General features: G+C 40.0%; 1 pseudogene; it reads left to right on the top strand.

The window, feature by feature from the left end:
* Positions 1-29,618: 29,618 nt before the first annotated feature.
* Positions 29,619-62,807, top strand: LOC130038108 (high mobility group protein B3-like; annotated as a pseudogene).
* The last annotated feature ends 9,282 nt before the right edge of the window (positions 62,808-72,089 follow it).

Below are 72,089 nucleotides of genomic sequence, written 5' to 3'. Positions count from 1 at the left end.
AGGGCAGTGTTAAACAGTGTTGAAGATGACATAATAATATACATAGGAGACCTTAAAGAGTTTACTGAAAAACTCAATAGAGCAAAATATCCAGCTACAAAGTTAGTGCACAAAAACATACCACATTTCTATTGCAAATAATGAACTAGAAGAAAAAGAAATTAATGACTCTGCTCCATTCAAAATGGTGTCCAAAACACTTAGAAATCAGCCTGACAAAAATATGAGAGATCTATATCATGGAAACTATAATTCACTTAAGAAAAAGATAGAAAAAGACCATATAGAAAATGAAAAAATTATGTCCATGAATTGGAAGAATCAATATTGTCAAAATAATAATCCTATTGAAATTATAATTTAGATTAAATGCAATCCCATCTAAAGTCAGATGACATTCTTCAGTGACTTAGAAAAGTCAAAAGTAATGTTTTCATAGAATCATAAAACACTTAAATAACCAAAGTCACACTGAGAAAATAAAATTGGGTGGTATGTCATTACCTATCTGAAACTTCTATAAAACTTTAATGATGAAGATAGCATAGTACTGAAATAAGAACATACTCTTCTGACCAATAAGTTAGAATCAAGTGCCCAAAGACAAACCCCTCTGCAGCCAACTTTTTTTAACAAAGGCACTGTGCATATGAAATGGAGTAATGATAGCCTTTTCAAAAAATGGTGTTGGGAAAACTGGATAATCACATCTAAAAAAGGAAGTGGGATTGATATTTCACACCTTACACATAGGTGAATTCAATGTGGATCAAAGACCTTGAGATAAGAGGAGAATTCATAAGAGACACTGAGGAAAATATAGGCAGAATACTCCGAGATTTTGACCCCAACCTTTTTCAATTATATGATTCTATTTTTCAAAGGTAACAGAAACAAAAACAAATAGGACTCTATTAAATTAAAGGGCTTCTGCATGGCAAAAGAAACCTGAGATAAAACTAAAAGGAATGCAACTGAATGGGAGAAACTATTTACACTTAACACATCCGATAAGGGGTTAATATCCAAGAAAGATAAAGCATGCACAAAGATCAACAATAAAAATCCCAAACTCTGTCAAATATGAGGACAGGAAATGAACACACGAATCTCTGAAGAAGGCAAATGGATGGTAAATAGGCATGTGAACAAGTACTGATCACCAATCAGGGAAGTTCCAAATAAAGATGATAATGTGATATCATGTCACCCGAGTGAAACTGGTACATAATCCAAAAGAAGGGAAAGGTCTCTGTTGGTGGGAATGAGGTAAAAAAGGAACTCTCCTCGTCAACTGTTGGTGGGAATATTGTACAGTTCAGTGCTTATGAAAAACAGCGTTGATAGGGGCTGAGGCAATAGAACAGCGGATTAGACATTTGCCTTGCACGTGGCCAACCCAGGTTCAATTCCCAGCATTCCATATGGTCCCCTGAGCACCGTTAGCAATAATTCCTGAGTACAGAGCCAGTAGTGGCCCCTGTGCATCGCTGGGTATGACCCAAAAAGCAAAAAATAAACAAACAAAAATCAGTGTGGATATTTCTGAGAAAAAATATGAATAAACTTGCCATATGACCCAGAAACTTCACTTCTTGGAATCTACCCCCAAAACACAAAAACATTCATTCAAAATGACATATCTGAGTATGTGAACCCTGCAAGTGAAGAGGGGAGGGCAGACAGCAACCCCAGTTTGGCTCTGCCAGCCCAGCTAAGGCCCTGAGAACTAAGAAATGCAAGGAAATGCATCACATAGAGGGCTCTGGAGTGAACTCAGATATGCCATATTTGTTACTCCTGGTCAGGAGGGAACACTGCCCAGCCCATCTATAATTTCTGAGAACTAAGAAAGGGTAGGCAGTCAAAGCATGACATTGTGGGACTCTGGAGCCAATTCAGAAGTGCCATTTTGGCCTTCTAGGTCAAAAGTGATGTCACTTTCGCCCTCAGGCCGAGCATTTTTTCACTTCTCCATAACACACTGTAAACATAAAAAGACATCCTAACAACAAGTTTCTAACCACAAAACAAGACACAATAAACAACTCCAAATTGTAAAAGTCACAATGGTAAAGGAACAGAGAAAGCCACCAGACTCAGTGAGCGAAGATGCTAACCCAGATGATCCAACAAGTAATAATGATCTATAAAACCTCTCTTATAAGGAACTTAGAATGGAATTGTTGAGTATGCATAAGGACCTAATAGAAACAATGGAAAGAACCACCAATTAAATCCAAGAAGATATGAGAGCAGAAATGAGGAAAATACAAATGAAAATACAAGCAAAATGACAGATCTGAAAAGCCTGGTAGGTGAAATGAAAAACTCAATGGAAATAACAGATGCTGAGGACAGAATCAGTGAGCTCCAAGATGAAGTGCAAAGAATCTCCAGACGACATATAGAAAAGTGCCTCAAAATAAAACAACAGATGACAAGAGAACATTGGAATGAATTCAAGAGGAACAACATAAGAATCACTGGAGTCCCGGAGGGACAGGAAGAAAATCCTGATGAAGAAGCAATTGTCCAAACCAACATTGCTTAGAAGGTCCCATAGCTGAAGAGTGCATGCATCTGGATTCAAGAGGTCCAAAGGGTATCAGTGAAAAGAAATAAAAATAAAAATATCCCGAGACACAATCTAATCAGAATGACAAATATCTTAGATAGAGAAATAATACTGAAAGAAGCTAGGTCAGGAAGGAAATTACTTAAAAAGGAGAATTCTTAAGATTCACAGTGGACTTATCAGATGAAACCCTGCAGGCCTGAAGAGAGTCATAGAATATAGTGGAAAAAAAACTCCCTGAAATGAATTCTTCACAAAGAATACTGTACCCATCCAGACTCTCATTCAAATTTCAAGGAACAACATGCAACTTCACAGGTAAATAACAACTCAAGAACTTCATAGACTTGAAACCATTGTTATAAGAACTAAATAGGCTACTTTAAGATAAGAGAAGTCCCACAAACACATAAAACACCTACAGATAGGTGGCACAAAATATCACAACAATAATGACTCTTAGTGTCACTGGCATAAATGCACCAATTAAAAGACAGAATGTCAGAATGCATTAGAAAATTGAACTCAACACTCTGCTGCCTACAAGAAACATATTTGAACCGTCAGAGCAAACAGACTCAAATCCATAGGCTTCAAGCAAATAACCCCTCAAAAAGGTTTGGGTACTGGTATCAGATGACATAGATTTCAGACTGAAAAAGGTCATAGAGACAGTGAAGAACATTTTTAATTATTTTTATCAGCATGAGAGAGCCCATTACAAAGCTGTTCATGACTGGATTTCATTTAAATATTGCTCCAACACACATCACTCCACCAGTATACATTTTCCAGCACCAAAGTCCCCAGTTTCCTTCCTACCATCCCTCAACTTGCCCCCATGCATGCCTCTATGGAAGGCACTTTTCTTCTCTCTTTCTATCTCTCTCTTGTTCTATTTCTCTTCCTCTCCTTCTCCTTCCACCCTCTCTCTTTAGCACTCTCTACTTTGGGGAATTTTCATTTGCAATACAGTTACTGAACGGTTTTCATGTATATCCCTTTACCTAATTTCAGTACTCAATTATTTTGCAGTGTGATCATTTCCAACTATTATTGTCATACTGGTCCCTTCTCTGTCTTACATACCCTTTGCCACCAGCAAACCTGTGGTTGATTACAACCACTGACAAGTCCTCCTTGGCTCTGTTTTCCTTGGCCTTTCATATTATTTTCATATTATTTTTCTTTTATATATCACAAATGAATGCAATCATTCTTTATCTGTCCTCTTCTTCTGACTCATTTCACTCAGCATGATGCTCTCCATATCCATCTATTTATAGGAAAATTTCATAACTTCATTTTCCCTAACAGTTTCATAGTATTCCATTGTATAGATGTACCATAATTTATTTATCCAATTGTTTGTCCTCATGCACTAATGTTGTTTTCAGATTCTCAGCTAAGACCATTTCTTAAAGATCAAGGGGTCTTTATAACAGAATAATTGACACCTCCAAACGTATTTGCACCTAATGCATGACCAACAAAATAAGTAAAACAATTGCTAATAGATTTAAAGAGAAACATTTGTAGCAGCACAATAGTAGTTGGAGATTTCAAATTATCTTTTCATCTCTTGATAGATAAACTAGACAAAAAGCTCTGCAAAAATACTTTTTTAAGGGAATAAGCGGAAGGGAGGGAGTTTATATATATGGGGTTTTCATGCCCCAAAACCTGAATACACATTCTTCACCAGTGCACTTGGAACATTCTCTAAGATAGAACACAGGCTGGGCAACAAAACACACCTCCATAAAATCAAGAGGATAGAGATTGTAGCAACTCTCTTTTTAGATGATAATGTACTGAAAATATGACTTAAGTAGACATGTAAACGTAGAATCAATTCAGTCACATGTAAATTAAACAGTCACTACTGAAAAACCAGTGGGTTAAAGTAGAAATCAAAACATTCCTGAAAAGAAAATGAAAATGAGGTCACAAGCTACCAGGACCTGTGCAACACAGCAAAAGCAGTGTCAAGAGGAAAGTTTATAGCTCTGCAAGTGTTCATTAGGAAGGAAAAACGGGCCCACATAAACAACTACACAGCTCAAATATCTTGGAAAATGATAACCAAAAGGAGCTCAAACCAGGAAGGAGGAAGGAAATAATAAAACTTAGAGCAAATAATAATGAACTGGAGTCCCCAAAAACAATCCAAAATACCAATATGATCAAGAGCTGCTTCTTTGAGAAAATAAATGAGATTGAGAAACCGCCAGCAAGACTCAAAAAGAAACATTGAGAGAACCTTAATAAACAGATTGAGAAATTAAAGGAGGGACATCACAACAGAAAAAACAAAAATTCAAGGAATTATTAGAGATTACTTTGAGAAGTTTTATGCCACAAAACAAGAGTACCTTGAGGAAATATATAAATTCATGGAATCCTATAACCTCCCAAGGCTGAACCAAGATTTGGATTACTTGAAAGACTATCAAGGAAATCGAAAGTCTTCCCCAAAACAAAAGCCTGGGCCTAGATGGATTCACTAGCGAATTCTTTCAAATCTTTAAAGAGAACCTACTGCTAAAACTTTTCTGGATTTTTCAGGAAATTGAAGGAACAGAAATACTTCCAAACAGTTTCTGTGAGGCAAAATTACCCTGATAACAAAAGCCAATAGAGACATGACAAAAAAAGACAATTACAGGCCGATATCCCTGATGAACACAGATACAAAGATTATAAACAAAATACTAGCAATTTGAATCCAATGACTCATCATAAAGATACAACAAAACCAAATAGGCGTCATCCTAAGGATGCAAGGATGGTTTAACAATCACAAATCACTGTCACTGTAATTGCATTCCCGTTGTTCATTAATTTGCTCGAATGGGCACCAGTAACGTCTCCATTGTGAGACTTGTTTTTACTGTTTTTGGCATATTGAATATGACACAGGGAGCTTGCCAGGCTCTGCCATGCAAACAGGATACTCTTGGTATCTTATCGGGCTCTCCAAGAGGGACGAAGAAATCAAATCTGGGTCAGCCATGTGCAAGGCAAATGCCCTACCTTCTGTGCTATCACTCCAGCCCATCACAAGTCAGTCAACATAATACACCATATAAATAAAAGAAACACTGTCCTCCCATTGTTCATCGATTTGCTCGAGCGAGCGCCAGTAATGTCTCCATTGTGAGACTTGTTGTTGCTGTTTGGGGCGTATCAAGTATGCCACGGGGAGCTTGCCAGGCTCTGCCTTGTGGGTGGGATACTCTCGGTAGCTTGCTGGGCTCTCCAAGAGGGATGAAGGAATCAAACCAAGGTCTGCCGCAAACACCCTACCCACTTTGATATTGCTCCAGCCCATCAATAAAAGTAAAAATAAAAACTATATTGTCATGTCAATAAATGCATAGAAAACATTTGACAAGATCCAGCACCCAATTTCTGGTAAGAGAAAATACTCTCAACAAAATGGGAGGTGTAGTAACTGTCCTCGGTATAGTCAAAGTCATCTACCACAAAGTCATCTATCAAGCACGCAACAAGCATTATCCTCAACAGGGAAAAAGTAAGAGCCTTCCTTCATAGATCATGCACAAGACAAGTTTACTCACTCTCATCACATATATTCAATACAGTACTGGAAGTACTTGCCATATCAGTCAGGCAAGAAAAATATATCAAGATAAGGAAGATAGCAAAGAAAGATAGAAAAGGAAGAAGTCAAGCTATCACTATTTGCAGATGACATGATACTATAATTAAAAAATCCAAAAAACTCTACAACAAGCCCCTAGAAACAATAAGTTTGTATAGTAAAACGTCAGGTTACAAAATTAACACTCAAAACCCCATGGATTTCCTATATAAATAATGAAAGAGAAGAAAGAGACATTTAAAAAAATCCTGGTCAAAATTGTGCCTCAGAAAATCAAGCATCTTAGTATCTGCTTAACTAAAAAGGTGAAGGAGCTATACAAAGAAAACTACAGATTCTACTTCAATAAATAAATGAGGCAATGAGAAAATGGAGACATATCCAAACCTAATGGCTCAGAAATTAACATTTTCAAAACGGTAATACTCCCATGTAGTACCACTTGTATGTAAATTTCATTACTTCATCTTTTCTAACAGCTACATAGTACTCCATTGTGTAGATGTACCAAAGTTTCTTTAAACAGTTATCTGTTCTCGGGCACTCGGGTTTTTTCCAGATTCTGGCTATTGTAAAGAGTGCTGCAATGAACAAACAAGTGCAGATATCACTTCGACTATACTTTTTTGCCTCTCTGGGATATATTCCCAGGAGTGGTATTTCTGAGTCAGAAAGAGAGGGATAGACATAGAAAGATTGCATTCATCTGGGGAACATAAAGTAACAAAATAGGAGACTAATACCCAAGAGTGGAAGAGATTAGTACCAGGAGTTTTGCTCCATGGCTTGGAGGCCAGCCACACACTCTAGGGGAAAAGGGAGCTCAGATAGAGAAAGGAGCACCAAATAAAGGGTGTTGGGAGGATCTTTCCAGGATGGAAGAAGCATGCTTAAAGTAGACTATAGACCAAACATGAGTGCCACTAAATGCCTCTTTTGCAAACTACAACGCACAAAAGGAGAGAGAGAACAAAAGGGAATACACTGCCACAGAAGCAGGGTGGGATGGGGAGTGGGAGGGATACTGGGACCCGCGGTGGTGGAAAATGGGCACTGATAGAGGGATGGGTGTTTTATCATTCTACAATTGAATCCCAAGCACAAAAAACTGTAAATTTTAAAAAAAAGATAATACTCCCCCAAAGCATTATACCGATTGAATGCAGTCTCTATCATGATACACATAACATTTTTCAAAGAAATAGATCAAATACTCCTGAAATTCATATGGATCAATAAACCCCATGAATAACTAAATCAATACTTGGAACAAAGAAGATCTGAGGAATAACCATCCCCACCTTCACACTGTACTACTCCATAGCGAGGATAGTAATTAAAACAGTGTGCTATTGGAATAAAGACAGACCCACAGACCAATATACCACAGCTGAATGCCCTGACACTGACCCTCAAGTATATGATTACTTCAATTTTTAAAAAGGAACAAGAAATTTTAGGTGAATTCCAAAAAACTCCTAGAAACAATAGACTTGTATAGTAAAGTTGCAGGCTATAAAATCAATACCCAAAAGTCCGTGGCTTTCCTATACGCAAACGGTGAGAGAGAGGAAAGCTATATGAAAAAATCAATCCCGTTCACAATTGTGCCCCAGAAAATCAAATACCTAGGAATCAGCTTAACTAAGGAAGTAAAGGACCTGTACAAAGAAAACTACAAAACGCTACTTCAGGAAATAAAAGAGGACATGAGGAAATGGAAAGACATCCCCTGCTCATGGGTCGGGAGACTTAACATTGTCAAAATGGCAATACTACCGAAAGCACTGTATAAATTCAATGCAATTCCTATAAGGATACTCATGACATTCTTCAAAGAAATGGAGCAAACACTCCTGAAATTTATATGGAACAATAAGCCCCCACGAATAGCTAAAGCAATTCTTGGGAAAAAGAAAATGGGAGGAATCAACCTCCCTAACTTCAAACTTTACTACAAAGCGGTAATAATCAACACAGCATGATACTGGAACAAAGGCAGAACTGCAGACCAATGGAACAGAGTTGAATACACTGACATCTCCCCTCAATCATATGATCATCTAATCTTTGATAAAGGTGCAAGTACTGTGAAGTGGAGTAAGGAAAGCCTCTTTAATAAATTGTGCTGGCATCACTGGACGGCTACATGCAAAAAATGGGCTCAGAACTCTGCCTAACACCATGTACAAAGGTAAGATCAAAATGGATTAAAGACCTCAACATCAGACCAGAAACCATAAGGTACATTGAAGACAAAGTTGGCAAAACCCTCCATGACATTGTGGCTAATGGTATTTTCAAAGATGACACGCCACTGGCTGAGCAAGTGAAAACAGAGATAGATAAATGGGACTATCTTAAACTAAGAATCTTCTGCACCTCCAAAGAAACAGTGACCAAAATACAAAGACAGTCTACAGAATGGGAAAGAATATTCGCCGAATACACATCTGACAAGGGGTTGATATCAAGGATATATAAAGTACTGGTTGAACTCCACAAGAAGAAAACATCCAACCCCATCCAAAAATGGGGCAATGAAATGAACAGAAACTTTCTCAAAGAAGAAATCCGAATGGCAAAAAAGCACATGAGAAAATGCTCTACATCATTAATCATCAGGGAGATGCAGATCAAAACCACAATGAGATACCATCTCACACCTCAGAGACTGGCCCACATTCAAAAGAACAAAAGGAACCGTTGCTGGCGCGGATGTGGCGAGAAAGGGACACTCCTTCACTGTTGGTGGGAATGCCGACTGCTTCAGCCCTTTTGGAAAACAGTATGGACATTCCTCAAAAAATTAGAAATTGAGCTCCCATTTGACCCAGTGATACCACTCCTGGGAATATATCCCTGAGGCAAAAATGTGTAGCCGAAGTGACATCTGCACTTGTTTGTCCATTGCAGCACTCTTTACAGTAGCCAGAAACTGGAAGAGACCTGAGTGCCCAAGAACAGATGACTGGTTAAAGAAACTTTGGTACATCTACACAATGGAGTACTATGTAGCTCTTAGAAAAGATGAAGTCAGGAACTTTACATACAAGTGGTACAATATGGAAAGTATCATGCTAAGCGAAATGAGTCAGAAAGAGAGGGATAGACATAGAAAGATTGCATTCATCTGGGGGATATAAAATAACAAAATATGAGATTAATACCCAAGAATAGCTGAGATCAACACCAGGAGGATTACTCCATAGCTTAGAGGCCAGCCGGGTATTCTAGGTAAAAGGACATTTCAGATAGAAAAGGGAACACCAAATGGAGGGTGTTTGGAGGATCCTCCCAGGGGGGGAGATGCAGGTTGAAAGTAGACTGGACTGAACATGTTTGCCACTCAATGCCTCTTTTGCTGATCACAACACCCAAAAGGAGAGAGAGAACAAAAGGGAATGCCCTGCCACAGTGGCAGGGGGGGATGGGGAGATGGGGAGAATGGGGAGGGGAGGGATATTATCCTGGTGGTGGAAAATGGGCACTGGTGGAGGGATGGGTATTTGATCATGGTATGACCGAAATCCAAGCACAAAAATTTGTAAATCTACAACTGTACCTCATGGTGTTTCACTAATAATAATAAAAAAATTAAAAATTATTAAAAAAAATTTTAGGTGGATCAAGGAAAGCCCCTTCAACAAGTGACACTGGGAAAACTGGGCAACTACATGCAAAAAATAAGTCAGACGTCTTTCTATTTCCATGTACAAAACTCAGATCAAAATGGATTAAACACCTCAATATCAGACCTGAATCCATATGGTACATGGAGTACAATATAGGCAGAATTCTTCATGATACTGAAGCTAACGACATCTTCAAAGAATAAATACTGCTGACCAAGCAAGCAGAAGCAAAAATAAACAAATAGGATTACATTAAACTAACAGGTTAATAAAATAACAGGATGAGGCAAAGCAGGGTATCAATGGAGGTGTGGATACTTATATTATCTTTTGCCGTAGATTGTAGATATGAGAAGGAAAGTGAAGTAGAGAAAATGGTGGGGGTGTAAGGTGAGATGGATAGGAGGATATAGTGGCAGGGGCTTTGGGCACACCAGTAGTGAAGATGTGTTGTGAAAAATATATTTGCACAAAAGTCAGATCAAAGTGGATTAAAGACCTCAATATCAGACATGAATCTACAAGGTACACTGAGGAAAATGTAGACAGAATTGAAGCTAGCGACATCTTTAAGGATGAAACAACACTGATCATGCAAGTGGAAGCAAATATAAACAAATGGGACTACGTCAAACTAAGAAGCTTCTGCACTTCAAAAGAAACAGTGACTAAAATACAGAAAGAGCCCACATAACGGGAAAGAATATTTACCCAATACCCATCTGGTAAAGGATAAATATCCACGATATACAAGACACTAATACAATTGTACAAGAAAAAAAACCTCCAACACCATCAAATAATGGGGAGAAGAAATGAACAAAAGTTTCCTCAAAAAAGAAATACAAATAGCCAAAAGGCACATAAAAATGCTCCACACCACTAACCATCAAGGAGATGCAAATCAAAACAACAATGAGATATCATCTCACACCGCAGAGACTGGCACACATTCAAAAGAACAAAAGCAACCAGTGCTGGTGTGGATATGGGGAAAAAGGGACTGTTGGAGGGAATGCCCACTAGTCCAGCCTTTCTGGAAAACAATATGAATAGTCCTTCAAAAACTAGAAATTGAGCTTCCATATAACCCCACAATACCACTTCTGGGAATATATCCCGAGGATGCCAAAAAGTGCAGTATAAATGACATATGTACCTATATGTTCATTGCAGTACTGTTCACAATAGCCAAAATCTGGAATCAACCCAAGTGCCCTACAACAGATGACTGGTTAAAGAAACTTTGGTACATCTACACAATGGAATACTATGCAGCTGTCAGGGGAGATAAAGTCATGAACTTTGCCTATAAATGAATAGACATCGGGGCGGGGGGAATCATGCTAAGTGAAATTGGTCAGAAAGAGAGGGACAGACATAGAAGGAATGCACTCATTTGTGGAGTATAAAACAACATAACATGAGGCTGACACCTAAGGTTAGTAGATACATGGGACAGATAGATTGCTCCAATGCTGGAAGTCTGCGTCATGACCAAAGGGGTGAAGGCAGCTGTAATAGAATAAGGATCACTAAGAAAAATATGGCTGGAGGAATTGGTTGAAATGGGAGATGTATGCAGAAAGCAGGTAAAGGAACAAACATGATAACCTCTCAGGATCTGTATTGCAAACCATAATGCCCCAAGGTAGAGAGAGATTATGGGGAATCATGTCTGTCATGGAGGCAGGGGAAGGGTGGGAAAGGGGGGTATATTAGGTATATTGGTGGTGGGGAATGTGCACTGGTGGAGGGATGGATGTTTGATCATTGTGTGATTGTAACCCAAACATGAAATCTTGTAACTATTTCACGGTGATTCAATAAAATTTTTTAAAAAAAGAAAAGAAGAAGAAGAAAAGAAGAAATGAAGAAGAAGAAGTGTGTCTGCCATAGAGGAAGGCAGGGGTGGAGGGTGGTGGGTAAAGGGATAGAAACTAGAGACACTGATGCTGGGAAATGTACACTGGTGGAGGAATGAGTGTTGGAATACTGTGTGACTAAAATCTAATCAAGAATAGCTTTGTAAGGGTTCAATAACAAACTAAATACATATATATTTGCGCGAGGAAGGGATGATGATGTGTTTATTCGCGGGCTCTCCAGGCAGCTCTCTCTCATTGCCCGCGGTCGATGCTCTTGAGCTGCTGTGTATGGACTGGATCGGACAGCTGTTGGCGATGGGCATGCGAAGGAAGGAATGAGGGCCAGGCTGGTTGGGGTCAATTGCAGTTGATTTCCCTTCTGTTTCTCTCTCTGAAGACCCCACGCCTGCTTCTTGCTCCGACGACTCCCTGAGTCTCTTTTTCTGTCTCTATTTTTCTGCCTCTGCCTTTGACCCCTGATTGTCACTCACCCCGCCCCTCCAATCTTACAGTCTTAGTTTATATAGTAATCACATAGGGTGGTAATATATAGGTGGGTTGAACATTAACAAATCAACAAATTAACAACAAATTAACAGATCAACCACTCTTCTAGGAGATTAACTCAAGGATAAAATCTCATCTAAGGATATTACTCCAGATTACTAGGAGATTTGCTTAACGGTGGGAACCCATCCAGAGTGTGTCGCTTTCTTGTTTCCTCAGCTAGTAATCCACTTAATAGTTGTAGTAAATCTACTTCTAATATTTCTAGCAATGTCATTCTGTATGAGCACAGTTAGAGATATATCAACTTAAAGTTTGGTTCTTCCTAGGCAGGAAAAAGATATTAAGGGCATTCAGGTAGGAAAGGAAGAAATCAAGCTCTCACTATTCGCAGATGATATGATACTCTACTTAGAGAACCCAATAACTTCCACCAAAAAACTCCTAGAAACAATAGACTCGTATAGTAAAGTTGCAGGTTATAAAATCAATACCCAAAAGTCCATGGCCTTCCTATACGCAAACAGTGAGAGAGAAGAAAGCAACATGAAAAAAACAATCCCGTTCACAATTGTGCCCCAGAAAATCAAGTACCTAGGAATCAGCTTAACTAAGGAAGTAAAGGACCTGTACAAAGAAAACTACAAAACGCTACTTCAGGAAATAAAAGAGGACATGAGGAAATGGAAAGATATCCCCTGCTCATGGGTCGGGAGACTTAACATTGTCAAAATGGCAATACTACCGAAAGCATTGTATAAATTCAATGCAATCCCTATAAGGATACCCATGACATTCTTCAAAGAAATGGAGCAAACACTCCTGAAATTTATATGGAACAATAAGCCCCCACGAATAGCTAAAGCAATTCTTGGGAAAAAGAAAATGGGAGGAATCAACCTCCCGAACTTCAAACTGTACTACAAAGCAGTAATAATTAAAACAGCATGGTACTGGAACAAAGGCAGAACTGCAGACCAATAGAACAGGGTTGAATACACTGACATCTCCCCTCAATCATATGCTCATCTAATCTTTGATAAAGGTGCAAGTACTGTGAAGTGGAGTAAGGAAAGCCTCTTTAATAAATTGTGTTGGCATCACTGGACGGCTACATGCAAAAAATAGGCTCAGAACTCTGCCTAACACCATGTACAAAAGTAAGATCAAAATGGATTAAAGACCTCAACATCAGACCAGAAACCATAAGGTACATTGAAGATAAAGTTGGCAAAACCCTCCATGACATTGAAGCTAATGGTATCTTCAAAGATGCCACGCCACTGGCCGAGCAAGTGAAAACAGAGATAGATAAATGGGACTATCTTAAACTAAGAAGCTTCTGCACCTCCAAAGAAACAGTGACCAAAATACAAAGACAGTCTACAGAATCGGAAAGGATATTCACCGAATACACATCTGACAAGGGGTTGATATCCAGGATATACAAAATACTGGTTAAACTCCACAAGAAGAAAACATCCAACCCCATCCAAAAATGGGGCAATGAAATGAACAGAAACTTTCTCAAAGAAGAAATCCGAATGGCAAAAAAGCACATGAGAAAATGCTCTACATCATTAATCATCAGGGAGATGCAGATCAAAACCACAATGAGATACCATCTCACACCTCAGAGACTGGCCCACATTCAAAAGAACAAAAGCAACCGATGCTGGCGTGGATGTGGCGAGAAAGGGACACTCCTTCACTGTTGGTGGGAATGTCCACTGGTTCAGCCCTTCTGGAAAACAGTATGGACGATTCTCAAAAAATTAGAAATTGAGCTCCCATTTGACCCAGCAATACCACTCCTGGGAATATATCCCAGAGAGGCAAAAATGTGTAGTCGAAGTGACATCTGCACTTGTTTGTTCATTGCAGCACTCTTTACAATAGCCAGAAACTGGAAGAAACCTGAGTGCCCAAGAACAGATGACTGGTTAAAGAAACTTTGGTACATCTACACAATGGAGTACTATGTAGCTCTTAGAAAAGATGAAGTCATGAAATTTACATACAAGTGGTACAATATGGAAAGTATCATGCTAAGCGAAATGAGTCAGAAAGAGAGGGATAGACATATAAATATTGCATTCATCTGGGGGATATAAAGTAACAAAGTATGAGATTAATACCCAAGAATAGCTGAGATCAGCACCAGGAGGATTACTACATAACTTAGAGGCCAGCCGGGTATCCTAGAGGAAAGGGCAGTTCAGATAGAGAAGGGAGCACCAAATAAAGGATGTTTGGAGGATCCTCCCAGGAGGGGAGATGCATGTCGAAAGTAGACTATGGACTGAACATGTTTGCCACTCAATGCCTCTTTTGCAGACCACAACACCCAAAAGGAGAGAGAGAACACAGGGGATTGCCCTGCCACAGAGACAGGGGGGATGGGGGGATGGGGGTAGGAGGGATATTATCCATGGTGGTGAAAAATGGGCACTGGTGGAGGGATGGGTATCTGATCATTGTATAATTGAAACCAACGCACAAAAAATTGTAAATCTACAACTTTAAAAAAAAAATAAAATAAAGGGGGAAAAAAAAAAGTTTGGTTCTTCCTGAGGACATATCACTATACCTCAGGCCAGGTTAGTCTTCCTAACCCCAGCAGGGCCCTAATATTGTCGTTACTTCTGTATCACGACAGTATTTGTCCATGACCATGCTCTCAACTTATAGTTGAGTATTGTGGTACTTTGGCCTGGCCCATTTCGATGCCATGGGCCACGTTGCCCTGGGTCCATTCAGTCCCTCATTGGGACCCTGCTTTTGGGGTGCTAGGAACTAAAGGCAACTGAGTCGAGAAAGCAGATGCCCAGGAGTAAATATTATTCAGTGTCAATCAACTCCCAAGTTACAAAAGCATAATATTAACTGTCTTCCTGTGTCCATACAGAAAGGACATTGCTTTAAGGTAAACTATGTAAAAGACATAACTAACAAGTTCAGTGTCCTTAGAAGGAGCTGATCTTACAAGCTAACAGAATCTGATTAGGGAAAATGTGAGTAACTGGTTGTGGGAGAGGGCACATAGAAGAGTTTATAGATAAATAACAAAATGGGAGTGACTCTGTGAGCACTGTGATGGGTGTAACCCAATAAACCCTAAGTTCCCTGTGGTAAGGGTGAAAGGACAAACCCAATGTTATTCTACAATGTGTAGCATTAGTATATATCTAAATGAGAGAACCAATAATACTGTGAGTATGAGACCCAAATTTCAAACACCAATCTTAAAAATGCAACTATCATGGAGGCAGGTAATGGGGATGAGGGAGATCCTGGAGACAGTGTGGAGAAAAAACTGACACTGGTGCTAGAATTGGTTTTGGAACATTGTATGCCTATAACCTTACCATAAATAACTTATAAATCATGACATTTAAATAATAATAAATTAATTGTGATATCTGATCACAATGGTAAACTACTCTGCTATTAAGAAAAATGAACTCTTGCAGTTTGCGATAACTTTGTTGGAACTGGCGGATACCATTGAAGACCAGAGTGAAATAAGGACAAATACCTAATGATCTGACTCATTTGTAAAGGATAAATAAACAAAGTAAGAAAATATATAATGGCCAGTGAATCAAACCCAGAGATTCTGGGTATGGGGCTGAGATGGTTAAGTGGAAAAGGAGCTGGCAATAAGAAGCAACCTAGAAACAGTAGTATTGGAGTTCTTGTGGTGTGGTGCTGTAGTAACATAATATGACTAAGACATTGGCACTGATACTAATGCAAATCATAATTTCTCAACAAAACATTAAACCTAATTATATTGTTTTGTAAAGCCAGGGCCAGAGAGTTTGTACAAGAGAGGAGGCATTTGCCTTGTTTCCCTCAGATCATGGTTCAAATCCCAGCACCATAAATGGTCCCCTGAGTCAGGATTATTCTTTAGCACAATCAGGAATAACCCCTAAACATTGCCAGGTACAGTCTCCAAATCCTCAAATAATAACAATAATAACTATTATTATTTTTTGGCTTTTTCCAAGCCTGTGTTCTTTCTTTAACATGTATCTCACTTTCACTCCTCTGTTTTTTCCACTTTGTAGAAGCCTATGTTCTCTCTGAACACATATTCCTCTCTCTTTCTCTCCTCATATCCTCATATCTAGATTTCTTTCAATAAAAACTATTTTGCTTCACTGTTTCACCTCTTGCTAAAATTTTTTTCTGTGAGGAAAGTTGATTGATATGGAAGTCCCGTGCAAAGGTTAGGAATGACTTTCATTTACATCAAAGAGCAAATCCTTACTTCATCCTGAGTTCATGGCTTTCCAAGAACTCACATGTTGGGGACCAGTTTCCATGTCATGCAGAACAAGTGGGCTTCAGGCTCATCTTGATAGCTGTATTGTGAGGCTGATAGGACATGAGTAACCATACTGCATAGGTATTATAGAAAACTTTACCATTCTGGATCCATGCCAAGTAACCCTCATCGCTGAGGAGGGTAAAATAAAGAGGTGGAAACAATGTTTTCTCAAGGCTATCTCCCTTTCCCCCCACTTTTCCAAGGCACCTGCAACACTAGCACATATTTCAGGTCACAAAACATCATCAAACTTCTAAACACAGTATAATATTGAGGGATCATCTATCTTCATTCATCCATTCATTCATTCATTTCCCAGCTGGCTTATTCCAGTTTAGGGTGGTAATTGGCCAGTGCCTTTCTTGACAGCTCTAGGTGCAACATGGGACCCAAACCTAAACAGGACACAAGACTCCTTATTTCTCTAGGTGAATACCCTCACTGACCACACACACTCACTTAGACTGGAACAACAGACACCCACCAGTGAACCTCACATGCACATTTGTGAAGTGGGGTGGGTTCAACACTACCCAGAGACAGCCTACAGAGACAGGATAAGAACATGCAAATTCCACACAGTGACCAGCCCAGGATTGTTTATTTGCCTCATCACTAAGATAATAAAATAATATTGAAGGAAGTGTTGCAGGTAGACAGAGGGCCCTGGTGACAAGTTCTCTAAAATTAATAAAAATTAAAATAAAGTATTCAGTCCTGAAGTAGTCCAAAGGCATGAAAAACACACTCCTGTGAGTTGCAAATCCCGAGCTTTTAAGAGAAACTGAGGTACCACTCAGATAAGAGTGGATCTCTCAGAAAAGGAGATGCTACAGGAGAATCTAAAAAGTCATTATAAGAAGATGAAAGAACAATAAAAAGACCAACGTTTTCCCTGTGACAACACTCAGATTAACTTTTATATGTGCAGAGAAGTCCAGACCAAGACAATTTGGAAAAGGTGTATATAACCTTCCAAGAGAAACACGTATTTTCTCTTGAACATATCTCTCTCTCTCTCTCTCTCTCTCTCTCTCTCTCTCTCTCTCTCTCTCTCTCTCTCTCTCTCTCTCTCTTTCTGAGTCTCTCCCTCCTCATATTTTCTTTAAATAAAATTACTGGCGTTGAAGAGATAGTACTGAGGGTAAGTGAAGGTACACTTGCCTTACCTGCAGCCAAGCTGAATTTGATCCCAGGAACCCCGTATGATCCCATGAGCCCTAGCATGATGATCCCTGACTGCAAAGCCAGGAGTAAGCTCTAAGCACTGCTGGGTGTGGCTGCAAAATAAAAAATGACTATTTTACCTAATTAAAAAATAATTCTTAAAACCCACAGTTTTAATATAGTACTCAGCACACAGCAAGTGCTAAATATATAATTGATTGATGCTAGTTTTATGGTTGTTTTAAATTTTTGTGATGAAATCAATCACAAGACTTCACACATGCAATGCATTGATCTAACTCTGAGCTACATCCCCAGCCCTTGACTGATAATTAAATACCAAATTCACTGAAGAATAATGCCTTTAGCTGATCATACTCCCATGCACCTGTCCTTGTTTGAGTTGAGAGCAAAATTTTGTAAAAAAGCTAAGTATTTTTAATTCTATATTCTTGATAAACATACAAAAGAGAAATTAAGGAAGAAAATGTTCTTATATTAAAATATATTTTTCTAGCACTATAGCACTGTCCTCCCATTGCTCATCGATTTGCTCAAGCGGGCCCAGTAACATCTCCATTGTGAGACTTTGTTGTTACTGTGTTTGGCATATTGAATACATCACGGATAGCTTGCCAGGTTCTGCTGTGCGGGCGAGACACTCTCAGTAGCTTGCCGGGCTCTCCGAGAGGAGCAGAGGAATCGAACTCGGGTCAGCCAGGTTGGCCGCGTGAAAGCAAACACCCTACCTCTGTGCTATCGCTCCAGCCCATATTTTTCTAATTAATTGATAATAGTGAGGATAATAAGTAATACAAGTTGAAGTAGTAAATAAAACTCACATGTCTGCTTTTGAAGTCAGAAACTTTTGCTTTTTTGGGTGGGGGAGCAACATCTGGAGCTGATAATTCATGCAATACATGTTTCTTAGCCCCTCTACTATCTCTCCATCCCAAAGTCAGAGAATTTTTAACTGCCAAAGTATCCTAAAGTATCAACTGAATTCCATAAAAATATCCCTGAATTTTCATTCACTTTATTTATATTGCCTAAACCAGAAAGAACTTTCTTTATATTTATTCTGTTTGTAGGTTTCGACTTCAAAGTTGTAACAAAGAATATGAAGATATCCAGCCTGTAGTATTAAAAAATCAGATTTACTATTTTCATAATACTAAAAAATATCTATACAGCTCAAAGCCCCCAAGAGATATTTACAGTGTTTTATGAACTTCAAAACAACCCACTCCTCCTCATCAAAGCCTCTCAATTTATATAGAAAGGAGATGTAATGCATTCAGTTTAGAACATGTCACTTAATGGAAAAGTAATGCATTGCCAATAGAATTGAATGATACTTTGTAATAAGAAATGGCAAGCCTAATCAGTGTCAAACAGGTTACCAGATCCAGTAAAAATGCACTAGGTCAGAGAGTATATTCAAGGGTAAAAATAACCATTGAGGGTAAAACAAAGGAATACTATTTCAATATTAAGACAAATTCAAATTTTTCTTTTTAAATATTTCAAAAATTTTAAATGTTTCCAAATTATAATCTAGTCATAAAGCTTATTTATAAATAGTTAAACGGATCCTTTATAGCAACAATAAAATAATCTGTATATAAACTGCCACCGAGATAAAAGTAGAACAAGCTTGTGAATGGTACCAAAGGAAACTTGCAGGGGAGGGGGTCTGGTAACTCAGTATCTCACTCTGAATTAATGTTAGATCTTGAAAAATATTTTTCTCAGTCAAAATACTGAAAAATGGCAGGAGTAAAAAATTAATCCTAATAAATTATCCAAGTATTCCCTAATAAATTATCCAAGTATTTCCTTCATAATATGCATAATATTATAATAATATGCATAGTAGTCCTTTATAAGTTTTACCAAAATTAGAGTATGAAAGCAGATTATCAATTAAGAATCCAAGATCTTATTAATTAAGCAGATTATAAATTAAGAATCCAAGTTATTCATAAGTAATATATAAAGACCCATATTGCTTTAAAAATTTCCCTTTGTGTTCCCCAGATGAATGCAATCTTTCTATGTCTATCCCTCTCTTTCTGACTCATTTTGCTTAACATGATACTTTCCATGTAGTACCACTTGTATGTAAATTTCATGACTTCATCTTTTCTAACAGCTACATAGTACTCCATTGTGTAAATGTACCAAAGTTTCTTTAATCAGTCGGAGACTAACACCCAAGAGTGGCCAAGATTAGTACCAGGAATTTTTCTCCATGGCTTGAAGGCCAGCCACACATGCTAGGAGAAAAGGGAACTCAGATAGAGAAGGGAGCACCAAATAAAGGGTGTTGGGAGGATCCTCCCTGGATGGGAGAAGCATGCTAAAGGTAGACTATAGACTAAACATGATTGCCATTAAATGCCTCTTTTGCAAACCAGAACACCCAAAAGGAGAGAGAGAACAGAGGGGAATGCCCTGCCACAGAGGAAGGGTGGGATGGGGGGGATGGAGAGGCGGGATACTGGGATCCGTGGTGGTGGGAAATGGGTACTGGTGGAGGGAATGGTATTTGATCATTGTATAATTGAAACCCAAGCACAAAATTTGTAAGTCTACAACTGTACCTCATGGTGTGTCACTAATATTGAATAAATAAATAAATAAATAAAATAACATATTTAAAAAAATAATAAAATAAATAAAAACTTTCATTTGAATTACAGTACCTTCAGAAAATAGTTCAATATGCATGGCTAAGCACATCAGTCCTACTGTATATCTGAATCTAAAATAAAGAATAACCTTGGTAATGTGGATCTGGCAAGAATCCAAAATTATTTAAATGCAGTCTTTACATTTCAGAAGAAATAATTTAACCAATTACATGTCTCAAATAAGAGCTAGCTATATTGGAATAAGCTAGTTATATTGGAAGTGGGTTCAGATCCACTTGCTGCATAGAGAGACCTGCAATTAAGTTGTACAGAGGGAATGAAAAATAAAACTTTCAGTATTTAAGTGTACGCAAGTCTTTATTTAATTTCCTCAGTTTTTACATAGCAACAAGGCTACAAACTAGAAATTTATCTTTCAGGAAGTCTGCTGTATATTGTAAACGCAAGCTGCCATAGTCTTCTGGGGATGTTTTGGGTCATATTAAGAGCCGTCCAGGGTCTATTGCCAGCACATTTCTTGGGGGTCGCTCCTGGTGGTGCTCGGAGAGCATATGGTACTGGACATCAAACCTACTCCCTACTCCTGCATGCACTGCATGCACACTAGCCCTTTGAGTTATCTTTCAGACCCCCACAAAATTTTATCAACAAAAACTTTTTTAGTTACTCACTTCTTGTATATTTAATAATAAATATTTGCAAGGCATCTCTTGCACATTAAGCATTAGCAACATGTCAGTGAACAAAATTACTGTTATCATGCCAGAAAGACAGTATAGAATGTAAGGCATTTGGCTTACATGAGATTGCAGAGGCCAGGGACCAGGTTTAACTCCATGGTACCACATACAGTACCTGAGCAACTTCAGAGGTCACTACTGAGTACAGAGCCATGAATGTCCCACTGGGCTCTTCTAGGTGTGACCCCGAACTCCCCATCCCCCAAATATCCCTGTCCTGATAAAACATTTCTAATGGAATATGAAGTATTAAGATACATTAAAAAATTTAAGAAAGATGTTCTTACAAAATGGCTACCATAGGGAAAATGCAAGTAGACAGGGAGAGGGCCTAGCAAATTGGCAAAAAGTTGATTATATGGTGGTGGACAGAGGCCATAATTTTGTTAGTGATCATAATGCAGTATATACAGATGCTGAATTAGAAGACTGAACATCTAAAATTCATTTAATGTTTCAAACCAATATTTCTTCAATTAAAAATAACAATGACATTGGGGCTGGAGAGATAATGGGTAAGTTGCTGGCATTGCCCATGATTGAGGTGGGTTAAATTCCTGGAACCACACAATGTCCCTTGATCCTTGCCAGGAATGATCCCTGAGCACAGAGCCAGGACTAAGCCATGAACACCGCTGGGTGTGGCCCCAAAGCAAAAAAAAATAAATAAAAAATATGGTTCTAATTTTCCAGAGTATTGATATCTCATAAGCAATAAACAGTATCAAAATATATATGAATAAAGTAGATTTCTAAATCTATTGTAGTTTAGTCATACAGAAAAGGAGCTCAAGCACCCAGGGGATCTCTAAAATCTCCAGCCACTGCTACATCTACTGGTCTAGAAATAACACCAACTTTACAATGCTGAGATGAAATGATATAGATGTTTTTTCAAAACAACAGAGCTCCGGCAGCCGAAGACCTCCAGAACCAGCCACAACCATGCTGAGACCACTCTCCAACACGCATGAAGGTACCAGCAGAGAAACAAAGGCATGTGGGTCCCAGGGCTGAGATCTCCAAGTCTGCTCGGATGGAGGCTGAGCATCCTCCATCCAGATCCTCCATCTTCCAGTAGGCAGGGGTCACACCCACCAACTGACCCCCTGTGCCATGTAATCCCATCAACGGCCAAGACCCAGAGACTACAAAACCCAGCTCCCGGAAGCGCATGGCTATATTCATGGCCGCGCAACGTCTTATCTCATTCTTACTTTGGACAACGTGGCAGGCTACCAAATGTAATCTGCCCACACGGCAGAGTCTGGCAAACTCCCCATGGCATACCCATTATGCCAAATACCAGTTACAATGATGGGTCTCATTCTCCTAACCATGAAAGAGCCTTGAATATGGCATTTTAAAATCTCAGGGCTAGGATGAAGGAGTCATTATTGGTGCCTGCTCGAGGCAATTGACGAACAACAGGATGATCGTGATCGTGATCGTTTTTCTAAAGTCAATTAGATGCTGTTGCTAAAAGTGTGTCTGGTCACTAATTTGTAATTTTAATAGAGGCTTTTCTTTGTTTACTAGACACCTTCATGTTCCGCAAATCACTTTCTAAATTAGGTTTTTATAATTCAGAAAACAAAGACCTCTTATTATTTTTCCAGTCCTAAGTTCCAAGTTATATTCCATTGTGATTCTGTTCTTCAAGCATTTGCAGAGGATTTATTTTTACAACAATAATAATGTATACTGTTAACTTTAATTACCTGATTTCTTCCTTAATACTTCTATGGCATTTTTCAATCCCACTCTTTCATTTATCAAATACTCAATATTTCAGTAATATTTCAGTAACAGGTCATTTTTACTAGAACACTAAGATAAAATTTTTTATTTTTATCCCCTCTGACTCTGAACAATGATGCAGAATTAATTTCTGCCTTCATGGAGCGATAGCACAGTGGTAGGGCGTTTCCCTTGCACGCGGCCAGCCTGGCCAAGCCGGTTTGATTCCTCCACCCCTCTCAGAGAGCCTGGCAAGCTACTGAAAGTGTCTCACCCAACCGGGCAAAGCCTGGCAAGCTCCCCGTGACATATTCGATATGCCAAACACAGTAACAAGTCTCGCAATGGAGACGTTACTGGGGGCGCTGGAGCAAATCAATGAACAGGACTACAGTGCTACAGTGCTTCATGTCAATTACCTAAATTGATGTAAAATCTATCTAGGTTTGGAATACAGGAAGAATATCTGAGGAAAAAAGATAGTTTCTTTAAAGGTCTATTTTCTTCTGGGTGTGGGATGGGCCCTATTCAGCAATACTCCAGTGTTACTTTTGGCTCTGCACTCACAAATTAGTACATGGTGCTTGGGGACCATATGGGATTCTGGGGATCAAACACTGGTCAACCACATGCAAGGCAAGCACCCTACCCACTGAACTATCACTTCAGCTCAATCTCTATTTCCTTTTGAGTAAGTAAAACTATGTTAGCTTTTCTCCAATCTGATCAGTTCTCTCAATGGAAGACTTCCTGCCCCATGCTTTAAGGCCCTTTATCTAAACATCAAGACCAACAGAAATACTCATCCTAAATTATTTTGTTTATTTTTAAAATTAAAATCATGAGTTTCATAACACTATAGTTTTCTATTTTTTCAGTTTCATTTTGGGCCCCATAGTTACATACTGTTTTTAGTAGGACTTCATACATAAACTATTCCAGCATCACAAACTCTACTCAGGTGTCTGCTTCCCTCCACCATTATTGAATGATTCCCTCACCTATCCTGTCCACCCTTGCAATAAGCTTCCTACTGAAGACAAGTTCTTAGTTTCTGTTGCCTTTGGGCATTTTTCATTACTCTATTCTGCCTCTTCATATCCCTATTATAGAAGATATCATTCTGTGACTTCCCCTCTCTTTCTGACTGAGTTCACTGAGCACGATACTCTCAGCTCTGTCCACAAGGGAGCAAATTTCATGATTTCATTTTTTCTATCAGCCAAATAGTATATTCTACCGTGATATTTATATATATATACATATATACATATATGTACATATATATACATATATATATATCACAGTTTCTTTATCCACTCATCTGATCTTGGATTTTTGGTTTTTCCAGATTTTGGCTACTATGAATATTGCTACAGTAACATAGGAATGCAAATGGCTTTTCTAAATTAAATCTAATAGAGTTCTAAAAACTCTATTTTGGACTTTTAGAGTAGATACCCAGAAATGGAATTGCTGAGTCATATGAAAGCTGAATTCTGAACTTTTTGAGAAGTGTCCATATTTTTTTAAAAAAACCATTGGACTAGTTAACATTCCCACCAGCAGCAAATGAGTGTCTCTTTCGCCACATCATGTCAACACTAGTTGTTTTCATTCTTTGTCATGTGTACCAGTCTCACTGGTTTGAGGTGGTATCTCAGTGTTTTTATTTGCAATTATTCTGTGATATAAGAGCAATTTTTCATATGACTTTTGGCCGACTGTATACCTTCTTTGAGCAAGGTTCTGTTCATCTCTTTATCCATTTTTAAAATAAATTTTAAAATTAAAGGACTGTGGTATTTTTGCCTTCTCGCCGCACCCCCCCTCCACACATCCCTTGGTTTGTTTTCTTCTCTGTCCTTCTCCTCTCTAAACACTGGGGTCAAGAGTAACCTAGGCCTCCCCACTTTACTACACTACATCTCCTCATCCATTATTCTATCTACATCAGATCAGTGAGATCATCCTGAGTTTGTCTTTCTTCTTATGGATTATTATACACAACACATCTTCCAGTTCCAAGCAAGTTGAAGCAAAATGTATAATTTCACCGTTCCATTCAGCTACATAGTATTTTATCGTGTATATATGCCACATTTTCATAACCCATTCATTTGTGATACCTAGGTTGATTCCATATCTTAGCTATTGTACTGAGTGCAGCAATGAATAATGGTGTGCATATGTCCTTTTGAGAGTGATTTTATGTCCTGTCTTCACCCATTTGTGATGGGGTTGCTTATACAGTTATATTAGCACTTTTTATATCGTGAATAACAGCCCCTCGTTTGATGAGTGACTCTCTCTGTCTGTGGGAAGTCGTTTTGTTCTGGCCATCATTTCCTTTGCAGTTTAGAAGCTTCTTCATTCGATGCAGTTCCATTTGTTTATCTTTGGTTCAGTTTGTTTGGCCAAAGGTTTCAAATCATTATAGATATCTCTGAATTCAATGTCATGAAGTTTTCCGCATATGTTTTCCTGAATGTAATTTACAAATTCAGCTCTGACATCGAAGTACTTAATCCATTTTAATTTGAGTTTTATTCATGGTGTTAGATAAGGATCTGAACCCATTTTTTTGCATGCAAGTGATCAGATTTTCCAGCACTATTTTTTGAGGGACTTTCTTTTTTCCACTTTATATTTTTGGCTACTTTATCAAAGATTAACTGTTCATATACCAGTGTGTCTATCTCTGGGATTTCTATTCTATTTCACTGATCTGCAAGACTAGCCTCATGGCAGCAGTTATAAGTTACTGTTTTAGTTACTGTGACTTCACAGTATACTTTTACGTTAAGGAAGGAGAAGGTTCCCATATTCTTTTTCCCTAGGATTGCTTTGGCTACTCTGGGGGTTTTATTATTCTATAGAAATTTCAGCAGTGTTTGAGCTACATCTTTAAAATGTCATGGGTATTTTTATAGGGACTGCATTCAATTTCTATAGTGCTTTGGACAAGATTGTCATTCTGACAATATTAATCCTTCCAATCCATTACAATGGATGTGTTTCCATTGACTAGTGTCCTTTTTATTTATTTTATTAGTGTTTATAGAGCTTTTTTGTATAAAACTTGCACCTCTGATTTGTTAAGTTGATTCCCAGGTATTCGATTTTTCTGAGACAAAATTGTGAATGGCACTGACTTTTTAATTTCTCTCTCTTCCATTGCATTATTTGTAAATAGGAAAGACGTGGATTTCTGTGCATTGCTTTTGCAACCTATCCCTTGAATGTTTAGGTCTATTGATTATAGGAGCTTTTGGTGGAGTGTTTGGGATTTTCTAAGTTTAGCATTAAGTTATCTGCATAGAGTGAGATTTTAACTTCCCCCTTTCTAACATGATCCCTTAAATATCTCTTCCCTAGAGTATAGTTCTATAAACATCCTTTCCACACCTGTAGAGAAAATTCTTTCTCCTTCCTTTCCCATTAGCAGACCGAACACTTCTCCAGAGATTAGAGTGGCTCCATTCTTAATTTATCTTGTGCCACCTCTAGTCGGATAATTTTCAAGATGTATACTATAGGGTTGTAGCCCAGTCTTTCATAATGGAACACCAAGTTTACAATAGAAGATGGAGATTCACTGGAATCTGCCACCACTTCCCTGGTGGTGTGGAAGTTTGCTACCACTCTCTTGGCAGACAGGCAACTCAGCATGGAAGACATGGAACCTCAAGGACATATTTCTTCTCTAATGTCTGGTTCAGGTTCAACCACAAGTAAGACACATTAAGACGGGACCTCATAAAGAAGGTTTCATAAAGAGGGAGCTTCATTATTCCAAGATTGGAATCTGAATTTGGAAAAGAACACCCTTTGGGTCAGGTGTCTCATTCTCATTCTATTATACCTCACTCTATCACAGAAAATCAAATCTCCATTCCTATAGAAACCCCTGGATTGCATCTGTAAAACTGGAACAAATTCAGCCCAGTCACTAAAGATGAAGCAGCTAATCTTCCTTTGTAAGGCATGCCCCCAGTAGTAACTAGAAAACAGAGAGGTATGAGCTTACTGACCCATTAAATCTTTTTCCAGAAAGAAATAGACAGAGGTTTCTTACATTCATGTTTTTGTGAACATTCAAGGTAAAAACTCAAACAACAGAACCCATAATCCTGGTCAGCTCTTCCTTATGACAAAGAACCTTGGAACAGGGTGGAGACTGAACTCTGGGAAAAATTGCAATCAGTTCACAAGTTCTTCACTCAGGGAGAGAAAAGCTGATCTTCCTCAGATCCCTTTGTCTCAAACTCTTTACTCCTCATTTGGGACTCTCCATGACTTTTTCTCATCTGCCTATTATAGGAGATGGATGGGGCAAGAGAAGCACATGAGTTCAGGTTTGCTTTTATATACTAGACTTCAAATAGATTGAACAAGGCTTGGAAAAATTGACCTGAAAAACATCAGAGTTCCAAAGGCTCACCATTGAATTCAACTTGCCCTGAAGGAAAAAGCACCACAAACTTTAACCAAACACCAAGTAAGCCTAAAAACGACTCCATTAGGGTGGCAATCACTCATTTCCAGAATGGACACCACAAAACTAATGACAGCTATCCTCTAGGAACTGTAGTCTCACATCACATATATCCCATATGAAACTAGAATTCAAATGAGGACAATTGGAACCCCAACTATACATTTTTTCAAACTGAAGGAATGAAACAATGTAGAATGAAGTTAGTCAATTACAACAAATTGGTGATGAGTGATGAAAGGCTGAGACAATTATGAAGCCACTTATGAGAGGCAAATCTTCTTAAACGTACCACTTTATACCTTAAATCTCTCAAGAGCCAATATTAGATGACAGGTTACTGACCACATTAGAAATAAGTCATAAAATTGTCCTTGGGACCTAGCACCTCCTTAACTGAGCTCTTTAAGGTGGCCTCCTCTGACTTTTGCGATCTGATAATATCAGGATGTAGAGGAACAAGGTAAAAACTATGCAAGGTAAGGTAAATAAATAAAATAAGGTAATAAATACCAAATAGAGAGAAGGCAAGCCCAAGAACAGTAGATACAAGGGCCAGGAAGATTGCTCCATAGTTGGAAGCCTGCCTCGTGAGCTGAGGGGAGAATGCAGCTGGAATAGAAAAGGGATCACTAAGAAAATGAGGATTGAAGGAATCGGTAGGGATGGGGAGATGTGTGCTGAAAGTAGATAAAGGACAAATCATGATAACCTCGCATTATCTGCATTGCAAACCATAATTCCCCAAAGCAGAGAGTATGGGGAATAATGTCTGCCATGGAGGCAGTGGGAGGATGGGAAATGGGGGGTATACTGGGTATATTGGTGGTGGGGAATGTGCACTGGTGGAGGGATGGGTGTTTGATCATTGTGTGACTGTAACTCAAACATGAAAGCTTGTAACTATATCTCACGGTGATTCAATAAAATAAAAAAAAATCCAGCTGTTCCAGGTTATCATCCTCCAAAATACTTATTCACAAGCAGCCAACATATGGAAAATAAAAACAAGAGAAACAATAGGGCCCTTATGTACAACTTCACAGTCTTGTATTATAAATGAAAATTGGAAACAAAATTTTCCTGAGAGCCAAGGGGACCCTGGACCAACATCATTAATGATCTATAGCGATGGTTTGCTCCTACTGGTTCCTGGAATGCATCAAAGCAGCAATAGATCAGAGCCCAGGGCAACATTGGACATGGCAGAACTATAAAAATGTTAGTAGACACGGAAGTCACCAATCCATATTGTTCTCATTCTCTGGAATGCTCTACTGCAAGTCTTTTCCGGTGGTAGAAGTAGGTTGACTACCAAGAAGGAGAAGACCTTTTCTTTATTCTCTTTATGGTAGTACTCTATTTACCCACGAGTTTTTACTGATACTTGAAAGTTTCTGTTGCTTTCTGGTATGGTACCTGTTCAGAAAAGGATGGCCCACCTTAATTTTTTAGTTTAGGCAAATAAATCATGGATGTACGTTCAGAAGTAAACAATGAGGGAAAGAAAGGAAAGAAGAAATAGAAACTGAGGTTCTCCAGCTGGGTTAATCCTGCTGCCTGAGCAAATGAGACTAGTGGCAGGATTTTCGTCATTCTCATTCTCATACAAATTAAGGGCTCCAATGAATATGAACCAATACTTTCAGAAACTATAAGCAGAAACTGAATTGCAAGTCTTCATTAACAAATCATTACAATATAGATTATTAAGACTGTGCAACTCTCCTTATAATATCCCCATTTACCAATAAACATGGCAGAGAATATTGATTTGTCAGAATCTAAGGTAGTTAAGGAAAATGTTATGTCTCATTCACCCAATGGTTCATACCGCTTGTGCCTCTCTCGGTGACATTTCCCAAGATTAATTCTGGTTTATAGTACTGAATTTTTTAAAAGATAAGGTGCAATACACATTCATAATTTAAAAAATCATAATAAAATAAGGTTTGAAAGAACTTTCCTAAACCTAGCGAAAGCTATTTACCACAAACCCACATTGAATACCATCCTCAATGATAAAAACCTGAAAACCATCTAAGATCTAGCACAAAACGAGGTTTCCCACTCTCACTACTACTATTCAATATAGTATTAAAAGTCCTTGCCATAGCAACTAGGCAAGGAATAGATGTTAAATGCATTCTGACTGGAAAAGAAGTCAAACCATCACCTATTTGAAAGTGAAATGATACTTGTAATACTTCACATTGATGTAGACAGGTAGGTAGATAGGGAAGGCCCCCTCCCTCAAAGCAATGGCCATGAATTTCCTGGAAAATAATGATACCAGTAGCTCTCAAGATGAGGAAAGCCAACTTTGCAGAAAACAGGAAATAAGACTGGATAAAGACTTTCGCCTGGTCAGTAACAGACCCAGAGAAAGCTGAACACCCCTCTGAAAGAAGCTCCAGCAGAAACAAAAGGCCAGGAAGAGAATTTCAAAGAACATATACCACTCCCAACCCTACCCCCCTATCAAAAGACTTTTACCTAAGTAGAAGCCCCAAATGGGGGCAAGGTGGAGAGACCTTAAAAGGCCACCTTAAACAAAGGAAGGGAGCACATATACTGCCCAAACCCATGTGCTACTTGTGCCAACGTGGCCAAGCACATGTGGCGCCTGAACATATGTGATGCCCTCAACTCCCCTCTTGAGATGTGTACTTTCCTATCTAATGCTGGGATGTGTAGGGGCTCTCTTTGCCCTAGTAGAAGCCCAGCATCTCTCTGGTGGGCATTAATCTCCCCACTTTCTCTCTTACAACCCTTCAAAAACCTCCAAACAAAATTTGTTTATACTTCTCTGTTCGTCTACTCCTGAAATTCTTTTCTGCAAGGCAAGACAAGAACACAGTAACCCTGTGTCCCAGCGTGGCAAAAGTGACCGTCTTTCTCCTCCTCACCTCACATAAGCCACCCATAGGGTCCACCAACATCAATATGTAATATTTTAGAAAACCCTAAATATTCTACCAGAAAGCTCGTAGAAATAACAGGCTTATAAAGTTAATTGTCAAGTTATAAAATCAATGTGCAGAAATCCTTGTTTTTTCATACAAAGAATGAAATATATGAGAAAATTTTTAAGAATCTAATTCACAATTGTGCTTCAGAAAAATCAAATATCTAGAATTAGCTGGCCGACACTACCTCCACTACCCAGCCTCCACCACACTCCAGGACGCTTTCCAGACCCGCGTGACCGCAAAGTGGCTGTGCAACACATCATAACACACTAAATACCCATCTTCCGGAATTGCCGTACCATATTTGATAGGGTTCAAATATGGTAACACCTACGAGGGGGACTAGAGGTCGCCCCAAAAGCCTCTATCCCTCTCGGAAAGACTGGCAAGCTACAGAGAGTATTCCACCCGCACAGAAGAGCCTGGCAAGCTATGCCTTGTGTATTCGATATGCCAAAAAAAGTAATTACAACTGGTCTCATCCACCTGACCCTGAAGGCTTCACCGACATGGCAACACTGAGAAGGATGAGAAAGGAGAGGCTGATAAAATCTTAAAGCCGAACTAGGCTGCCATAACGAAGGAGGACAAAAATGATCGTCTTTACTTTCAATGCACGTATGCTAGCATCAGATGCATCAATTGAGGACCTGATGGTACAAGCGCGAATGATCAAGTACGACATCATTGGTCTGACCGAGACAAGAAGGCACAAATCTCACCATGCCGTTTTCGACACTGGAAAAGAATTGTTCCTCGGAACATGCGATAAAAGAAGTGTCGGAGGCGTCGGTGTCCTTGTCAACACAAACTAGGCCATGAGCATTGATTCATTCGAATGCCTAACAACCTGAATCAGACATTTACATTTGAATAGATGTGGCTCACTGCCTGCAGTTTCTATCTTCATTGTCTACGCACCAATATCTCATTATGATGAAAGAGAAATCGAGAAGTTCTACATGGAGCTGGAGAAGTTCTATAAAGAAGACCACACCTTCTACAAGATCATGTGGGAGATATTAATGCCAAGATAGCACCGAGAAGATCAGCTGTAGAACTTCACATCGGGACCCATGGCCTAGAATGGAACGAACAGGGTGAGAGACTGTCTGAGTTCATCATGTCGACCAAGACCATTCATGGTAACTCACAGTTTCAGAAGGCAGAATCTAAATGTTCGACATGGGAGTCTCCCTGTGGACGATTTCACAATGAAATAGACCACATCATATTCAATCGACGGTTTTGCCTGACTGATGTCGCTGTTGTCCCAAAATTCCAAATAGGATCGGACCACCTTCTCCTTTGTGCAAAATTATACTTCACAGAGCGGGGAGAAAGGGCTGCAAAGTTTAAAAAGAGAACTCCCAGAACGACCACCAACTGGGAGCTCTTTGGCACTATTGCAGCAACATGGGAAGATGCCATTGTTGACAACATTGACGAGGAATACGATCAACTGGTTCAGCACCTCTGTGATTGTGCGAGGAACGCCAAGAGAGAGATAGCCACAAAAAAACGCCTGTCTTCAAAAACTCTTGAGCTTATTCGCCAACGTGGTTTGGCGCATGCCTCAGGCAGCCACAAGCTAACGTCCGAGCTCGCAAAGCAGTGCAGAGATGCAATCAAGGAAGACCTCAAAGAGAGAAGAGCAGAAGTTCTGGTAGATGCGGCAGAAGCCAGGAAAAGTATTCGTAACGCCCGCCTGTCCTTCGCCAACTACAAGACCAAGATGACTGCCCTCCGACGTCCTAATGGATCCATCACATCCTCCAGAATGGCAATGGAGAAGATTATCCATGACCTCTACTCAAATCTCTTTGATAGCCATGTCCACTTGCCGACATACCAAATTCCACAGGATGGATATGTCGTTCCCAATGTTCTCCCTTCCAAAATCCAACACTCCATTTCATCAGTAAAGAAACGAACAGCTCCCGGCCCAGACAAGGTCAGATCTGAACACCTGAAGAACCTGTCGTCAGTACTCATCAATACACTGGCTCGGCTCTTCACATGCTACCTGTCTGAATGCAAGGTTCCATCCCAGTGGAAAACCAGCAGGACCGTACTACTGTTCAAGAAGGGAGACATCAATGACATTGGCAACTATCGTCCGATCTGCCTATTGTCTGTCATCTACAAGTTGTTCACTTGAGTCATCCTAAATCGGATTGGCAGAACACTAGATGAAGGAAAACCATGCGAGCAAGCCGGGTTCTGCAAAGGATTCAGCACCATCGACCATATCCACACGATAATCAAGCTCATTGAGGTTTCTCAGTAGTTCAAGATGCCGCTCTGTCTAACGTTCATTGATTTAAAGAAGGCCTTTGATTCTGTTGAGACGGAAGCGGTCATTGAAGCCCTAGCCAATCAGGACATTCCAGCCCAATACATCAAGATCCTCCTTGAGCTGTATTGCGGATTCACTACCAGGATCTCACCATTCTACAAAGAAGTAATCATTGATGTCAAGAGAGGGGTTCGGCAGGGTGATACCATTTCACCGAAACTCTTCAGTGCCACCCTTGAGAACATCATGCGACGACTGGAATGGGAAGGAATGGGAGTGAAGATAGATGGTCGGCAACTACACCACCTCCGCTTTGCTGATGACATTGTTTTAATAACACCAAACATCAGCCAAGCGGCACAAATGCTGACCGACTTTGACCGTGAGTGCGGAAAGGTAGCTCTACAGCTGAATCTTATGAAGACAATGTTTATGAGAAACACCCTCATTCCTGATGCCCCATTCGCTCTCAACGGAATGACAATCTCCGAATGCAACAGCTATGTGTACCTAGGTCGAGAAGTCTACATGAGAAATGACCTGGCACCCGAGCTGCGCAGGAGGAAGAGAGCAGCTTGGAACACCTTCAAGAACGTTGAAGAAATAGCTAAGAGGACGAAGAACCTCCAGATCCGGGCACATCTCTTTGATTCCACTGTTCTTCCTGCATTAACATATGCCTCAGAGACCTGGGCCCTACGTAAACAGGATGAGAATGCTATTCTGGTCTCCCAAAGAGGAATTGAAAAAGCTATGCTTGGAATATCACGTTTCACTCAAATGAGAGAAAGAATCCGGAGTTCCGACCTCCGCTGACGATCAAGAATCAGGGATGCTGTCTCGTTTGCCAAGGTGTCAAAAATTAGATGAGCTGGTCACGTAATGAGATTTAAAGACGACCGCTGGACTAGAGCTGTCACCGACTGGATCCCATAGGATGTCAAAAGACCGCGTGACCGCCCACCTACCAGATGGTCAGACTTCTTCATCAAGATCATGAACGATCAGTTTGAGGCTCTTCATGTTCCCAGAGTGAACAGATGCCATTGGGCTACACTAGCATGCGACAGGGTCAAATGGAGACGTTACTGGTGCCCGCTCGAGCAAATCGATGACCAACGGGAAGTTAAGTGATTAAGTGATTAAGTGAAGAATTAGCTGAACAAAGGAGGTAAAGGACTTATTCAAATAAATCTATGAATTATCCCTAAAAGAAATAAAAGAAGACAGGAAATATAGACACATCTCCTATACATGGAATAATTGATATTGTCAAAATTTTACTTTTGACAGATTCGAAGCAGTTCCCAAGTCCATGTGAACTGTGCAGTGAAGTGCCCTGTGAAGCTAAAGGATGAGCTCCTATGCTGGAAATGATATAGAAGGAAAACAAAAGCTAATGTTGGTAGAGGCCTGAATATGAGACTCTTAAACCTAGCAGCCAGCTATGCCCATCATTTCCTCACTACTTCCTCCACATCCCTTTCTCAGCTCCATTTCTAGAGTCCTCTGTGTTTCTAGGTGCAAAGGCAATAACTATATCTCTGGGGGTGGTTTTGTTTGAGGTTGTGGCTGTGAAAGTCATCTGAAAAGAGTGTCAATGCCTGGATGAATAGCCAGGTATTTGATGCTAGAAACGTAGCCACCTGATGTCACTGAGACATTTAATCACCAAATCTGAATTTATCATCAAGCTGAAATAAAGAACAGGACTATGGAACAATAGATCCCCCAAACCAGAGTCAGCAATGCCATGGATAACAGATCCGCCAAACTAGAGCCTCTAGGTCAGTCAATACATACTTGTCAAGGAGGCTGAAAAGGGGGAAAGCAGCAGAAGTTTGTTACACTGAGCATTTTGTCACTAGCTTTTTCCCAGTTTCAAATCTTTTAGCAGTTATTCTGCATGTATAATTCAAATAAGTTATTTCATCTCGAAATATGGCTCTTGCTTATAAATATCTGACTTTAATTTGATTTGGGGTCAAATCATTGATGCTCAAAGCTCACTTCTGGCTCTGTGCTCAGGGAACACTCCTAGCGGTATTTGTTGGACCATTTGTGGTGCTAGAGATTGACCAATTCAGCCATTTACTAAAAAACTGCTTGAGCCACTGTACTCTCCATCTCCAACCTAGTCCCTGACGTTCCTAATATATGTATATTTACAAAATGGAATTCCAATCTCCCTACTGAATCTATATTCTCTGTTATTGTGGTTTCCATCATTCTCATGGAAAGTCATTTTGGGAGGTTTATTCTTAATTTTTATATTCATGTAAGATGTTATTTTTTCATATTGCAGATTTGGATTTTACAGTAATAAAAATAAATCTTTAATGGCACTTATTCTGTTAAGAGGAAAATCTAAACAAATATCATGACGTCAGAACCACAAATATGGTCTCACTAGTGGAAAGAAAAATGCAAGATATTATTTTAGTGAAATAGAGAAGTTCCCAAAAGCAGACAAAAAGTGCCAGAATGCACTTACATCAGTAGAGTTCAATTTGAATCGACTGCATAAAAACATAATTTTCAGAGCCAAATACAGCTGTAAAAGGTAGGTATCACAATGGGGATGCAAATTAATGGTTAAGTTTTTTGGGGTTAAATGAGGAGATCTGAGTACGTTGCTAATAATATAAAATATGAGACTTGGGAATTATAAGTCTTTATTAAAACAGCATCATATTGGTCTGAAGAGATAGTACAAAGGGGGAGTTGGAGAGGAGAAATAGGGAGGGATGGAAGGAAAAAAGATGAAAGAAAGGTGAAAGGGAAGGAAGGAAGGAAGGAAGGAAGGAAGGAAGGAAGGAAGGAAGAAGATAAAGAAAGAAAAGAAGGAAGGAAAAGAAGGGAGAATGGGAGGGAAAGGAGACAGTAAATATTTTCCAAGTTTATAGAAACATGTAAACCTATAAATTCAAGAACTTCATAACAGGAATGATATTAGTAAAATTGCAGAAAAAAGAGGTCAAAACCCTTAGGTCCCCATGGAAACATATTTAACAATTGTCCATGGATGAAAATATGATTTGAAAGCCCAGTAATCTGGTGTTGCACAAAAGCAAGAAAAGACTATTTTAAAGGGGCAAAAACATCAGTTTCACTTTACCTACCCCCAACCCTCCTCCACTCTGGCATAGAACAGCATTGAGAGACTCTCACTGACCCAAAAATTTTCCTGTGGGAGAAAGAGAGCAGAGGGTCTAGCAAACAGAGATTTTCTTCTGAGCAGGACCACCACTCAAAAGCAGAGTCACCACCAAAAACCTACTCAGAGACTCTGAAGATGCTTACTAAAAAAGAACTCACACTACCAAAGTCAAGTGACTTATTAGAATTAATAAACACGAATTCAGGGTACAAGAATTACTTTAAAATTATGGAAATGTCACACTGACAAAAGAATAAACAGAACTCTAGTAACCTAAGTCTAAAGAAACAAAAATCTATGTGCCAAAGAGATAGTAGAGCGGTTAGGGTGCTTGCTTTGCACATGGCTGACCTGTATTCAATGCCCTCATCCCATATGGTCCTTGAGCACCAACAGGAGTAACTCCTGGGTATATCTGAGTGTATCTCAAAAATCAAAAGGAAAAAAAGTAACAGAGATTGACAAATTGACAAAGATTTCACAATGATTATCTTAAAGAATCTCAATGATCCATAGACAAGCCACCACACCGCGCACTAGGCTGTTTCATTTGGGGCACCCCGGAGTGGGGCAGTGAGGCCCCACCCCGCCCCAGGAACCCAGCCCCAGCAGCCGAAAACTTCCAGAACTCAACCACCGCTATGCTCATGGCCGTTTTCCACACTCTCAGGCTGAACTTCACCCAAGAGTAAACCTATCCTCGGACAACTCATACCTCACACCACTCATACACCAAGAGTAGAGCACCACATTTAATGGAGCTTAAAGTAGAAGGCAATCAATCTTAGATGGAATTATATTTTTGCAGGTTTATGTACATACATACACACAAGGCTGAACCCTTAACAACATATTAGTAATTTCTTATAAAAGGCTTAATGACTCCAGAGTGAAATATGACCTTCACACACTCTCCTCTAAGAAAAGTTTTTTTGAGCATTTTCAGTTGTTTATTCATAACAAACAATACAAAATAAATTATTTAGATTCTGCTTTGGGGAAGGGGTTGGGGTTTGGGATGGAAACATCCCAAATATAGTGGTGGGAAGGTGTAATGGTGGTTGGATTGGTGTTCAAATATTAAATGTAATCAAATATCATGAACTACTTTTCTAAAAGTAAAATAAAATTTAAAAATATAATATCAATGAGTCAGAGAATATGTATAAATAGATAAGTGAAATCAAGAAAACAATGCATTAAAAATGAATTCAAGAGTTGGTGAGAGAGTACAGCAGGTACACAGTACACTCACCTTGCATGCGCCTGATCCATGTCCAAGCCAGGGAATGCAGAAGTTCTCTATAGTCTTACCAGGAATGATCTCTGAGCAGAGAGCTCGGAGTAATACCTTGAACACAATTGGCTATGACAAAATAAAAAAGAACCCCAAAATTGATTCAAGTATCCAACAATGAGGCTCAGTAGTAGAGCACATGCCTTATATGTGAGGCAGTTCCATGGTTAGATCACAAGCACTAAATGTAAGAAAATTAAGTTCAATAATATGTATAAAACATAAAAAGGAACCACTAAAATTCTAGAGGTAAAGAAAACAATGACTCAACTGAAAAAAAAGTTAAAGGATAAAAAGTTTAAGTTATAAAGGATTAATGCACTACACAAATATTTCTATAACTAACAATACAATATTATGTATTTAAAATTTTGCTCAGAGGATACTGTCAATAGAACTATGATCTAAGGGTGTGAGGGGAAGGATATTTTAGGATAAAATCAGAAGTATCTAGACACTATGATGGTGGGCTTGGTGTAGCATACTCCAGGGATAGGAATAGTGTAGCAACACTGCACATATGAAATAATAATATTGGTTTTGTTGTTTAAGACAAATGAAGCATGTAGTTGGGAAGGTAGTGTGATAGGTAAGGCACTTCACTTGTGTGCTGCTGATGCTGCTTCATTCTGCAGAAACAAATATGATCCCGTTAGCATGGTCAAGAATGATTCCTGAGCACAGAGACAAGAGTAAAACATGAATAGTGCTGGCTATTACCTTACCCCCGCCAAAATAAATAATATTTTACTGCTCACTTAATCACTTAATCACTTAACTTCCCATTAGTCGTCGATTTGCTCGAGCGGGCACCAGTAACGTCTCCATTTGACTCTGTCGCGTGCTAGTGTAACCCAGTGGCATCTGTTCACTCCGGGAACATGAAGAGCCTCAAACCAATAGTTCATGATCTTGATGAAGAAGTCTGACCATCTGGTAGGTGGGCGGCCATGCGGTCTTTTGACATCCCGTGGGATACAGTCAGTGACAGCTCTAGTCCAGCGGTCATCTTTAAATCTCATTACGTGACCAGCCCATCTAATTTTTGACACCTTGGCAAACGAGACAGCGTCCCTGATTCTTGATCGTCAGCGGAGGTCGGAACTCCGGATTCTTTCTCTCATTTGAGTGAAACATGATATTCCAAGCATAGCTCTTTCAATTCCTCTTTGGGAGACCAGAATAGCGTTCTCATCCTGTTTACGCAGGGCCCAGGTCTCTGAGGCATATGTTAATGCTAGAAGAACAGTGGAATCAAAGAGATGTGCCCGGAGCTGGAGGTTCTTCGTCCTCTTAGCTATTTCTTCAATGTTCTTGAAGGCGTTCCAAGCTGCTCTCTTCCTCCTGCGCAGCTCGGGTGCCAGGTCATTTGTCATGTAGACTTCTCGACCTAGGTACACATAGCTGTTGCATTTGGAGATGGTCTTTCCGTTGAGGGCGAATGGGGCATCAGGAATGAGGGTGTTTCTCATAAACATTGTCTTCGTAAGATTCAGCTGTAGACCTACCTTTCCACACTCATGGTCAAAGTCGGTCAGCATTTGTGCCGCTTGGCTGATGTTTGGTGTTATTAAAACAATGTCATCAGCAAAGCGGAGGTGGTGTAGTTGCCGACCATCTATCTTCACTCCCATTCCTTCCCATTCCAGTCGTCGCATGATGTTCTCAAGGGTGGCACTGAAGAGTTTCAGTGAAATAGTATCACCCTGCCGAACCCCTCTCTTGACATCAATGATTACTTCTTTGTAGAATGGTGAGATCCTGGTAGTGAATCCGCAATACAGCTCAAGGAGGATCTTGATGTATTGGGCTTGAATGCCCTGATTGGCTAGGGCTTCAATGACCGCTTCCGTCTCAACAGAATCAAAAGCCTTCTTTAAATCAATGAACATTAGACAGAGCAGCATCTTGAACTCCCGAGAAACCTCAATGAGCTTGGTTATCATGTGGATATGGTCGATGGTGCTGAATCCTTTGCGGAACCCGGCTTGCTCACATGGTTGTCCTTCATCTAGTGTTCTGCCAATCCTACTTAGGATGACTCGACACTACCTCCACTACCCAGCGGCCGCCACACTCCAGGACGCTTTCTGGACCCACGCGGCCGCTTCGCGGCCACGTGACACATCATAAGACACTAAATACCCATCTTCCGGAATTGCCATACTATATTTATAGGGTTCAAATATGATAACACCTACGAGGGCGATTAGAGGTCGCCCCAAAAGCCTCTATCCCTCTCGGAAAGACTGGCAAACTACCGAGTATTCCGCCCGCACGGAAGTGCCTGGCAAGCTATCCCTTGTGTATTCGATATGCCAAAACCAGTAATTTTACTGCTCAGAGGATATATTTTATATAAAATACTCTTGGGGTTTTTGTTTTGTTTTGTTTTGTTTGTATTTTATCATCTTTCCAAGTGGTTCTCAGGGGATCCAGTGTACACTCTCAGTGATACTCTACCAACAGAACTAGCAGCTATGGCCTGAGGATGTGTTATTCCTTTGTCCCAGTAGTCCCTGGGACAATCAAAGTCTCACCAGTGGTGCCCAAGGACATCCAGGGAAACACCTAGTGGTGTTCAGGAGGCAATGCATTGCTAGGGATTTGAACAAGGGTCAGATGCATACAAAGTACATGCCATAACTCCTGTATTATATATCACTGGCCCCAATGTTTTGTTGTATATAGAGTGCTGGGGAAAATTCATGAGTCATGCATCCGAAGCAGGTTCTCATCTACTAAGTGCAATCTCTAGTCCCATGTTAAATGTTCTATTAAGAAAAAGTGACAAGGAGAATTTGAAGAAACTTTTCAAGGCATTGGATAAGTTTGTTGTATATATTGTGCCGACAGACTCTCAGATATGTATTTATTTCCAAACATATCAAGTTGCACACATTGGATGTATGCGAGGTATATCTCAGTTAAGTAGTTTTCAAAAAATTAATCTTGGCAATCCCAAATAGCTTAAGCCCAAAGACATTTTTCCTGGACACACACATCATAATCATCTGCCAAACACTAAAGACAATAATGAAAGCAAAATAAAAAATATATAGTTCTCATAAATGGACAATTATATAACCATATCCCATGTAGAACAGCTATAATTAAATATACTGAACATAAAAATATCAATGGTAGGGATGTAGAGCAACTAGACCTCTCACATACTCCTGGGTCTTATATACTGTTTATCTAAAGAGTTCAGCCTCTACAGAATACACTACATCAGGATCTTAAACTGTTTAACATGTACCCAACATAAGACCTAGCCAATACACACTTAGAAGACTTGTCACTGTCACTGTCCTCCCATTGTTCATTAATTTGCCTGAGCGGGACCAGTAACGTCTCCATTGTGACAATTGTTACTGTGTTTGGCATATCGAATACATCACGGGTAGCTTGCCAGCCTTTGCCATGCAGACGAGGTACACTCGGTAGCTTGCCGGACTTTCCAAGAGGGGCGGAGAAATTGAACTCGGGTAGGCAGTGTTGGCTGCTTGCAAGGCAAACGCCCTACCCACTGTGCTATCGCTCCAGCCCTTAGAAGATCTGAAAGTAATAAAAACATCAAACCTGGCAAAGACTGAGGCATGAAAATTCAAAGCTTTTCTATTTGCATAAAATCTGGAAATTATCTAAATCTCCATCAATAGGTGAATATTCTAATCAACAAACTATGTTTCAGCCATATAATGGAAGATTTTTTGCCATTAAAATATACCATTTATGCAAACAAGCATGTGGATGAATCTTAGCATGTTATACCAAGTGAAAAAGCTCAAGCTATAAATGTAAATCGTATGATTTCAAATGATATAAAAATATATAAATTTAAACTAATTTATAATGTACAAAACACAACTGATGTTTTCCCAGGTATAAAGGAGAGTTCAGAGAAGGAAAATAAGAACATATTTTGAATTTATGAAAAATTCCATTATCTTGATGTCATTGTGTTTTCATACATATGTTAAAATTCATTGAAATGAACAATTACAATATAGGAAATCCTAGAGAAACTAAAAATAACAGATGATAAGGGAATTAAGCAGGTTATGAAATCAACATATAAAAATCATTTGACCACATCCCAGCCACTACTTGGAATCATACCAAGGCACCACCTAGACACACTCATGGAAGGCAAAACACAGTGAAGAGACAGTAACAGTAGGATTAAGAAAAAGTGCTTGGTTGCAGCACTGTTCATGATAGCCAGCATCTGGAAACAACCTGAGATTCCCAGACCGGAACAGATGACTGGTTAAAGAAACTTTTGTATATCTGCACAATGGAATACTATGCAGTTGTTAGGGTAGATGAAGTCATGAAATTTGCTTATACGTGGATGGACATGGAGAGTATCATGCTAAGTGAAACGAGTCAGAGAGAGGGACAGACATAGAATGATTGTACTCATTTGTGGAAAATAAAATATCATAATATGAGACTAACACCCAAGGGCAATAGAGACAAGGGCCGTGAAGATTGCTCTTTGGTTGGAAACCTGTCTCATGAGCTGAGGGAGAAGGCAATTGGGCTAAAGAAGAGATCACTAAGTCAATGATGGTTGGAAGGATCAATCGGGATAAGAGTTGTGTGCTGAAAGCAGATAAAGGACCAAACATTATGGTCTCTCAGTATCTGTATTGAAAACCATAATGACCAAAAATAGAGAGAGAGTAAGAGGAAAATTGTCTGAGATAGAGGCAGAGGGGAGGGAAGAGACGGGGGTGAGGAATATTGGGTAAATTGGTGGTGGAAAATGATGGGTGTTCAATCATTGTATGATTGAAACTCATGAAAGCTTTGTAACTGTAAAAAAGAAAAAGAAAAATATTTGGGATAAAAAATTCCTAATTCAAGAAAACCAAGTACTCAGCCTGAAAAAGAGTTCAGGTAACATGCTAAGGGAAATGATGATAGTGAAAGAAAATTTCAACAAGGGCAAAGAAGTGTGTAAAAGTTCAAACAGAAATAATGGAGTTAAGAACAGAATAAACGAATTAAAAATAAAGAGATGTTTCAACAGAAGAATTGAATATGATCAACTCACTGAATTCAAAGATCGGATATTGGAAAGCATCAAAAAGGAACAGCAGAAAAAAAAGAATTTTTTAAATGAAAAATGTAATAGATCACCGTGAGATACAGTTACAAACTTGCATGATTGTGTTCTATTCAAACAATGCTCGGGCACCCACCCCTACATCAGTGCACATTTTCCACCACCACTGTTCCCAGTGTCCCACCTGCCACCCCCACCCTACCCCACTCCCTGCCTCTGTGGCGGTACAGTCTTTCTTGCTCTCTAATTTTGGCCATTGCAATTTGTGATACAGAAACTAAGAAAGAGGTCATTGTGTTTGGTCTTTGGTCTACTTTTAACACATATCTCCCAACCTGGGCTATCCTTCCAATCATCATTTACTTAGTGGTCCCCTTTCCATCCTAACTACTTTCCCCCCAAGAAACTGGAGCCAGCTTCCAAACCATGGTGTGAACTTCCTGTCCCTTATCTCTACTGTCCTTAGATGTTAGTCTCATATTTTGCTACTCTATATTCCACAAATGATTCCATTCTATGTCTGACCTTCTATTTCTGACTAATTTCACTTAGCATGATACTCTCCATATCCATCCACTTACATGAGAGTTTCAAGATTTCATCACTTCAAACAGCTGCCGTAGTATTCCATTGTGTAGAAAGATGTACCAGAGTTTCTACAACCAGTCATCTGTTCTCGGGCACTTGGGTTTTTTCCAGATTCTGGATATTGTAAACTGTGCTGCAATAAGCATACAAGTGAAAATATTATCTCTACTGTATTTTTGTATCCCTGGGATATATTCCCAGGACTAGTAATGCTGGGTCATGTGGAAGTTCAATTTCTAGTTTTTGGAGGAAGGTTCATATTGTTTTCCAAAAAGGCTGGAAAAATCGCCATTCCCACCATAAATGAATGAGAGTCCCTTTCTCCCCACATCTGGGCCAGCACTGGTTGTTCTCCCCATTTTTTGATGGGGTTAAAAGTCTTTTTCTTGTAAAGTTCTACCAGTGCCCTGTATATCCTGGATATTAAGCCCCTCTCTGATGGGTATTGGGTAAATATTTGAAGAAGAAATTTCTTTTAATAGATCACCGTGGGGTACAGTTACAGACTTACAAATTTTCATGCTTATGTTTCACTCATACAATGATTGAGTGCGCATCCCTCTACCAGTGCCCATTTTCCATCACCAATATTTCCAGTATCCCTCCCATCTCTGTTCCCCCCCTCACTCCCTCTCCCCGCCTCTGTGACAGGCACGTTCACTTTTACACTCTCTCTCTCTCTCTCTCTCTCTCCCTCTCTCTCTCCCCTTTAGGGTATTCTGGTCTGCAAAACAAGTATTGAATGGCCATCATGTTCGGTCTATAGTCTACTTTCGGCACGCATCTCCCATCCAAAGCGGGCCCCCTAAATACCATTTACTTGGTGGTCCTTCTCTATCCGAGCTGTCTTTTCCCCAGCATGTAAGGCCGGCTTCCAAGCCATGGAGCAAATCTCCTGGACCTATCTCTACTATCCTTGGGTGTTAATCTCCCATACTGTTACTTTATATTCCACAAATGAGTTCAGCCTTTCTATGTCTGTCCCTCTCTTTCTGACTCCTTTCACTTAACATGATACTTTCCATGTTGATCCACCTATATGCAAATTTCATCATTTTATCTTTTCTTACAGCTGCATGGTATTCCATTGTGTAGATGTACCAAAGTTTTTTTTAACCAGTAATCTGTTCTCGGGTTTCCCCCAGGTTTTGGCTATTGTGAACAGTGCAGCAATGAACATACAAGTGCAGATGTCATTTCTACTATACTGTTTTGCATCTCCGGGATCTATTCCTGGAATTGGTATTGCTGGGTCAAATGGGAGCTCAAATGCTAATTTTGTGAGAAGCGTTCAAACTGTTTTCCAAAAGGCCTGAATCAGTTGGCATTCCCATCAGCAGTGAAGGAGAGTCCCTTTCTCCCCACATCCATGCCAACACCGGTTGCTTATGTTCTTTTGGAAGTGGGCCAGTCTCTGTGGTGTGAGATGATATCTCATTGTTGTTTTGATTTGCATCTCCCTGATTATTAGTGATGAAGAGCAATTTTTTCCATGTGCCTTTTGGCCATTTGGATTTATTCTTTGAGAAAGTTTCTGTTCATTTCATCACCCTATTTTCTGATGGGATTGGATGTTTTCTTCTTATAGAGTTCAACCAGTGCCTTGTATGTCTTTTATATCAACCCCTTATCAGATGGATATTGAGTGAATATCTTTTCTCATTCTGTAGATTGTCATTTGATTTTGGTCTCTGTTTCTTTTGAGGTGCAGAAGCTTCTTAGTTTAAGATAGTCCTATTTGTTTATCTCTGTTTCCACTTGTTTGGTCAGTGGGGTGTCATCTTTGAAGATTCCTTTATCTTCATGTCATGAATGGCTTTTCCAACTTTGTCTTCAATGTACCTGATGGATTCTGGTCTGATGTTGAGGTCTTTAATCCATTTCTATCTGACTTTTGTGCATGGTGTTAGATATAGGTCTGAGCCCATTTTTTTGCATGTAGCTGCCAGTTTTGCCAGCACTATTTGTTAAAGAGGCTTTCCTTGCTCCACGTCACATTTTTAAAGAAACATGAGGACTGTGAATTTTTTCCTTTTTATATATTTATTTATTGAATCACGGGGAGAGCAATCACAAAGCCCTCGGGTCTAAGCCTCGGTCATACAATCATGAAACACCCGTCCTTTCACCAGAGCCCATCCTCCATCACTGAAAACCCCAGTATACTCCCATTCCACACTCTCCCCCCACCTGTGGATCAGACGACCTCCACATCACTCTCTCTCCACTCAAACCACATTCAATACCTCGACACCTGACCCACCATTATTATCTTTGATTCTACCCCAACAATCAGATCTGCCGAAAAGGCAACAGTAGACAATTTGTTTTCATTGCTGGCTATGAATAACATATGAGGTCATGCGGCTGCCATAGTGGCTGCACAATTTTGGAATTCTGAAATTTTAACAATTAAATCTGGAGAGATTTCTGCCCAAACCTGCTAGGTTCTGAGATTTGTTCCCAAGTCTCTGGGATTACGGCCATCAAGCAGCTCGATCAGAAGCCAGAGAGGCCTTTCATGGGTGGCTACCCAGGGTCTAAACCTGTCCAATGGCCCCTGGAGGATGGTTGCCACTGAACCACCAAGGAGGAGCAGGCAGAGGGACAGCACCCAATTTTCCCCTGGGGTGGCCCAGCACCGGTAACCTACTGTGGGGACCGAACGCATTTCTGACAAAAGCCACTGGGTTCCAAGATTTGTTTCTGAGTCTCTGGGATCATGACCATTAAGCAGCTTGATCAAGAGCAGAAGAGGCCATTCGTGAGCAGCAAACCAGGGTCTCATTAGGGTGGGAGGAAAAGGTCGGTTCCACCCCCATCCTGTGAGGCCCTGCATGTCTCCTCACTGCAGGCCCAAACCTGACTATCCAGTGGCCTCTGGAGAATGGCAGCCACTGAGCCGCCAGGGGAAACAGGCCAAGGCACAAAACCCATTCCCACCTGAAGTGGCCTGGCATCGGTAACATACTGCAGGGACCGAACACATTTCTGCCAAAAGCCGTTAGGTTCCGAGATTTGTTTCTGAGTCGCTGAGATCATGGCTGTTAAGCAGTTTGATCAGGAACCAGAGAGGCCTTGTCTCCGATTATATAGCTGAGCCAGAGGTGGTTTGTGGGTGTGTCTCTCACATACCTAACTTTTGGCCATTTACTTTCTTGTAAACTTGGCTCCAAGCTTTTGGAGTCTGGCTAAAGCCACAGCAGCAATTTTGGGGTATCTAGAAGTCTGAAGGCAGCATCAGGCTGCTGATGCACTCACCTCACAGGTACAGATTGACCTGCTGGTGGCATCATACCCCACAGAATTGTGGAATTTTTAAAGGAACATCAGGACTGTGAAGACATCTCAAGTACTGGAGTATGTGTAAGGTCCTGAGCTCAATCCTAGTTAACACTGTGTCTGTACACTATAGGTACAACCCTGGTAGAGTCTGAGCACTGCTAGAGCACTTGGCGACCCTCTAACAGCACTGCCTCACCATGCATGAGCACAAAACCTTTGGGAATGCACCACAAGTCCCAGTACCTAGAAGTGGTCCCCACAGTTCTATTTACTGTGGTACCTGAAACAAGAACAGCAAAAATATTTTTAAAATTTAAGAAATAAAGATAATATGGCACTAAGAAAAATATTCAAAAGGTTACAACACATGTTTTGCATGTTTGGGGCCATAAACTCAATCCCAAGGACTACGAGTACCTCTAGATACTATCGGACATGACCCTGGTGGTCTCTAGCACCACTGGGTCTAAGTAGTACCTGAGCATCTACAAGCAGATAGTTCTTGATCACTGAAGCATCTGACTGCAGAACCAAGTCAGTTATTATCAGTTTTGACCTCAGATATACTGAGAACTGCTTGAGAGCCCCCAAGAAAATAGATCAAGACATGAGCCTAGGCATGTGACTCAGTGATAAAATTCTTGATTCACAGGCATGAGGCACGGGGTTCAATCCCAGGCACCAAACAACAGTACTGCCATTTGTGAACACAATGTTGGAACAACAAAAAAGTATGGTCTCTTAATACTGCAACCAAGTGTTTTTTTTTATGTAGGAGTACTGCTATTTATAGTCTCTGAGTCTTGGCCGTTGATGGGATTACACAGCGCTAGGGGGCCAGTTGGTGAGTGTGACCCCTGCCTACTGGGATTTGGAGGAGTATGCCTGGAGATCTCAGTCCCGGGACCCGCATCAGAGACTATAAAACCCAGCTCCCAGAAGAGAACAGTGCAGAGTCTTCTGCTCCCGCACCTGGCATCTTATAATGACATTTTATTATCTCATTCCTACTTTGGACAAACTGGCATGCTACCGAATGTAACCTGCCCACACGGCAGAGTCTGGCAAACTCCCCGTGGAGTAGCCAATATGCCAAATACCAGTAACAATGATGGGTCTCATTCTCCTAACCCTGAAAGAGCCTTGAATATGGCACTTTTTTAAAAGTCTCAGGGCTAGGACAAAGGAGACATTACTGGGGCCTGCTCGAGGCAATCGACGAATAACAGGATGGTTGTGATCGTGATTGTGACTGCTATTTATTCAACCACTGATTAAGCTGATTGAATTTTGCATGAACTTCACCTTACTTTTTTCCCATTTTTTTTATAATTTTGTTTATTGAATCACCGTGAGAGCAGTTACAAAGCTTTCGGGTTAAAGTCTCGGTCATACAATGAAACACCCCTACCTTCACCAGTGCCCATTCTCCACCACCAAAAACCCCAGTATACCCCCATCCCACACTCTCCCCCTACCTGTGAGGCAGCACTCTCTCTATACTTTGATCACATTCAACATTTCGACACCACACCCACCATTATTATTTGGGATTTTACCCAAACACTCGATCTGCTGAAAAGGAAACAGTAGACAATTTGTTTTCTATTGCTGGTCATGAATAATATATGATGTCGCGTGGTTGCAGTAGTGGCTGCACAATTTTGAAATTCCGAAATTTTAACACTTAAATCTGGAGGGATAAATCTTGAGAGATTTCTCTGCCAAAACCTGCTAGGTTCCGAGATCTGTTCCTGAGTCTCTGGGATCATGGCCATTAAGCAGCTTGATCAGGAGCCAGAGAGGCCATTCATGGGCGGCGACTCATGGTCTCGTTGGGGTGGGGTGGGGAGAAAAGGGAGGGCTCCATCCCCAGCCCATGAGGCCCCACGTGTCTCGTCACTGTGGTCCCAAACCTGACTGTCCAATGGTCTCTGGCAGATGGCGGCCACTGAGCTGCCAAGGGGGAGCAGGCCAAGGCAAAAAACCTATTCCCAACTGGGGTGGCCCAGAGCCGGTAACCTACTGCATTGCCCACAAGTATTTCTGCCAAAAGCCGTTGGGTTCTGAGATTTGTTTCTGAGACTCTGGGATCATGACTGTTAAGTAGCTTGATCAGGACACAGAGAGGCCGTATGTGGGCGGCGACTGAGGGTCTCATTGGGATGGGGAGGAAAGGGCCGGCTCCACCACCATCCTGTGAGGCCCCATGTGTCTCGTCACTGCAGGCCCAAACCTCACTGTCCAATGGCCTCTGGAAGATGGCAGCCACCAGGCCACCAATGGGGAGAAGGCGGAGGGGCAGCACCCTTTCTTTTCCCCCTGGGGTGGCCCGGCAACAGTAACTTACTGAGCAGTCAGACGCATTTCTGCCTAAAGCCGGTGGGTTTCAAGAATTGCTTCTGAGTCCCTGGGATCATAGCTGTTAAGCATCTTGATCAGGAGCCAGAGAGGCCGTTCGTGGGTGGCGAATCGGGATCTCGTTGGGATGGGGAGGAAAGGGCTGGCTCCACCCCCATCCTGTAAGGCCCCAAGTGTCTCATCACTGCGGGCCCAAACCTGACTGTCCAGTGGCCTCTGGAGGATGATGGCCACTAGGCCGCCAGGGGGAACAGGCCAAAGCACAAAACCTATTCCCACCTGGGGTGGCCCAGCACCGGTAGCCTACTGCAGGGACCAGATGCATTTCTGCCAATAGCCGTTGGGTTTCGAGATTTGTTTCTGAGTTTCTGGGTTCATGTCTGTTAAGCAGTTCAATCAGGAACCAGAGAGGCCATGCCTCCAATTATATAGCTGAGCCGGAGGTGGTTTGTGGGTGTGTCTCCCACATACCTAACTTTTGGCTGTTTACTTTCTTGGTAAACTTTGCCCCAAGGCTTTGGGGTATGGCCAAAGGCACAGCAGCAATTTTGGGGTATCTAATAGTCTGAAGGCGCCATGAAGCTGCTGATGCACTCGCCTCACAGGTACAGATTGACCTGCTGGATGCACCATACCCCCTTGCAACCAAGTGTTTTCAAGCACCACAACTGAAGCATGAGTGCTAAAGTTGCATGAGCACCAGTGAGGGCTAGAATCAAGTGCACAGCCCCGGGACATTGTAGCAGCAACAACAAGGAAAGGGAATATGTAAAATAAAGAAAATATACAAGAATTATGGGACAACATTAAAAAGAACAATAGTAATATCATAGGATTTTCATGATATATTGGAGTAGAAACATCTGAAGAAACCATAACATAAAACTTCTCCCAAAAAAGGCAAGGAAACATACATCCAGATCCAGAAAGCATACAGATTTCCAAACAAAATATGCCCAAGCACACACCAAGACACATTATAATTAAAAAGTCATAAATCAAAGATTAAAAAAGAATCTTAACAGCACCAAGAAAAATAACAAAGCATAACATATAAATAAATCCCAAAATGTCTCTCAGGACATTTTTCAATAGAAATTCTAATCCAAAAAGGAATAGCACAATATTTTAAAAGTGTTGGATAGAAAGTTCCTGCAACAAATACTACCAAATCAATCTAGTCGATCACTCATATTTGAAGGGGTGACAAAGATCTTTTCAGAAACACTCTCAGTTTCTATGAAGTAAACATTATCCTGAATTACAGACCAATATCTCTATGAGCATAGATGCAAAGATCTTAAACAAAATCTTTTTTAAACAAAAAAAATCTTAGCAAGTCAAATCCACCAACCCATCAAAACTATCATACACCATGACCAAATGGGATTTTTCCAAGAATGCAAAGATGATTTCACATATGCAAGACAATCAATGTAATACACCTTAACTGGTGTTGGCGCGGATTTGGGAAGAAAGGGACTCTCCTTCACTGCTAGTGGGAAAGACGACTGGTTCAGTCTTTTTGGAAAATGGTATGGATGCATCACAAAAAATTAGCAAATGAGCTCCCATTTGACCCAGCAATACCATTCCTGGGGATAGATCCCGGAGTTGCAAGAAAAAGTATAGTATAAATGACATTTGTACTTGTATGTTCATTGCTGCACTGTTTACAATAGGCAGAATCTGGAAAAACCCTAGTGCCCGAGAACAGATGACTGGTTAAAGAAACTTTGGCACATCTACACAATGGAATACTATGCGGCTGTTAGAAAAGATGAAGTCATGAAATTTGCATATAAGTGGATCAACGTGGAGAGTGTCATGCTAAGTAAAATGAGTCAGAAAGAGAGAGACAGATATAGAAGGACTGTACTCATTTGTAGAACATAAGGTAAAGGTAAAGGTAAAGGCTCTCCCGTTGATGTCGATTTGCTCGAGCGGGCCCAGTAACGTCTCCATTGGAGACTTTGTTGTTACTGTGTTTGGCATATCGAATACTCTCGGTAGCTTGCCGGGCTCTCCGAGGAGGGGCGGAGGAATCGAACTTGGGTCGGCCATGTTGGCCGCTTGTAAGGCGAACGCCCTACCCGCTGTGCTATCGAGTAACAGAATGGGAAACTAACACCTAAGAATAGTATAGATAAGTACCAGGAAGATTACTTCGCAGCTTAGAAGCTGGCCTCACATACTGGGGGGAAAAGCAGCTCAGAGAAGGGATCACCAAGTAAAGGGTGCTAGGAGGGCCCACTCGGGGTGGGAGATGTGGGCTGAAAGTAGACTAAAGACCAAACATGATGGCCACTCTATTGCAAACCACAGCATCCAACAGGAGAGAGAGAGAGAGAGAGAGAGAGAGAGAGAGAGAGAGCAAAAGGGAATACCCTGCCACAGAGGCGGAGTGGGGTGGAGGGGACAGGGCTGGGGTGGTGGGAGGGATGCTGGGACCATTGGTGATGTGTTTAAACTCAAAAAAGACAGCAGCAGCGGCGGCTCTATCTCTCCCACTACCTGCGTTTGGTAGTCTCACGCTGGTTCCCCCACCCCAGGGAGGTCGATGGTGATGGGCAGGTGAAGGAAGACCAACAGGCTGGTTGGTCTTAGTTGTAGTGTATTCCAATCCTCTCTCCATTCACTCCTGTCTCTCTCCTCTGCCTCCCCTTGCCCATTCTTACAGTCTCATACCCCCCAGCATGAGGGATTGGGATAACAATTACACATAGGTGCAGTCACAATCAATAGGGGTAGAATTCTTTCCCTCGGGGAAAGCCGCTTCTAGGACAGATTCTCATTATCAGATCAACCCACCCTAGAGCAGAATCCCCTGAATTTGTTTCTTCTCTCCTTCTCCAACAAACATATAAGCATATGTAATATTAAATCATTTTGCATGGATACACTAAGAAATACATTAAACTTATAGAATTGTTCTCCTAGGGCCATCTAAATCTCAGACTACAGTGCTCAGGCCAGATAGTCTTTCCGATCCGTAGCAGGGTCCTAGTCTCATCGTTACTTTTGGATCATGACAGCATTTGTCTATGATCAAGCTCTTAACTTATAGTTAAGAATTGTGGCACTTTGGCCTGGCCCATTTCGATGCCAGAGTAGCTCACCGCTTGCCCTGGGTCCATTCAGTCCCTCGTTGGGACCCTGCTTTTGGGGTGTTAAGAACTGAGGGCAACTGAGGCTTAAGTCAAGAAAGCAGATGCCTGGGAGTGAGTAATATTCAGAGCCAATTAAATCCTACGTTACAAAGCAAAATGTTAACGGTCTTTCTGTATCTATACAAAAAGGGCATTGCTTTAAAGTAAACTATTCAAAAGACATAAGAAGAAGAGAAAGACAATATTAACTTACAATACAATTTCAGTGTCCTAGAAGGATCTGACCTTACAATAGTACCAGGAATTTTGCTCCATGAATGGAAGGCCAGCCACAGGCTCTAGGTGAAAAGGAAGCTCAGATAGAGAAGAGAGCACCAAATAAAGGGTGTTGTGAGGACCCTCCCAGGGTGGGAGAATCACGCTGAAGGTAGTCTATAGACCGAACATGATTGCCACTCAATGCCTCTCTTGCAAAACACAGTACCCAAAAGAAGAGAGAGAGAACAAGGGGGAATACCCTGCCACAGAGGCAGGATGGGACGGGGGGGGGATGAGGGTTGGGGGGGGGATGCTGGGACCCGTGGGGATGGATAACGGGCACTGGTGGAGGGATGGGCACTTGATCATTGTATAACTGAAACCCAAGAACAAAATTTGTAAGCCTATAACTGTACCTCATGGTTTTTCACTAATAAAAAAGGAAAAAAAACAAATAATTAATAGATTCTGATTAGGGGAAAAACTGATTAACTGGTTGGGGAAGAGAACATAGGGAAGAATTTATAGATAAACACAATGGAATGGAAGTGCCTCAGGAGCACTGTAATAAATCTGAGTTCCTCATGGCAAGGGGGAAAGGGCAAATCAATGTTAAGCCTAAAATATTTGGAGCTATATTCCAACAGTGATGGAAAATGGGCACTGGTGGAGGGATGGGTACTCGATCATTGTATGACTGAAAGGCAAGCACAAAAGTTTGTAAGTCTGTGACTGTACCTCACGGTGATTCACAAATAAAAATTTTTTAAAATAATAGAAAAATTAAAAAGTAATATGATTACGTCAATGGATTCAGAGAAAGCATTTCACAAGATACAACACCCATTCATGATTTTTAAAAAAAACTCTAAATCATGTAGAAATTGAAGTAACATTCCTCAACATAGTAAAAGCCATTTACCACAAACGCATAGCGAATATGAGAGCCTTTCCTCTAATATGAGGCATGAGACAAGCTTGCTCACTACCATCAATTTCGGTATAGTGATGGAGTTATTTGTCATAGAAATTAGGCAAGAAAAAGATATTAAAGGCATTCATATAGGAAAGGAAGTAGTCAAGTTCTCCCTATTTGTGGATAAGATGATATTATATTTAGGAAACCCTAAAGACTTTTACAAAACACTTTTAGAAATGATACAATTGTATGGTAAAATGGCAGGTACAAAATCAACACACAACAATTTATGGCTTCCGTATATGTAAATAATGAAAAGAGATAGATATATTTTTAAATCCCATTCATAATTGCACATCAGAAAATCTAGTACCTAGGAATCAGATTAACAAAAGAGGTAAAAAACCTATGCAAAGTAAACTACAAAACACTACTTAAAGAGGAGCCAGATTGATAGTAAACTGTGTAGGGCACTTGCTTTGCATGCAGCCAACAGGGCTCAATCCCTGGCATCCTCTGTGGTTCCCCAAAAACACCAGGAGTGATCCATAAATGCAGTGAGGAGTAAGCCCTGAGTACCATCAGGTTTGGCCTGAAAACAATAAATAAATAAATAAATAAATAAATAATAAAGCAAAACACTACTTAAAAATAAAAGAGGGCATCAGAAAATAGAAAAACATCCCTTGCTCATGGATTGGGAGGGTTAAAATCATCAAAATGGCAATACATCCAAAGCATTATACAGATTCAATACAATTCTTATAAGGATACCCATGATATTTTCAAAGAAAATAGATTAAATGCTCCTGAAATTTATATGGAGCAACAAATATTTCCAACTTGCCAAAGTAATGCTCAGGGAAAAGAAAACGAAAGAGAGGAATAAACTTCACCAACTTTAAGAAGTACTACAAAGTGGTGTTAATTAAAATAATATGGCACTGAATCAAGATGAGCGTTCAGATCACTTGGATAGAACTGGAAATCCAGAGACAGACCCTCAGGTGTATGGACGTTAATCCTAAATAAAAGAGCAAAAAATACGAACTGGAGCAAGGAAAACATCTTTAACAAGTGGTACTGGAAAAACTACTAATTACAAAGTTATTCATGATTAATATACAATGTTCCAACACCAATCACTTCACCAGTTTTCCGAGTACCACTTGTTATTCGTAGTGTAATTTAAAAACTTAAAGAAATCCACATTCTCTCCTCATTCAAACAGGTACCGCCGGGCGCCCAAAGCCAGGGACTCTTTCTGGGCATGCGCAGCTAGCTTAATACCCCCCCTAGAACAGCCGGTTTTCACCCTTGATCTGCAAGGGATGGTAACTGAGGCACATCATGCAAAAACAAAGCTGAACGGCTCCAGGCATTCTTTCCTCATTCAAACAGGTACCTCCCAGCGCCCAGTGCCCAGCGCCCAGCTCCAGGGACCGTTTCAGTATCCGTGGCCCCTAATGCGGCCGTGAATTATTCTCCCACTACATATCCCATAGGAACCATAAGTTACCCTCTTAGATGGAACCTTCTCTAAGTTAGCTCAACCACTAGAAACACATTACCCAATAATTTGTTAAGCCTATCTCAATTCATTCTGCATATCAAGCAGAATAGTAACAGTGAACGTGAAGGTCTGAACCACACTGGTCACAATGGTAAAGCAACGCAAAAGCCCACCAAACTTTCTTATTGAAGAGGCTAGCCCAGAAGACACCAAGAGTACTGTAGTGTTAGACAACCTCTCTAACAAGGAATTCAGAAGGGAGCTACTTAGGATGCTTAGAGAGCTAAAAGAAACAATGGAAAACAAGGCCATTAAAAGACAAGAGAATTTGAAGGCAGAAATGAGGAAAATGCAAATGGAAACGTCAGACCTGAAAAACCTGGTAGGCGAATTGAAAAACTCAGTGGAAGGCCTCAGCAGTAGAGTAACAGCTGCTGAGAACAGAATCAGTGACCTCGAAGATGAAGTTCAGAGACTCTCCAGAAAAGAGCAGAAAATGGAAAAGAGACTCACAATTCGGGAACAGATGGCAAGAGAAGATCATGATGAAGCCGAGAGGGGTAACATAGGAATTATTGGAATCCCAGGGAGAAAACCCTGACGAAGAAGAAACTGTCAAAGACATCATTGCTACAACATTTCCAGAGCTGAAGAAAACTTGTGATCACATTCAGGAGGCCCGAAGGGTACCAGCTAGAAGAAATCCGAATGAATATACTCCAAGACACATCCTGATCAAAATGACCAAAATCGTAGATAGAGACAAAATTCTGAAAGCAGCAAGATCAAAGAAAGAAATTTCCTAAAAAGGAACATCCTTAAAATTCACAGCTGATTTGTCTGATGAAAACCTCATGGCCCGAAAACAGTGAAAAAACTCAATGAAATAAATGCCTCACCAAAAATACTTTACCCAGCGAGACTCTTATTCATAACAGAAGGAACAACACACAGTTTCCCAGACAAACAACTGCTCAGGAACTTCATAGACTCAAAACCATGGTTACAAGAACAACTGAATGGGCTACTTTAAGACAGGACAGGCCCCTCAAATACACCAAATTTTAACAGAAAAATGGCAGAAACCCCATAACAATAATCTCTCTCAATGTCAGTGGGCTAAACGCACCAATTAAAAGACACAGAATGGCAGGAAGGATTAGAACATTGAACCCAAGATTCTGCTGCCTGTAAGAAACACATCTCATTAGTCAAAGCAAACACAGGCTCAGAGTCAAAGGCTGGAAAACAACTCTACAGGCAAACAGCTCCCATAAAAAAAGCTGGGGTAGCCATCCGAATATCAGACCACATCGATTTCAGAGTGAAGAATGTCACAAGAGACAGTGAAGGTCATTTCTTATTGATGAAAGGATCTGTACAATAGGACGAACTTACAATAATAAATGTATATGCACCTAATGAGAGAACAGCAAAGTACTTAAAACAACTACTCATAGAATTGGAAAAAAACATCAATAGCAACACAATACTAGTGGGAGACTTTAACACCGCTTTATCACCTCTTGATAGATGAACCACACTCAAGCTTAGCAAGGACATACTTCATCTGATGAAAACAATGGAAGGAAGGGACTTAGTAGATATATACAGGACACATTCTTCTCAAGCGTACATGGAACATTCTCCAAGACAGATCACATGCTGAGCTACAAAACATACCTCCATAAAATTGAGAAGATAGAGATTGTATTAACAATCTTCTCAGACCATAATGCACTAAAATTAGAAGTAAATCACACACAAAACAGAAAACTAAATCAAACACCTGGAAATAAACAATGCGATATTGAACAATGAGTGGCTTAGAAAGGAAATCAAAGAGGAAATCAAAAGATTCCTAGAAACGAATGAAAACGAGGACACGAGTTACCAAAATTTATGGGACACAGCAAAAGCTGTATTAAGAGGAAAGTTTATAGTTATACAAGCATTCCTCAGGAAGGAGGAGAGAGCCCACATAAGTGACCTAACCTCACAGCTTAAGAGCTTGGAGAAGGACCAAAAAAAGGAGCACAACCTGAACAGGAGGAAGGAAATAATAAAACTCAGAGCAGAGATTAACGAGATGGAAACCCAAAAAACAATCCGAAAGATCAATGAAACCAAGAGCTGGTTCTTCGAGATAATTAACAAGATCGATAAGCCTCTAGCAAAACTAACAAAGAAAGGGAGAGAGAAAACCCTAATAAACAGAATAAGAAATGAAAAGGGGGTCATTACAACAGAAAGTACAGAAATTCAAAGGATCCTCAGGGAGTACTTTGAGAAGCTTTTTGCCACGGAACATCAAAACCTCGAGGAAATGGATAAATTCCTAGACTCCTACAGACTCCTAAGGCTGAACCAAGAAGACTTGGAATACCTGAACAGACCTATCACCATCAAGGAAATTGAAATGGTAATAAAAAGTCTTCCCAAGGACAAAAGTCCCGGCCCGGATGGATTCACTGGTGAATTCTTCCAAATCTTTAAAGAGGACTTAATCCTAATCCTCTTTAAGCTTTTCCACAAAATTGAAATATCAAAAAAAGTTCCAAAGTGTTTCTACGAAGCAAATATTACCCTGATATCAAAAGCAGACAGAGATACCACAAAGAAAGAGAATTACAGGTCGATATCCCTGATGAACACAGATACAAAGATCCTCAACAAACTAGAAGCAAATAGAATCCAACGACTCATCAAAAAGATCATACACCATGACCACGTAGGATTCATCCAAGGGATGAAAGGATAGTTTAACGTTAAGAAATCAATCAACATAATCCATCATATCAACAAAAGAAAAGATAAAAAGCATATGATTATATCAATAGATGCAGAGAAAGCATTTGACAAGATCTAGCACCCCTTTATGATGAAAACCCTAGCCAAAATGGGTATAGAGGGAACTTTCCTCAATATAGTTAAAACAATCTACCACAAGCCTACAGCAAGCATCATCCTCAATGGGGAAAACCTGAGAACCTTCCCTCTAAGATCAGAGACGTGACAAGGATGACCACTCACTCCACTGCTGTTCAATATAGTACTGGAAGTACTTGCAGTAGCAACAGGCAAGAAAAAGATATTAAGGGCATTCAAGTAGGAAAGGAAGAAATCAGGCTCTCACTATGCACAGATGATATAATACTACTAAAGTACAAAACGCTACTTCAGGAAATAAAAGAGGACATGAGAAAATGGAAAGATATCCCCTGCTAATGGGTCGGGAGAATTAGCATTGTCAAAATGGCAATACTTCCCAAAGCATTGTACAAATTCAATGCAATCCCTATAAGGATACCCATGACATTCTTCAAAGAAATGGAGCAAACACTTCTGAAATTTGCATGGAACAATAACCCCTACGAAAATCTAAAGCAATTATTGGGAAAAAGACAATGGGAGAAATCAACCCCCCTAACTTCAAACTCTACTACAAAGCAGTAATAATTAAAACAGCATGGTACTTGAAGAAAGGCAGAGCTGCAGACCAATGGAATAGAGTTGAATATACTGACATCTCCCCTCAATCATATGATCATCAAATCTTTGATAAATGAGCAATAAATATGAAGTGGAGTAAGGAAAGCCTCTTTAACAAATTGTGCTGGCAAAAAATGGGCTCAGAACTCTGACTAACACCATGTACAAAAGTAAGATCAAAATGGATTAAAGACCTCAACATCAGACCGTAATCCATAAGGTACATTGAAGACAAAGTTGGCAAAACCCTCCGTGACATTGAAGCTAATGGTATCTTCAAAGATGTCATGCCACTGGCCGAGCAAGTGAAAACAGAGATAGATAATTGGGACTATCTTAAACTAAGAAGCTTCTGCACCTCAAAAGAAACAGTGACCCAAATACAAAGACAGACCCCAGAATAGGAAAGGATATTCGCCGAATACACATCTGTCAAGGGGTTGATATCAAGGATATATAAAGTACTGGTTGAACTCCACAAGAAGAAAACATCCAACCCCATCAAAAATGGGGCAATGAAATGAAAAGAAACTTTCTCAAAGAAGAAATCAGAATGGCAAAAAAAAAGCACAGGAGAAAATGCTCTACATCATTAATCATCAGGGAGATGCAGATCAAAACAACAATGAGATACCATCTCACACCTCAGAGACTGGCCCACATTCAAAAGAACAAAAGAAACCGATGCTGGTGCGGATGTGGCGAGAAAGGGACACTCCTACACTGCTGGTGGGAATGCCGACTGGTTCAGCCCTTTTGGAAAACAGTATGGACGATTCTCAAAAAATTAGAAATTGAGCTCCCATTTGACCCAGCAATACCACTCCTGGGAATATATCATAGACAAAAATGTATAGTCGAAGTCACATCTGCACTTGTTTGTTCATTGCAGCACTCTTTACAGTAGCCAGAATCTGGAAAAAAACTGAGTGCCCGAGAACAGATGACTTGTTAAAGAAACTTTGGTACATCTACACAATGGAGTACTATGTAGCTGTTAGAAAAGATGAAGTCATGAAATTTACATACAAGTGGTACTACATGGAAAGTATCATGCTAAGCGAAATGAGTCAGAAAAAGAGGGATAGACATAGAAAGATTGCATTCATCTGGGGGACATAAAGTAACAAAATAGGAGATTAATATCCAAGATTAGCTGAGATCAGTACCAGGAGAATTACTCCATGTCTTCGAGGCTAGCCAGGCATTCTAGGGGAAAGGGCAGCTCAGATAGACAAGGGAGCACCAAATAAAGGGTGTTTGGAGGATCCTCCCAGGATGGGAGATGCATGTTGAAAGTAGACTATGGACCGAATATGATTGCCACTCAATGCCTTATTTACAAACCACAACACCCAAAAGGAGAGAGAGAACAAAAGGGAATTCCCTGCTACAGAGTCAGAGTGGGATGGGTTGGATGGGGGTGGGAGGGATACTGGGACCCATGGTGGTGGAAAATGGGCACTGGTGGAGGGATGTGTATTTTATCATTGTATAATTGAAACCCAAGCACAAAAATTTGTAAGTCTACAACTGTACCTCATGGCTTTTCACTAATAAAAAAAATAAGAAATCCACTGTGGGAAGCTGGCCCTTTAACTAACCAAGGCCTAAGTGCCTGTATGGTCATCCTGACCTACGACCCCACGGCAGGCACAGCCTGTGCTATGTATGGTCATCTTGACCTATGTGACCCCGCAACAGGCAAAACCAGTGCTATGTATGGTTATCTTGATGTATGGTTATCCTGAGAGAACATCTGTCATGGCTGTCAGTAATAACCAGAAGTAACTATCTCGTGTCTGGTACGTGATGCATGTAAATTTTATAAATCATATGGACATGGCTCTTTGTGTATCTACCTCATGTCTGGTAAATCATATGGACATGGCCCTTTGTGTAATCACCTCGTGTCTGGTACCAGATACACATAAACCTTGTAATGCATGATAGGTGAAAACAAACCTTCCTAACCATATATGGGCACGACCTTTTGTGTAGCTGCCTCACTAATGGATATATACCCTGATTGCCCCCAATAAAGTCCTGTCCCTTTTTCTCTCTGTTTCTGAGCTGCATTCTGTCTCTTGTGTCTCGTGTTCATTCGGTCGGTCCTTCCCAGCACCTACGGATCCTAGGGCCACCTCCGCAGGCCGGAGAGTGGTCTGGCGGGGCCCCCCGCAATCCACATTCATTTAACTGGCCTTATTTAAAAATTAATATAAGGATTTCAATTAAAAAAAAGAACATTTAGAAAGAACTAGGTATCAATAACATTATAAATAAGGGGAATGATAATGGACACTTAGAATGAACTTGAGATTTACTGATATTCTTTTTTGTGCTTTTTGGGTCACATATAGCAATGTACAGGGGTTAATCCTTGCTCTGAACTCAGAAGTTACCCCTGGCAGTGCTCAGGGGACCATATGGGATGCTGGGAATCAAACCTGGGTTGCCTGCCTGCAAGACAAACGCCCTGCCTTCTGTGCTATTGCTCTAGCCCCTCCTTTTTATATTGACTACAAGCTAAAATTTTAGTTGTAAACTTTATTGCAACCTTAAGTCTAAAAGATAATTAAGAGAATCGATAACAAGCAAATAAACCTGATAATTGCCAAAAGGAGTGATATCAAAATATAAGGGAAGAGAATCAGAGAACAACAACAAAATAAGTATAAAACAGAGAGAAACATCAATGAAACACAGAATCCACATCATAAAATGTAAATACTTTTGTATCAATAAATTCCCTAACTATCAATCGTCTGAACTAACTAATCAAATGGCACAAAGTGGCAGAATGGGCCAGAAAGCAAAATCCAATTTTCTGCTATCTTCAGGAAACACCTTGAGTTACAATGATAACCACTGATTTAAAGTATAAGGATAGAAAATGATCACATTGGCAAATGGTAAACTTAAAGTGTCAGGGACAGGTGCACTTATATCTGATCTAATAGACATCAACCTTAAAAACGGGAATAACAAACAAAGATATTATGATTAAGATCATTCTATCAGTAGAATTTAACACTCACTGACATACATGAACCAAAAAAAGCCTTAATATTTAAAATCAATTATTATGAAAAAAAAGAGCAGGAGTTCAACAGCAGCACAATAGTAGTAGGGGATTTCACAGGATCGTTCTCATCATTGGACAGATCAAACAATCAGAAAAAGTAGACGGGAACAATAGCTTTAAACAAGAAGTTGAACTAGATGGTACAATAGATATTAACAGAACTCCCCACTCTTCAAACAGTAAAAGAATCTTCTAAAATACACAGAGAACATTGTTGATAATGTATTGAGACACAAAACAAGAATCAAAAATATTCATGAAGATAAATAATATATCTTTACAAATAGCCTTTATATAAAACTAGAAATTTGCTATAAAAATGATATCTGGGAAAAACTCAAATATATGGAGTTATTCCATAAAATGTTATAGACTTTTATGGGTCAGCAATAAATAAAGAAGGAAAAATTTTAGTTCCTGGAAACAAAAACAGAAGCCTAAGATATTAGAGCATATGATACATAGCAAAAGCAGCACTAAGAAGCAAGACATAGAAATAGAGGAATTATCAGTAAACAAAAGAACTCAAATAAATCTAACCTTACACATCAAGAGACTAGAAAAAAAACAAAATTGAAATTGTTAAGTCAGAACGGAAAGGAAAAGCAGAAAATTAGACCAGAACTGAGCACTTCTAGAAGTAATTCCTGAGCGCAGAGCCAGGAATAACTCCTGAGCATTGCCAAGTATGGCCCAAATACCCTCCTCCATAAAAAAAGAAAATTAGACGAGAAATTAATGAAATAGAAATGAAAAATATAATAAAGGACCGAGAAAATAATTCAAAAGTATGCAAAACATGCCTTTAATGTGCAAGGCCCCTATTTATCCCTGACACTGCATAACCTTCCAAATGTTGTAGTGCTAGTTTCACCACAGCACTGAGAGGCCAGGTTATACAAAATCCCAAGACTCAATCAATCAGAATAAACTAACAACAATCCCAACAACTGAAACAGTAATTAAGTCTTACAAAAAATACATGAAGGAAGAACAAAGGAAAGAAGAAAGAAAAAAGAAAGAGAAAGGAAGGAAGGAAGGAAGGAAGGAAGGAAAGAAGGAAGGAAGGACGGAGGGAGGGAGGGAGGGAGGGAGGGAGGGAGGAAAGAAAGAAAGAAAGAAAGAAAGAAAGAAAGAAAGAAAGAAAGAAAGAAAGAAAGAAAGAAAGAAAGAAAGAAAGAAAAGTCCAGAGACCTGAGAGATGGAGCAGGTAGGGTGCCTGAGTTGCACTTCACAGACCTAGGTTCCCATATGGTCCCACACACACCACTAGTAGTAATTTCTGAGTGCACAGAGCCAGGAGTATGCCCTGAACATCACTGGACTTGTCACCCTCCAATAGAAAATTTAAGTCTGGTGCTAGCATGAAGTTGGGCTACACCAAGACACATGTCATGCCCTTCGCTCCTCAGACTAGTGAACAATGGTGGCTAATGGTGAATCAAGACGGCTAAAGGTCCTAGGAAATCTAAGGGAAAGATATTCACTATGTCATCTTTGTGCAGACTTACAGGGAGAAGCTAAGAAGAAAAACCCTTAAGTTCCTGTCAACTTTGCAGAATTCTCCAAGAAGTGCTCCAAGAGGTGGAAGACAATATTTGGAAGTCCAAATCTGATGAAATGGCAAAGGCCAACAAAGTTCTCTCTGATCATGAAACAAAGGATTATGGACCAGCTAAGGAATGCAACAAGTAGGACCCTGATGCCTCCAAAAGGACACCGTCTGGATTCTTCCTGATCTGTTCTGTATTTTGCACCAGATCAAATTCATGATAGCTGGCATCTCCATTGAAGATGTGCAGAAAAAAGCTAAGTGAATGGTGGAACAATTTAAGTTAAAGTGAAAAGCAGCCAATCAAAAATAAGGCAGCAAAGCTGAAGTATGAGACGGATGTCACCAACAATAAGTCAAAAGGTTAGTTCGATGATGCAAAAGGCCCTGCTAAAGAGAAGGATAAAAAACACGTTGCTCTGTCACCTTATCACTTTAGAGTAGGGAGTGCCATCATCGATACAGCTCTAAGCTGAGGTTGTTTGTCGCCCTTATTAGATTTAATCACATTCGGAATATGATGACATCATAGCCTGAAAGTTCTGGGAACTATCAGTGGTTTACATGAAGCAGCCATGGGTGTCTAGAGTACCCTGAAACTGTGTCAAACCTGTACATATTTTCCATATTTTTAAAAAGAAAAGACTCTCATTTTCTCACTTGGTGCCCTTTGCTGTTGGTGGGACAGGCATTTAAAGTTGTTCTCTGGCTTTTTCTTTGCATTTTAAGGTGATTTTAACAGTATGGTCATTGGTATGGAACAGTATGATTGTATGTTCTCAACTGTACATACCTATGGTTTGTTTAAGAAAAAAGGAAGACCACAAAGACAAATTTGATGCTCTTGGCCTTGGTATGGAATCAGTGGCAAGCCTTTTGGTGGAGAAGAGAGCTGTATCTCAGGGCTGTGCTGCAGGTGACCCGTGTAAACTCAGTGGGAGTCCATAGACCTGCAGGTTGTCTGGATATAGTGACAAAGCATTCTGCTGCCATTATTAGCTGTGGAAAATGGGGGTGAGCTGGCATGAAAAGTGTATGGAGCTTTTTGAGTTATGTGGGGTAGTTATTAACTTCAACCAACTGTAGAACTCTTCATTGTCACCAAATGCACAAAAAGCCACTGTACCAAGGAGAGCTTGCAAACTTCGGCACTAAACAATTTATGACATTTTTAATTTTTATGTGTTCAGAAGCTGAAATGTTTTTGAAGTTAAATAAAGAGTACCCAGTCTAAAACCCTTAAGTCCAGGACCAGATTGTTTTACTGAAAAGTTATATCAAACCTTCAAATATAGATCTGCAAAAATTGAAAATATAATTCTTCCATATTCTATGAGTCTAGGAACACATGACTCTCAGGCCAAAAACAAGCAATATCCCCCCCGCCAAAAAAAAAAACAAAAAAACTACAGATGCTTGGTGAATATAGATATAAATATTTTTAACAAAATCTTTGAAAATCAAATTCAACAATACATTAGCATCAAGTGGAGTTTGTTCCTGGGATACAATGATGGTTCAGCATACATAAATCAATTAATGTGTAGTATACCACAGCAACAAAAGTAAATATAACAACTATATGTTTATATGAATAAAAGCCTATAGAACATTTCACAAAAATATTCTTAATGATTAAAACCTCACTATAGGTCAGAGAGAAAGCATAGTAGGTAGGACACTTATAGTAAGGTAAAGGTAAGGTAAAGGTCCTCCCGTTGATCGTCGATTTGCTCGAGCGGGCCCAGTAACGTCTCCATTGGAGACTTTGTTGTTACTGTGTCTGGCATATCGAATACTCTCGGTAGCTTGCCGGGCTCTCCGAGAGGGGCGGAGGAATCGAACTCGGGTCGGCCATGTTGGCCGCCTGTAAGGCGAACGCCCTACCCGCCCTACCCGCTGTGCTATCACTCCAGCTTATCAAAAAAAAAAAGAAAATAGTAAATTATCACTACTTGCAGATGACAGTAAAATACATGCAGAAAACCCTAGGTACTCCATTAACAAACTAATAGAAGCCAATACAGTTTATCAGACTACAACATAAATACACATGTATCCGTTTTATTTTTATATGCCCACAACAGACTAGAAGAGAAGGGAATTTTTAAAAATTGCAATTTTTAATCTAAAATGAATTAAATACCTAGGAGTACTTAATAATTAACAGAGGTGAAAGACTTGTACATCAAAAACTATGGATACTTGCATAAGTAGAAGACACAAACAAATGAAAGAATATTCCATGTTCATGGATTTAAAAAATAACATTGTTCCTGTCATAGAGGTAAGCTAGTCTGTGTGGACACTGGTGAAATGATTGTATTGGAGCATCATATGCCTGAAACCCAATGAATAACTTGTAAGTTATGGTGACTAAAAAAAATAAAGAAAAAATAACACTGTTATAATGACCACCCCAATGATAGGTAATATACAAATTTAATATAATACCTATAAAAATCTTAATGATTGGATCAAGGAGATAGCTTCAAGGGTTGATTATATGCACTCATTGCATGCTAGGGACTCTGATTTGATGATCTACAACATGGTCCCCCAAGCATTGCCAGGAACAACTCCCAAACACTAAGCCTGAAGTAACCCCTGAGCATTGCCAGGAATAATCCAAAAACAAACAAAAAATACACTACTGAAATTTATAGGGAATTCTAGAAGATCCTGAATATCTGAAGCAATTCTAAGAGAGAGTTATGAAAGCATTAATTACCCTGACTTCAAACTACACTACAACTTCATAATAATCTAAACAGTGTGGCACTAGAATTTTTAAAAAAGGACATTTGGATGAATGACCAAAATCACAAATCACAAAAAAGGAATGAAGAGAGAAAAATCTCTTCAATAAGTGGTTATAGCAAAACTCAGTAATCAAAAACATAAGAATGGATCTGAATCACATCTCAAACCACACAAAAAATTGACTTGTGGCCAGAAAGATGGTGGGCAAGATGCTTTCCTTTTATGTGACTGACCTAGACTTGATTCCTGAAACCCCACTCAAATGGACCCCTGAATCTCACCAGGAGTGATCCCTGATCACAGAGTCAGGAGTAAGGCCTACACAATGTCAAATGTGACTTTAAAACAAAAAAACTAAATTTACATGCAAGTGGTACTACATGGAAAGTATCATGTTAAGTGAAATGACTCAGAAAGAAAGGGATAGACATAGAAAGATTGCATTCATCTGGGGAACATAAAGTAACAAAATAGGAGACTAACACCAAAGAATGGCTGAGATTAGTACCAGAAATTTTACTCCATGGCTTGGAGGCCAACCACACATGCCAGGGGAAAAGGGAGCTCAGATGGAGAGAGGAACACCAAATAAAGGGTGTTGGGAGGATCCTCTCAGGATGGGAGAAGCATGCTGAAAGTAGACTATAGACCAAACATGATTGCCACTCAATGAGTCTCTTGCAAACCACAGGACCAAAAAGGAGAGAGAGAGAGAGAACAAAAGGGAATGCCCTGCCACAGAGGCAGGGTGGGATGGGGGATGGGGCGTGGAGGGATTCTGGGATCCGTGGTAGTGGGAAATGGGCACTGGTGGAGGGATGGGTATTTGATCATTGTATAATTGAAACCCAAGCACAAAAATTTGTAAGTCTACAACTGTACCTCATGATATCTCACTAATAAACATTTATAAAAAATGGATTATAAACCTAAAGCCATAAAATACATTGAAGAGGGGTCAGAGCAATAGTACAGTGGGTAGGGCACTTGCCTTGCATGTGGCAATCCAGATTCAATCTCTGGCATTTTGTATAGTCCCCCAAGCATTTCCAGAAATAGCTTGTAAGTACAGGGACAGGAGTAACCCCTGAGCATGACTAGGTATGCTCCCCTCCAAAATAAATTTCATTTAAAAAAATCCATAACCAGCTTTGCACAGTGATAGTATCATAGACAATGAGCTTTATCTGAGGTACAATTATTGTTCATTGAAAACTTTTCCCAAGAAAACATAGCAGTACCCTTCTTATGTTTTTTTTTACCAGACAGGAATTTTTTAATATTTCTTTTTATGTATGGGGATTCAATCACAACAAAGCATATTAATGAATAATATGAAATATTATATAAATATTTATATAATATATATAAATAAATGAAAATAAATGAATCTGACTATATCAAATTACAAATCTCTACACAGAAAAAGAAAATATCATAAAAATGAAAAGACAACCTATTGACTGTGAGAAAATACTTGTAGATCATTCGTCTGACAAAGAACTAATATCCAAACTATATAAAGAATCCACAAAACCCAAGGCCAGAGCTATAGTCCAGCGGGTAGAGCATTTTCCCTTGTAAGCGGCCAATCCAGGTTTAATCCCTGGCATCCCATATGGTCCCCCACGCACCTCTAAAAGTAATTCCTGAGTGCTGAACATAGCTGAGTGTGGCCCCAAAACAAAAATATCCACAAAACCCAACAAACAACAAAAACATAAAAATGGACCGAAGAGCTAAATATTTACCAAAGAAGACATAAAGATATTCAACAGATACATGAAAATATGCTCATTATCACTAATTATTAGGATATACAAATTAAGACTACAATGAGAGATCACTTCATACCCATTAAAATAACCTGCACTTTAGGGGCTGGAGCAATAGCACAGAGGGTAGGGCATTTGCCTTGCACGCGGCCAACTCGGGTTCAATTCCCAGCATCCCATATGGTCCCCTGAGCACCGCTAGGGGTAATTCCTGAGTGAAGAATCAGGAGTAAACCCTGTGCATTGCCAGGTGTGACCCAAAAGGCAAAAAAAAAAAATAGCCTGTACTGGTAGTGGGAAATGTGCACTGATGAAAGGCTGAGTATTAGAACATATGACTGAAACTCCACCATGAACAACTCTGTAACTGTTTAATGGTGATTCAGTTTTAAAATATATAAATTTAATTTAATTCAAAAATAAATAAAATTGTCTTATCGAAAACACTACAAATAAATGTTGGCAATGGTGTGGCAAGAAAGGAACCTTTGTACCCTGTTTGTGAGAATGTAAACTGACTCATCTATGAAAACAGTTTGCAGATTTCTCAAAATATTTAAAAAACATTTACCATATGATCAAGCAATTCCACTCATGTGTCTATTCAAAGAACATAAATTACTAATCTCAAAATATATGTACTCCTTTATTAATTACAACTCTTTTTACAAATACCAATATATTGAAACAGCTTAAGTAACGAGCGATAGATGAATGAATAAAGAATATGATGAATCTGCCTTTTTCCCCCTGGACAGCAAGATGGCGGCCTCATCGGAGCTTTTTGGAAAGTCAGGTATGAGTCGGCGGTGATGGGGGCAACTAAAACCTCATGGGAAGGGGGGCGTTCCCGGTTCGTCCTTCAAGCCCTACCGAGGTCACGAGTTGCCCCCCACGAGTGGCTCTCCTGCTTGGCCATGGCTCCAGAGCCACAGATACCAATTTCGTAATTATCTGGCTCGTGGCAGAAATACCTCCAGGCTTAATAAGTAAAATATCAGAAATACAAATTCACGCAGCCGCGATATGGTTCTCATAACTAACTGTAGAAGAAAAATTATTTCACAATGCCTTTTCAGCAGATCTGATTGTTGGGTGGAAACTGTAAACAATAATGGTGCATCTTTTGTCGAAATAATGAATGTAATCAAAGTAGATAAAGAGGTAGAATTCATCTGCCTCACAGGCATTGGGAGGGGTGGCAAGGGGGGTATATTGGGGTTCTTGATGGTGAAAAATAAGTGCTGTTGAAGGGAAATGTGTTTGATATTTTCATAACTGAGACTTAAACCTGAAAGCTTATAACTATTCCCACAGTGATTCAATAAATAAATATAAATAAATAAATAAATAAAAGAATATGTTGAAGGGTGAGGCAGAGAGATAGTAGAAAGGTTAAGAAACTTGTCATGCACAAGCGTCAATCTTTATTTAATCTATGTCACCACCAAACACCAACAGGACAGATAACTGAGCACAGAACCAGGACTAGGCTCTAAGCACCACCAGATGTGGTCCAACCCCCCATCTGAAATTTCACTGTCCTCCCATTGTTCATTGATTTGCTCAAGCGGGCCCAGTATTGTCTCCATTGTGAGACTTGTTGTTACTGTGTTTGGCAGATCAAATACGTCACAGGTAGCTTACCAGGCTTTGCCGTGTGGGCAAGATACTCTTGGTAGCTTGCCGTGCTCTCCAAGAGGGGCAGAGGAATCGAACACGGGTCGGCCATGTTGGCTACGTGGAAGGCAAAAACCCTACCTGCTGTGCTATCGCTCCAGCCCCCATCTGAAATGAAGACATGGTAAATATATCACGGTATCGCTGTATCACTGTAATCCCGTTGTTCATCTATTTACTCAAGCGTACACCAGTAACGTCTCTATTCATCCCAGCCCTGAGATTTTAGCAGCTTCTCCTTACTCTCTTTCCCAATGATTGGAGACTCTTTTAGGGATAGGGGTATGAGACCTGTTGTTGTTACTGGTTTCGCATATTGAATACTCCATGGGGAGCTTGCCAGTTTCTGCCCGTGTGGGCAGAATACTCTCGGTAGCTTTCCGGGCTCTCTGAGAGGCATATATATGTATATATGAGAAATATATATATTTCTCTCTATGGTTTGTTACCTAAATATATACACAATGGTAAATATATACACAGTGGTAAATATATCAATATATACACAGTGGTAAATATATACACAATGAAATTCTACTGAACTATAAGAGAAAATGAAATCATACCATGTCTAGCAACATGGTTGAAATTGGAAGAGTTCATGCTAAATAAAATAAATCATATGATGTATTTCTGGAAGACAAATACCAGGTGATTTCGTCTTGTAGGTAGAAAGAATCAAAGCAAAGGAATAGACAAAGCCAAACCAAAACAAACCTTCGGACTCTGACCACATAAGTGATGAAAGAGAGTCTGAAAATGGTGGAGAGTTTCCATTGGTTATGGTGAAGTAATACTGATGTGTTGGTAATAAATGTGGTGTAGTATCAAATATTTAAGGAGGTGTCAACCCATATGATTAAAACAAATATAGTAATGCAAACCAATATTTCCTTAAACAAGTTTATTTCTATACACTAGAAATGAATAAGGCAAAAAAATTAAGAAAACTATTCCACTTATAATATTATTAAAATAAAATATATTTTAACAATGTAATCAAATATATATCAGTGCAATCCCTATGAAAATACTAATAGTAGGAATAGGGATATAGCTGAAAGGTCTGGAGTACATGCCTTGTATGCAAAGGACCTTAGTTTGATCTGTGGTTCATATGGCCCTCCGAGCACTACCAAGATAGCCCTAGTGGCACCAAGCACTGCCTACTATGGCTCTGATAAATCACAAGCTCTGGGAATGCACTAGTGCCTGGGAGCTATATTTGTTGTAGAAATAGTGATCCCATTGGCATTGCTAGAGATCAAACTCAAAACCTCATATCTTCAATGTTCTATGCAGATTCTAACACTGACCCATATGGCTTGGCCCCAGTAATTGCTTCTTAAATATGACAAAACAAGCATCATATATTTATCAACAAATGAAAAAAATAATAAACTGGACTTCATCAAAATTTAGCAATACTGAATGTCATTGGGCTACACTAGCATGCAACAGGGATGAATGAAGACATTAATGGCGCCCGCTCGAGCAAATCAATGAGTAACGGGATATCAAGTGATCAAGTTATGCCAAAGGACACTATCAAGTGAGTGAAAAGACAGCCATCATACTAGATAAAAATACCTGCAAGTCATGTAACAGTTTAATATATAAACTTGATCACTTGATACCCCATTACTCATCGATTTGCTTGAGTGTGCGCCAGTAACGTCTCCATTCATCCCTGTTGCGTGCTAGCATAGCCCAATGGCATCCACTTATTCTAGGTACACGAAGAGCCTCAAACTAATCATTCAGGGTCTTGATGAAAAAGTCTGACCATCTCTTAGGTGGGCGTCCACACAATCTTTTGACGTCCCGTGGAATCCAGTCGGTAATGGCTCTAGTCCAGGGGTCATCTCTAAATCTCATTACGTGTCCAGCCCAGCTGATTTTCGATACCTTGGCAAATGAGACAGTGTCCCTGATTCTAGAACGTTGACAGAGGTCAGAACTCCGGATTCTCTCATTTGAGTAAAGTGTGATACTCCAAGCATAGTTCTTTCGATTCCTCTTTGAGAGAGCCAAATAGCGTTCTCATGTTGTTTTTGTAGGGCCCAGGTATCTGAGGCATATGTTAATGCAGGAAGAACAGTGGAATCAAAGAGATGTGCTCAGAGCTGGAGGTTCTTTGTCCTCTTAGTTATTTCTTCGACGCTCTTGAAGGCATTCCAAGCCACTCTCTTTCTTCTGCGTAACTCAGGTGCCAGGTCATTCATCATGTTGACTTCTCGACCTAAGTATATATAACTGTTGCATTCAGAGATGGTTGTTCCGTTGGAGTGAATGGAATGTCAGGAACAAGACTGTTTCTCAGGAACATTGTCTTTGTGAGATTCAGTTGTAATCCGACGTTTCCACACTCACAGTCGAAGTCGGTCAGCTTTTGTGGCACTTGGCTGGTGTTTGGTGTTATTAGAATGATGCTATCAGCAAAGCGGAGGTGGTGTAGTTGCCGACCATCTATCTTCAATACCATTCCTTCCCATTCTAGTCATCGAATGACGTTCTCGAGGGTAGCACTGAAGAGTTTCGGTGAAATAGTATCACCCTGCAGAACCCCTCTCTTGACATGGATGATCACTTCCTTGTAGAATGGTGAGATCCTGGTAGTGAATCCGTAATACAGTTCATGGAGGATCCTGATGTATTGAGTTTGTACACGCTTATTGGCTAGGGCTTCCATGACCGCTTCCGTCTCAACAGAATCAAAGGCCATCTTTTATCAATGAACGTTAGACACAGTGGCATCTTGAACTCCTGAGAAACCTCAATGAGCTTGGTTATTGTGTGGATATGGTCAATGGTGCTGAATCCTTTGCAGAACCTGGTTTGCTTGCATGGTTGTCCTTCATCTAATGTTCTGCTAATCCTATTCAGTTTGACTCCAGTGAACAGATTGTAGATGACAGACAATAGGCAGATTGGGCAATAGTCACCAATGTCATGGATTGTATAGTAGTACAGTAGTACAGTCCTGCTGGTTTTCCATTGGGATGGAACCTTGCATTCAGACAGGTAGCGTGTGAAGAGCTGAGCCAGTGTATTGATAAGTACTGATGGCAGGTTCTTCAGGTGTTCAGGTCTGACATTGTCTGGGCCAGGTGCTCTTTGTTTCTTTACTGATGAAATGGAGTGTTGGATTTCGGAAAGGAGAGCACTGGGAATGACATATCATCCTGCGGAATTTGGTATGTGGGCAACTGGACGTGACTACTAAAGAAATCTGAGTAGAAATCATGAATAATCTTCTCTATTTCCCTTCCGGAAGATGTAATAGATCCATCAGGATGTCAGAGGACAGTCATCTTGGTCTTGTAGTTGGTGAAGGACAGGCGGGCATTACGAATTCTTTTCCCGGCTTCGTCCGCATCTACCATCACTGCTGCTCTTCTATCTTTGAGGTCATCCTTGATTGCTTCTCTGCACTGTTTTGCGAGCTCAGACATTCGCTTGCAGTTGCCTGAGGCATGCGCCAAGCCACTTTGGTGAATAAGCTCAAGAGTGTTCGAAGAAAGGCATTTTTTGTGGTTA

This window comes from Sorex fumeus, unplaced genomic scaffold (genome assembly GCF_029834395.1).
Source record: "Sorex fumeus unplaced genomic scaffold, SorFum_2.1 ptg000073l, whole genome shotgun sequence".
Classification (NCBI taxonomy): Eukaryota; Metazoa; Chordata; class Mammalia; order Eulipotyphla; family Soricidae; genus Sorex; species Sorex fumeus.
Note: the sequence above shows the minus strand (reverse complement) of the source record. Positions and strands in the feature narration are given on the sequence as shown.